Raw genomic sequence first — 72,089 nt, 5'->3', positions numbered from 1 at the left:
TAAGTTGACAATACATTGTGCTCAATATTCTCCAATTTTTCAAAATCAAAATTCAACAAGAACGTTCAATTTTAGTTTGGAAAGTCAACTGCAACTTCAGGTATACGCATCTTACAGCTGTAAGAAAGTCATCTAGTAATACTTATTTGTTAAATTAAAATAGGAAACCAAATCATTTTATAATAGACAGTTGGAAGACATTATTTTTAATGTAACAGAGACATCTGAATTTTATGAAATATAACTCGACTTGATCCTTGATACACCTAGCAAAGTTTAAAAACGCCACAGTTGACTTTTCATAATTCATTGAAAAATGACACTGAAATGTCGCGGAACAACACTTGAGTGAATAAAAGATGAAAAAACATGTCCAACTTGATAAACACGAAATTGCAATTGAAACAGTGTATATATCACATAATCATTATACATACCTCGATTACGTCAGTTGGCCAATATATTTCTATTTTTTCGTATGGATTGTCACCATAATCATCTTCATATACTATTTCTCTTCTTAACCTTTCTTGTCCTTCCTTGGTACTTAGATCTATTTCTGATCTCTGTCCGCCATTAGCCCCAAAGCAGATTGCCTTCTTTCTACCATCTTTGCTCTTTCGAATTTCGCAGACTGTTTGTGTACATTTAATACCACTTGTAGGAAGAATATCAGCTTCCAGCAATAAGTTTATAAGACTACTTTTTCCTGATGTTGCTTCACCTAGAAAATCATGATTTAGAGCTCATTGTCGTGCGAAAATGAGGCGCCGCCCCCTCAGGTGTGTCCAAGTAATCACATAATCACTTTTTTGCCTTTATAATCATTATAATCACATAATCATCTTTTTTAGCAATATAATAGTCCTAGATTATCAAATAATCAAATAATCATGAAATATTTGATCCAGTAATCAAATAATTAAAAAAATCCATGAGGAGGCTCGAAAATACATTTATATTTTGAAAATTTTCAAGATAAAGAAATTAATTTAGCAATTATTTCAATGTCATGTCATAAGAAAAGAAAGAACATCACTTGGGTGCACATGCATAATACATAATTCTTGTGTAATTTGAGAAATTAAAACTTCATCCTTGGTCCAGTGCTTTCATTGCTGATCACACCTCACAGCAAAACATGTTGGCAAGGTCAAAACCGGCCCAACCGTCTACCAAAACGATACCATTTGATATTGTAATCGGTATTAACTTCAAACGTTATTGAAGAAATCTTTGCAAGAGTTACAAATGAAAGGAATTTAATGTTCATGACAACTGGTTTTTTTTGTAATTAATATCTAGTAGTAAATTTAACTTGCAGTGATAGTTGAACAGTGTTGTTGGAAAAATGTGTTATTTATGTTCGTTGTCTGTTTTCATGTTAAACTGAATCATTCCATATATATTTTTTTTTCTAAAATGAAACCGTATTTATACCTGCAACAAGAATGTTACATTCAGGTGATGACAATTCAGATCGCTTGGAATGGGCATTCTTCTCAATGTCTGGAAAGATACTGTTCAAATCTTGTTGGAAGTTGACAGGTAGTTCTCTATAAAAGTTCACGACTTTGTCATATAGTTTCATTAATTTCTCTCTATTTCCTCTGTGGTATTGCAATGCTTCTTGTAAAACTGTTCCTCCCTAAAATTTAAAAAGAAAGTATAAAAATAAGCAAGTTATATATGTAAGACTCAGATCGATGTCCGGTCTTTAATCAACGTCCGTTCCTCAAATCGACGTCCAAATCTGACGTCACACTAGAATAAGATTCCAAATCGACGACCAATGTTGTGCCTATCTAATCGACGTCCATTTTTATGCTTCTCTAATCGACGTCCAATTTTTAGCTTCTCTAATCAACGTCCGTTTTAGACATGGACTACCAAATTGAACTGAACCGATAGCAGCTGAAGCCTTTAGACCTTCAAACATATTATGTGTAACAAATAAGATCTATTAGAAAAAAAATGTAAGTATGTAAACAGGTTGTTATATCAAATTTTAAATTTTAGAGATTACATAAAAATAAAAAGATGAAGTATGATTTCCAATCTATCCACTAGAGTTGAAATAAGTAAATGTAAAAATAATATAAATGTTTGAAAATTTAGCTGATTTAAGAACCCTACTACACACGTAAATTAAGTCCAGTAATTTATCTAAGGAATGACTGTAATATTTTTTCTGTCTATGAAGAAATAACATCAAAAATGTGGTGCACACTGAATAACCCGCGTAGCGAATAGACAGAAAAATATTAGTCATTTCTTATAATTATATTCTAAATTCCATTTTAAACCGGCGTTAACCATGAAAAAATGTTGATGACGTCACGGTCACATGGCAAAATTACGTCTATGAGCTGATAAACAAAACATCAGCCAATCAGAAGACGCGTTACATCCAATATTAAATTATTATTCATTGTTATTGGACATCGAATTAAGACGATTACAATCAATCGGACGTCGTTTTGGCAAAACATGACGTCACATTAGACGTCCATTAATAGAGTATCAAAATATTGGACGGAGATTTGAGGATGTGAAGTCAGATTTGGACGGCGATTTGCGAAACGGACGTCGATTTGAGGAACGGACGTCGATTAGAGGCCAGACGTCGATCTGAGACTTACATATATAATGACATTCCATTTCTTTTTTAAATAATTGGTAACACAGTCTTCTGTGTGATTATTTTTTTAATGGACAATTGTTCATACGTATTACTTAATTTCAAATCTTTGAAAAATATAAAATTCCTAAATCTAATCAGCTTGTACCTATTACAATTCATATACAACAGCAAAACCTTTACACAACCATTACAGAACATTTTTTTGTTTAAAAATGCAATATAATTTGTGATGAAAACAACATATCGGATGTAGAGTGTGTAACGAGACAATCTCTGACCTGTATACCTGTTCTAAGTCATTACAACCACTGTATACATGTTACAAGTCACTTCAAATTTCGACAACCACTGACCTGTATACATGTAGCAAGTCACTACAACTTAAGACAACCCCTGACCTGTATGCATATACAAGTCACCACAACTCTAGACAACCACTAGCTTGTTAACATGTCCCAAGTCACTACAACTTTAGATAACCACTAACTGTATACATATGCAAAGTCACTACAAATTTTGACAACCCCTGTCTGTCATAAACTATATAAACTTGTATATGTGTACCAAGTCACTAGAAATTTGGACAAACAATGCCCTGTATACATGTACCAAGTTACTACCACTTTAGACAACCTCTGACTTGTATATATGTACCAAATCACTAGAACTTTGGACAAACAATGCCCTGTATACATGTACCAAGTCACTACCACTTTAGACGACCCCTGACTTGCAAATATGTTACCAAGTCACTAGAAATTTGGACAAACAATGCCCTGTTTACATGTACCAAGTCACTACCACTTTAGGCAACCCCTGACTTGTATATATGTACCAAGTCACTAGAACTTTAGACGAACAATGCCCTATATACATGTACCAAGTCACTACCACTTTAGGCAACCCCTGACTTGTATATATGTACCAAGTCACTAGAACTTTAGACGAACAATGCCCTGTATACATGTACCAAGTCACTACCACTTTAGACAACCCCTGACATGTTTTCCCGTTTGAATGGTTTTACATTCGTAATTTTGGGGCCCTTTATAGCTTGTTGTTCGTTGTGAGTCGAGGCTCCGTGTTGAAGGCTGTGCACTAACCTATAATGGTTAGTTTTATAAATTGTTATTTGGATGGAGAGTTGTCTCATTGGCACTCACATCACATCTTCTTATATCTTTGTACCAAGTCACTAGAACTTTTACAATGCCCTGTATACATGTACCAAACCACTACAACTTAAGACAACCCCTAACCTGTATATATGTACCAAGTCACTAGAACTTTAGACAAACAATGCCCTGTATACATGTACCAAGTCACTATAAAACTTAAGGCAACCACTGACCTGTATACCCGTGACCTGTCTCATTAGAACTTAAGATAACTATTGACCAATATATTTGTACTATAGCAGAAGAACAAAAGACAAGTATTGACTGCATCAATATTACAAATTCAGTTGAATTTAAAAGAACAATTAAAAAGAATGCCTCTACAAGGTCAATTATGACATCACATTTATGTCATTGGAAGCAAAGACAATTATGACCAGTATACTTGGACCATTTATAAAATTAAGATGTGGTATGATTGCCATGAGAGACAACTATCCACCAAAGATCAAATGGAATGAATGTCAGCAATGAGTTCTTATCTTCTATGTTATACTCACACTTTGCTTATATATAGAATGCATGAAAACGAAAATACGAATAGATAAAAAATAATAATACATAGGCGCAAGTTCATTAAAAAGTTAAAACAAAAAACAAAACAAATGTAGAAATCAATATCGCAATGTAATTAAGTACGAAAAGTCTACATGTTTAGTCAAATGAAGCATAGCATGTTTAAAATTCACATGTGGGTACTTCAGAATTATTTTCAATGATCAGTAGAGTGTCAATCATAAATTTAAATTTATTTAAAGCGATGAACTAACACTTTTTTGGAACAATTAGTCTGGGACTTTCCCCAAACAATTTGATCGGATACTTTATACAATGTAATATAGTAACGATGAAAAGGCGAAATAGTCTCAATGTTCCGAACGACTGATTCTTTTGAAAACGGTTAATACATAAACTGGTATCGTGTTGCAGTGATTGTTATTTGTAATGTCATTGAGTTATTCGCCTACATGATTAAAAAAGAGTGCATACATAAATTATCATTTTAGATATATATCACTGAATAAATATTGATAAAAAATATCAGTCTCCTCTATTTCTTTAGAATTGATATTCAACAAGAGTCAAGCAAGATTCAAATATAGACACGCCAAAGCAGACCGAATGATCAATAAAATCTTAAGTTTGCCAGTTTGCAGAATAAGTTTCTGTCTCATGTACAGCACTCTCGTATTTTTCCTTTTGCATTTTCAAAACCAATTATAAAGCCGGTGACAATTTTAAACATACATTAATAAGACTATGGATTTGTATAATGTATGCATAAAAGATAAAGGTCGAAAACCGATAAAACAAAATCTTACCGTTTTTCTGTCTTTGGGTGCGACAGCTCCATTTTCCTTATAAAATTTTACTAGTTCGGATACGAAAATATCTTTATTTGCAGTTTTTGGTGCTTTAATTCCCCACTGTTTAAAAAGTTTCATCATGGACTGTATATCTTTCAGTTGTAAAATATCTTCTACTTTGTTTATTTGTATTTCTGCCATTTTGTCTTGTCAGTGATCAGCAATTTCTTTCACGTTTGCTGTGATAAGGAAGCCTTGAGATTCCTTATAATTGCTCCATAATCCGATTCCGTGTAAAAGGGTGCAATTTTGGTCACAGTGGTTGAACCTAACTTCCTTATTGTAAAAAAGTAGAATTATTTATAACAAATGTAAAAACCTATGCGCAGTCGCTGTTAAAATGGTATTTAAGTTCTTGTCTGTAATGTTAACCTCACAAAACCCGTTTAAAACTACAATACTATATTTGTTTTGAATATACGGATCAATTATGAAGATCAACAAAAATGAGTGTATAATATTCTGTTGACTTTTAACACGTGCCATCGACATTTAAACTATAATATTAGCTAATTGACTTACTAGTATATCTATCTATATTCAATATAAATCGTGGTAAAACATTTGTACGGAATGGCGGGTACATTAGAAGGAAGCAGTGAAAAATCAATAGATATATCCTTTAAAATTATACAAGAAATTGAAGACTTTTCTGAAGCATTTGACATTTCGGAAAATTTAGACGTCGACCTTGGTGGGCTTGAAGAGCTGGAAGAAATGAAAGAAAGACTGATGATGGAATTCCAGAAATGTCAGCCTGGATTTATAAATTATAAAGAAAAGGTCGGTAAATGAAAATATGTGGTCGCCTCTTTACCATGCAATGTCTTCTGTGGCACGTTTAGATTTGCAATACTGTACTTCAAGTGAAGTTTTTTTTCTTTATTTCTTGAGATTTGTTTCAGCACTTACAAGTTTGAATAATCCATATAAATGATTTTTTTTTTTACACACATTATGGTTTTAGAGCCTTCTCGGCGGGATTTGATTGAGTTGTTCAACATATTGTATGTGCTATAGTATTTTATGTTCATTAGTTTTCACCTACGTCGTAGGTCCGTATGCTTTCAGTTTTACTTTAGGAAAGGGGTTTCGGAAAATCTAAAAATTTTAAAGGTGCTACAAAGATGCAGCAACTAAAATATTGTTGTTTTAAGGGAAAATCCCGATGGTATAAATTTATTGTGTTTATAATAACGATAAATATAAAGTTTATCTCTTGAATAAATCATAATGATAATACAAATAAGAAGAATAGTATTAACTTGAATTTGCATTGTCAGGAATTGGTAGACGAAAAGTTTCTTTACATGCTTAATTCAACATGTTCTGTAAAATATTACCGCATTTATTCAATTTCCAACTACTCATCATTTTAGTATACTTACTTGGTTCTTGGAAAAAAATGTTGAAAAAATGGTAAAACTGTTTTTTCGGGTGAGACGGCTACATCAGTTTACAGTTAGCGTAGTTTAATTCATCAAAGTTCTTCATCTTTGAGGGAGTAATTAAAATTGACAAGCAACATCAGCTTCATTTTGTTTATATTTTTCACAAAAGTTATCGTTTGACGCTTTATATTAGTTAACTAAAATTTTCCATTGTTTAGCATATGTAGATGAAATATTCCTTGACATTTTTAAAATAAAATATTGCTTCATTTAATGATTTTTTCAACGATAATCTTCATTTATAGACTAGCTATGTAGGTTGTTTGCTATAGATAGAATAGAAACTTTTCATTGATAACACAGCCTAATTTGATATCTAATGAAAAAGGTATGTAAGCGAGTGGAATTCTTTTTTAAAGCTTAATTAAGGTGGTATGAGAGTATAAATTAAAAATGATAGAATTTGTTCATACTTTGTTTGGCCTTTTTAACTTTTTTGAATTCGAGCGTCACTGAAAGTCTTTTATAGACAAAACGCGCATCTGGCCAAAGCGTAGTATATATATAGTGATATGTTCAAAAATACAATAAAAATGACAGCTCACCGAATATTTTCTCAACGGGTGCCACATGTGGAGCAGGATCTGCTTACTCTTCCGAAGCACTTGATATCACCCCTAGTTTTTGGTGGGGTTCGTGTTACTCAGTCTTTTTGGTGTTGTTTCTTGTGTACGCAGTATTATTTGTCTGTTTGTCTTTTTATATTCTGGCCATGGCGTTGTCATTTTATTTTCGATTTATGAGTTTGACTGTTCAAATGTGGAGCAGGATCTGCTTACTCTTCCGAAGCACTTGATATCACCCCTAGTTTTTGGTGGGGTTCGTGTTACTCAGTCTTTTTGGTGTTGTTTCTTGTGTACGCAGTATTATTTGTCTGTTTGTCTTTTTATATTCTGGCCATGGCGTTGTCATTTTATTTTCGATTTATGAGTTTGACTGTTCCTCTGGTATCTTCCGCCCCTCTTTTGTGACAGAATGATACTTTGTGTATGACGTGTATGGTGCATACAGGGGAAAACAACATTATGTGATATGAAGCTAAACTTAATTATAGAATTGTAAAATAAAATACGAGAAGGTTGCTTTTAGAAAATGCTTTGGGAATGTCAAAAGAAAAGATAGGGTCTCTGTGCGGTTTTTTCCCCGGCAAAAATGTTAAATAGCAAAATTTCATGCTTTTTCCTTCAGAAAATGCAATATTTTAGAGTTTCCTCCCCTTAAAATGACAATTTAAAAAACATTGAAAATCACTCAAAATTAATCTGCGCTTGTAAAATAAATGATATTTATATTGAACAGTTATACCTTTGTATGAAATTCACATTAGTTATCTGCAATCCTCATCATTTTTTTGCTATTTTGATTGAAAATCTGGATCTTGGGTTCTCTGTTATTCCAAGATGGCGGAAGACAACCGTTGACATACTACTTCAAAAGCTCTTTTCAAGCAACATGTTGCTTAATAGCAAACAGCATTAAATCTATCTGAAAGTTGATATAGACTGAATTTAAATTTTTACTTTTTAACAGTTTATTTTATTAAAATACAGCGTAATACTTTTCAGATGTTAAATTCAGAAAATTACTATATACCATCACTTCTCTTTCAAATTAGACACGTAGCCTTTCTTTAAAATTAAGCATTGTATAAGTTATTTAATATGAATTATCGTTTTGTTGAATCAAAGTTTTCAATTAAATGACCCGGTCATCTTGTATTTCGCAGAACTCCAACAATTCAAAGTGAAAATTTTCAAATTAAGTCTGACTAAGCACTTTACACACTGTTAATTATAGCACCCTTTTAAAACAGTTATTGTCGAATTTTAAAAATAGATTTTGATTCTCTAAGTTCAATAACATAAATCTTAAGTAATGGGAGGGGGGAGGAGGGGGTCTTAATAATTTCTGTGTAATTTATTCACAGCGAATAAAAGATCAGAACAATTCATAGATCTTCATAGCTCGACTTACTTTATACACACCTGTCTATTGTTGAAGCGTATCTTGTCCTCTTAATATATATATTGTTGTATTATATCTTTAATTTAATAGAATTCAATGATATGTGGAAAGGTTAATATCGTACGACTTTATGCACACACTACAATACTGACGATTTTTAATTCTTTGGTTCGGTAAAATATGTGCATTCAGGTAACGGTTCGATGCCTATCTACCAAACACGAATAGTGACATTAGGCATTTGAAAATCAATTCACAAAAATTAGCATGTTTGACAGAACACTTTGTGTCAACAATTGATTATATTAAAATGTTTTTATTCAAAACTTTGGCACCGTAAATCAGGAAGTATTGGTTAACCATTTCAAGGATTGATTTTAAATGATAAGTGCATTATGAAATGAACATAATTATGTTTTCAATAATTTATTGGATTTTTTTTTCATTTAAAAAAATAATTGCGGGATTTGATTGGCTCATACACCAACAAGGAACAATATTATCTCTACTTTGAAGAACATCGTTCTATATTTTGATGTGAATGCTATCATGCTGTGCAAAAGTGATCCTTTTTTTCCTTTAGTTGTATGTAATTGACTTTCAAGCTCAGTTGGCTCACATGATAGTATGTTTAGCATAATACTATTTAAACCTCTCATGTGATATATACATGCACTAGGGGACTTGTTTTTGTTTTCCTTTATGTGTTCTTGCTCTTATTCATACAATTTTTTTATAATAACAGAAGTCTATAAATGCTATCAATCAGTTCTTATTTTCATTTTGTCTTCTTTTTTTTTCTTTTTTTTATCTATATGAACTAGTCAAGAAAAGAAACTATAGAACGGAAAATGGATACACGGTAACAAGCTTAAAAACAATTGTTCTCATTTTACAGTGTTGTTTTTATTCTTAAAACCACCGGTTCTAGGCAATAACGCGAAATATTTTACTAGCTTACTTTTGGATCTGGAAAAACATTGTTTTACCCAAAATGTCAAATTTCGGTATTTGAGCTTTAACCTTGAAAATTTAAATTGTGAACTTATTCTCAGAAAAATGAATACTAAATTACCATGTTTGATATTTGGTGCCGATTTATAAATCATTCTCAGGCAATAAATATAATACATTTGTTCAAAAACACAGGTTTTTTTCTCACTTTCCGACTTGGTCAGATTTTTTAAACCATGTGCTATTGTTTTGCAAATGAAAATTATAATTAAATTTTTTTTCCAATTTATGATAATTTATTTAAAATTCGAGTTCATATTATGTGTCGTTACTTTTGTTGGCTTCTTTATTTACATCCTCTGTTGCTTGTACAATGGGAACGTGTATTCTTTGTTTATGGTTCTCGTTGCCCAAGATAGACGAACGTTTTGTCGACTCTCTCAACGACGAAAAAATGTGTCCTGTACCCAGGAGTTCGAAAACAGTTTTATTCGAACATTTCATATTTTTTTCATATATCCAAAATATTAGGTATTTTGGGAAATGGCATTAAGAATTAAAACTTAGAAAGCAGGGGCACTGAATATACACGTTTTTGGTTTTTTTTTTATAAGAGCCCCAAATCTGAAACGAAAACAAAAATTGATTCTAGTTCAAAAGATCTTATACATCCCATATATAGCCTTCTTGTTCAAATAATGGGGGTTTGATTTTCTGTCAAGTTGGAGCTGATCATTTTACTAGCAAATCCTAATGCGTTTCATATGTTGTTTTAATTTATTTGGGGTATTCTCATTCATATTCAAAAATGGCATACTTGATATTTCTTTTAAATGTGATTTCTCAATACTTTCAGATATGTCGGGAAATGAGAGATTATAAAAGAGATGACAATAACAAAAGAGGAAAACTTCATGACTTATTAACCCAAACCAAAACTAAGTTCTCAATAGCAGATGCCAATTCTTCCGAGGGAATTTCTATAATAGAGAAGACTCTCAAAACAGAAGGATTTGTAACAAATCTTGGTGATGAGTTCTGCAGTAGACAGGAGACCATCCAGAAAGGAGAGTGTTGCATCGTTGTTGCAGGTGTGTAAAGCCTTTAGTATAATGTATATGCCCATTTAAATCGAAATCAAGACGAATCGTTGACTAATGAATATTTTCCCTTTCTTTAGTGCTTTTGAAACTGTGATCAGTTCCATTCATAATAAACTTTAAAAACATCATTAATTAAGTCCATAGTCGAAATTCAACTCCTTTTAATTTTACAACTCACAAGAAAATCAGCAAAAACAAAGCTCAATAACCTTAACAATTCTTTTACAAAATAAAATTAAGAACGGAAATGGGGAATGTGTCAAAGAGACAACAACCCGACCGAAGGCCACCATTGGTGTTCAACACAGCAAGATAATCCCGCACCCGTAGGCGGACTTCAACTGGCATCTGAACAAAAATATGTACCAACTAGTTCAGTGAAAATTGTCGCCATGATAAACTCCGAAACATATAAATGAATTAGAAAACTTGTTTATTTTGCAAAAAGTTTACATCAAAATCAACAAACTTTTTAAAAAAAATTTTTTTTAACATAAATCAGGCAGTCAGATTTGTCGTCTAAAGTGTGTTTTTTTTACTTTCATAGCTTGTTGTGCGATATGAGTTTTGCTCATTGTTGAAGGCTCATGGTGACCTCTAGTTACTTACTTCTGTGTCATTTGGTCTCAAATGGATAATTGTCTTATTGGCACTATGCCACATCTTTTATTTTCAAAAGAAAAATATAAAGAAAGTTTGTACTTATTTTGCAGGTGAAACGTCAGCTGGAAAATCTCTATTCTTAAACCTGATATTGGGTGAAGACATACTGACGTCAAAACATGGGTCTTGCACAAGTGTCATCACCCGATTGTCATATGGCAAGACAAAACATGCTAGAGTTATCTATCATGACAAAAACAGACCAGATGATGTATACGATAATATTGATCATGGCGAAATCCATAAACTAGTGTACGAAGAAAACCTAGACAAGAGGGAAACCACTTCTGATATAAAGGAAGTCCAGATATTTCTTCCAGCTAAACTTTTAGAGGTAAAACTTTCTAACTATTAATTGTTTGGCGAAGCAATATATAAGTTAAATTGGGTTTTTTTTCTAAACAATTTTGTTAATTATTTATAATGATCAGATGATTTTTTATAAAAGTTATAGCCACAGTAAAGCACAGAAGAGCAATGTCTTCAAAATAAATCAGAAGAAAAGGCAAACATACAAATGCTGCTCATTTCTTACGCCTTACGTCCACATTGAATAAAAAAAATACAAATAAAAAACTAAATGATATGTGGCGTATTCATAATTGACAAGCAATATAAAACGAAACAAAGATATTTTAAAGAAAAATAAATGGTCTTCGACAATAGGAAAACGTTCATTCGATAGGTCAAGCTCTTAACTGTCGTGAGTAAGGAAGTTAATCAAAGATATACCATCGATAACAAGTTCCTTCATTTAATGTTAATCGGACAGACATACGCTAACTTCCGTGAAAGCAACTTTTAATTTTTATTTTATTTATCCAGATATGTAAATTATACTTCAGGAATCCTAATTATCGTAGGGGTCTAATTTAGAATTATGTTGCCTTTATTTAGAGTGGAATGGTACTGATAGATACACCTGGTATAGGAGAAAACGATGGCATGGACGTTGTGGTAGAAAAATTTGTAGACGAAAATCAAGTCACGGGATTCATTTACATGATTAAATCTGATAACGGCGGAGGAGTGGATGAAGACAGGGTAATTATTTTTTTGTTTTTACCAGTAGATAATACGATAAAGTTAAATAAATAAAACGAATCTCGGATTTTCTATATAAGTCATTCTGGCTTTAAATCATTTGTTTTCATCATGGCTTATTTATTACATCGCATATTGTTTCACATGAACAAAACGAAAAATCATATAACAACGTATATTTACCATAAAAACGTAAAACGGTCAACCATTATTAATAGTATACCTAGCTTGAAATCCGGTTTAATGAAAATGGAAACAAACAGCAAAAGTAAGCTGAACAAAATTTGCTTAAATTAGCAACAGGGTCGTTTGCCGAACAATGAACTAAGAAATTCTTAACCTAACTCCTAACACTTATTCAAAGTTTCCTTTTTTATGTTATGTTCTGTCTGCATATGCCACCTAGTTTTTGTATTAACAAATGTTTTACCGTATGTAGAACTCTTGTTCTAGAATAAGATTTAATGAATTGTATTCTGAAACATATTTGTTGCTTACTGAAGTATGTGCCATTTGTTTATATGTATCCTGATACCTACTATCTAACAATCCATTACATTTTCATTTCACTTAGTAAGTAATAAATACTGACCATCGAAGTACCAATCTTAACCAATATCATGTTTTATAGCTTAATTGTTTAATGTTAATGTTGTAATTGGTGATTTCAAGTGTTTTGGTCCTTTCAGCTGGTTAAATTGATGAAGATAATTCTACAAAAGGAAAAGACAAAAGGAGAAAAGGGCACATTTAGATTTGATCCTAGTTGTGCAATGTTCATTTGTAATCATTGGGATAGAGTAAATGAAAAAGACACAGTATATCAACACATAGTTGACAGACTTCATAAAATTTGGCCTAAGTTTGATGAAGAGAAAGTAAAGACAATTTCATCATTCAAGGCTAAAACCGAAATGGAGAGAGATCAAGATTACATAACACCAGATTTTCAAGATGTATTAAATATATTGAGAAATATTTACAGTCAAGCTTTGAATGAACGAGTAAAGGTCACTTACAAGTAAGTTAATTATAAATTGGTGTCAAACACGACAAAATAACAATGATTTTAAACGAGAACCCTCTTCGTCATTAGTTGAAACTTTAAAATCTAAATTTATATATGAGATCTATTTTTGACCAAAAGAATAGTTTGACAGTGTAATGAGCTTAACTTTATAGTTTATTTTCAAAATACACACTTCTTTCTACTTGTTAAAGGAGAGACAATAATGCAATAAAAAGACTCAATAGTATTGAGTTTCTATTTTCTGATATTGATAATATGGCTGATGACTTACAGCGAGGTGAGAGTTTGGGGTTTTTTTTGGCTCCGTGTTGAAGGCCTCATTGTGAATTTAAGATAAAAAAAAAAAACAGCAAAAAAGCGCTGTTCCTTTGCTTTTTGTGTTGTTATTTTTTGCTATGCATGTTCTGATTTTGTGTCATGGGTGGATGGATCTTGCATATCCAATGTTTTTCTATTATATTTAATGGTTGGTAACATACTGCAATATTAACGTTTTTTTCACAGGTGGATGAAAACTCTTTTACTTCGATCAGTTCATCACATGAAAACAATGGTTAAACAACTCAACTGTTCGGATGATAGAATGGAAAACAATATGAAGGAAGCGAATGAAAATTTGGAAAAGCTTAAAAATGAATCAGTTAACGTCATAACATCTTTAAGAGCTATGATCAACAACAAGTCTTGTCAAATTTGCGGTTTATTTCGAGAGTACTTGAAGCTCCCTGTGGTTCGAATGGCTATAACACAGTGGATAGAACAAGAACTTCCAAGCGAGTTCATTCTAGATCAGGATGGAGAGCCTACAGCAGTCAAGAAAGAATGGATCGAATTCAAAACGGAAATTGATTCTTTGATAATTGAAAGGATCGCTATTGAACTTGACAAATGGGAAGAAGAAAACGGTACCATTGATTGGCTTGAAACCTTGGTTATTAACGAAATTCAGCAAAAGGTTTTAGGACTAACCAATGAAGTGACAAAAGTAGAGACAGATCTTCATTCATCAACAGGGTCTAGAGATTCAATCGCATCCATTCCAAAACCCGCGTCTCGAAGAGATAGCAGACGTGAAACTGTTTGCGCTACCTATTTTGGCAAAATGCAACTTGAAGATACTCAATACTATCTTAGTGTCCTTGCGAGAAGTAAGGTGTTCCAGCCGATGAAGAAAGTTATGCGGATATTTCCGGGTGCTAATAAGTGGAAGGTTTACGCGAGTAACAAATGTGCATATGCAAAGGGTCGATCTGAAAAACTTCTGAAAACATTTACCGAGCTATGCCGAAATGAGGAAGATTCGCTGAAAATTGTCATTGACTGTTTTATGGAAGGAGCCAAGGAAATATTAGATAAATCTATTCTTGAGATTCCAAATTTAATCAAATCAAACCAGGACATTTTTAGTCACGTGTTAACGTGTAAACGTGATGTTGCAAAAAATCTTCGGGTATATGAGGAAATGATGAAAGAATTAGAAGTTCTCAAACGTCTTCTAGCAGACTATGGTGCTGGGTATATATTTATTGAAGATTTTAAACCAAATGAGTTACAGATTATTGATCCTAATGACGCAACAGGAAGGTCAACAACTCCTTTCAAAATATCAGAATTCTTGATGAACATGTCAAGTTCACAAACTATCACGATTCAACAATGCCCTAGAGGGTTGTGGACTGCACACCAGAGAGGGCTACTGAAACTTGAAAATAGCGAAGAAAAAGTTACCATTAAAATTTATCTTCCTTCATGCAACATTGACAAATGCTATTCCGAAATTGCAAAGCTGAGGTTAGTACACTATCGTATGTAACTGAATGTAAAATATAATCAAACACATGTTTCAATATCTTTAAAATGAAATGTGTTAAAAACAATAGTACATTTTCGTGTTTTAATTTTTTATTTCAGTTTTTATCATTTTTAAAGTTGTAAAGATAAACTCATACCTGTTAAAAATTTATTTGATGGAACTATCCAATGTCACATCATAACAACGATAGTCTTATTGTATTTCAGATTACTAGAACATAGCAATGTTGCAGAATTCTTAGGAATACAAAATTCAGAATCGTATTTTCCTGCAATGGTATACAACAAACCATTGAGAACACTTCGACATCAGTACGAGAAACATTCCGGACATTTAAACATCTCCAACTTACTCCAGGAGGTTACAATGGGGTTACAATACCTTCATAGACATGGGATGGTCCATATGGAACTCAATATGAACACTGTTATGGTACATATATTTTTCAGTTATTTCTAAATGATTAGTTATTTCTAAATGATATGATTAAAATTTGAAATAAAAATATATCTTATAAAATCTATGGTCGATGGTACTTTAAAATATTTTCGTCGTCACTTTAAGTTATACAGATGTCTCAAGAGCACATGTGTATGGATCTGACGTCCAACAGATTATTCAATTGGAGAGTCGACTTTTTTGCGCATGACAATAGGAGTACAAAAGACGTAGTAATTAAACAAAGAAAGATAGGCAAATATAGAAAATCTTGGTTTGTTACAGAAATATTTCAATATTTTAACACAATTATGAAAAGCAGCAACAACAAACAAATACAAAACATACGGTGACGGTGCGATATTTTTTTACTACAATTATTGCAAATATAATATATTCCATTTGTTAATTTATTAGCATGCAAACTTACAGTTGGCAAAAACAAAATAATTTTACTTTTGTGTCTTGTTTGTAGTTGGATTCTACCGGAAATATTCGTCTCACTGGTGGTTGCCTCCCTCGTAAAGCAGATCTCCCAGGAAACCAAGAGCAACATATTAGTGGAGATTTTGTCTATTTGGCACCGGAAGTTTTGAGAGGAGATTTGTACACTGCAAGTGCAGATGCCTATGCATTTGGCCTTCTGATGTTTGACATGATGTCGAAAACGCCGGCTTTTGACAGCCAAAGAAGAATGTCGCTAGATCTGTTTATCAAAAGAATAAATCCTAAAGAAATGATAAGTCTAACAACCGAACAATCTGATTTGTCTGATGATGCAATTGACATTATACTTCGGTGCTTGGACATATCAGAGGAATCAAGACCAACACTTTTAAATTTACAAGAACAAGTAGAGGTCCTCAAAACTGACCAACATGCCAAAGTACCCAAGCAATCTGAAGTAACTTACAGGCGACTTAAAAATGGAAGAGACTAGAAAAAATGGATTGTACCTTTTACAATTATTTAGACTGATTGGTTGATTGATCAATTGTATTTTAGATTCGGTATGCATTTCGGCTGTTCTTTTAAACAGTAAAATAGTTGTGATAGCCTATGTATCTATAGATAATTTACTTTTATGAAATAATATGCTTGCTTCAGATTTGTATGTTAACAGACAATACACTTGTTTTAGTATCACATTTTTTTAACATATCTGGGTAGAATGATTAATTTTATTTTCCCGAAAAGTTTATTTTAGGAGCTGATATACCTGATGTATGTCCAATAAAGCAAAAGAAATTATACTTAGGTTTATGCATTAGGTCCTCAATTTGAAAAGTACCGAAGAACTCAACCAATCAGAGTACATGTATTGCCACTGACAGAAAAACGAGTACAGAATAGATTGATATCCTTAAAGAATTTTATTTATTTTAATATTTTTGTAACTTTTACATTTTATTTGGACTGCTTATTCCTGATTGTATTTGTATATTGAATGATTGTTCTTGTTGTTTCCTTTAGTCCGAATTGTCTCATTAACTTTGATATCGTTTGTTTTATAGTCTCATTTTAAGGCTGTTACGGACTAGGCAATATTTATTTATTTCGGTTGTTCTTTGTATAGGCTATGAGTTTATATTGCCTATTTTATCGAATGTGGTATCTTGTCTCTTTACAGAATTCAAGTCATGTTTTTGATAGAAAACGTCTAGTCTGGAATATAATTATCTAATTTGCATACTGAATTTAATTATCTAATTTGCATACTGAATATAATTATCTAATTTGCATACTTATGTAATATACATTTGTTTTTTCGAGATATCTGATGGGTCAAGACGAACGCTGTCATATTTGCAGGATTGAATCAAGATCCTTTATGGACAGTATGGTTTTTAAAAATTGTTAATTTGTATATATATGAAGAGGTTATTTGCATAGATTGCAGGAACGGATTGAAAGTGTATAAACTATTTATTTAGCTTGATTTATATAAAAGTGCTATAATAATAAATTAAGGAAATTATGTTTTCATCTACGTCGTCATTTTCGCTGTGTTTAACTATTATAATATTATAAAACTTCCCGGGTTTAACAATGTAATTTTTCGATTGTCCTCGTAGTCATTATTTGTATTGTCAGGTTTTGTATGTTTTTACCTGTAGATTATTATTTTGTTATTTTTAGTGTTAGGTGTTTGGTGTTGGTATAGTGTACCATATAGTTATTTCCATAGTAAACTTATTCCAGTTGACGGGTTTGTTACGGTGCAATACTACATTTTTAAATGGATATGAATAATGTAACTGTCTGATTTTGTATTAACAAAGTTTATATTTCTGTTGCTATGTTCTACCTGTTTAAAGGTCAATAAAATAACTCGAAAGATATTTTTGGCTTATCTTATGAATGCCTTGTCATTTTGTTTTTCGCATCTTAAGTAAATAGAAGCTGAATCTAGCGAACAAAAAAGTCTTCCGAATCCCTGTATACAATCCTAAGCACAAGGATATTAAGTAACCACTTGTTTCTCTCTGATTAAAATAACTTTTTTGGATTCGAGCGTCACTGATGAGTCTTTTGTAGACGAAACGCTCGTCGGTCGTAAATACAAAATTAAATCCTTGTATTTATGATGAGTTTATTTATATAAATGATTATTACAAATAAGGAATCATGAAATCATGAACTGTATTTTATTCAGGTTGCTATTACAAATGTTATTTCAACTGATCGGGCGGAGCTTACGTTTTAATTTGCATAAGGAAAGTCTATTTGAAGATGTGTGTGATAAGAATGATTGCCGTTATAATTATAACTGATTTCTAATCACCTATCAGTGTCATCAAAGGAATTTACAAAACAATGACTGGACACTTCATTGATGAGTTTATCCTAAAACACCTATCTATAGATGGACTGGTTTATTGTGAGTGAACCGGTTAAACTCCGCCCAGTCAAGTGAAATGAATCGAGTAATAAATACTTCTATATACTACAATGTATTTTCTGAATTGGAGGCAACAGTATTCAACCAATGTTCAAATCTCACAAATCTATCAAGAACATGCAAATCAAGGTACAAAAATCTCACAAATCTATCAAGAACATGCAAATCAAGGTACAAAAATCTCACAAATCTACCAAGAACATGCAAATCAAGCTACAAAAATAACGAAATCGAAAGACGTCCAAAATGATAAAGATTTTCCGTTCACAGGGCATGCATACATAGCCTACTACGCAAGCTTCAGCAGCCATGCAATTCCACACTCAGACAAAAATGTAAGAATTGAGAATATGTCCCATTCTGTAAACAAATCCGACAACTATTTCAGTATCTTAACGAATAATTTTTTTTTAAATGCACAACGGAAGCACCATTAAGGTGAATAAAGGGAAATGTTGGGTTTATGTCGATGAAACAGTATACCAAAAGTGCCAAAATCTTTACTTAGAACAACATGTACGTAAGCTCACGTGTGACTTCGGTTTTAATGAGTGCAGACGACAGGGGTCAAGTGCATAGATTTTTTTTATCCAAACAAGTAGAAATATTAAAAGTTTCTTATATAATAGTCAGTTTGATAAATGTTATTATGAACTTATTTTACCTTTATCAAACAGAAGAGTAAATAAAGGCAACAGTAGTATACCGCTGTTCGAACATTTCTATTGGTCTCGATTCACCAGTTGTCCTTCATTGACCTTCAAAGTATAAATGGTTCTGTTGAATTTATTAAATATACTTTCAATTCGAGTTAACTATTAACGTAAAGAGCAAATACGGTATCGAACAATAGGAAAGTCTAAATCTCGCAAATCATGCAACTATTGACAACTAAAGTAGTGTTATTCACGGTCGGGTCGTTGTCTCTTTGACACATTCCCCATTTCCATTCTCAATTTTATCATATCCTACTGACTGAAAAAGTATAGAATTGTAGATACTTTTTTAAACCAGAATTAAATTAGCCTAGAAATGTTTTCTTTTTAGATGAAAATGTATTATTTACGTTATAGGACTTGCTTTCTCAGTCCCAAAATGTATTGTTGTAAATACATTTTTCATTTGTGTGCCTATTGTAACCTTTTATGAAGTACTGGTTCTGTTCTCCCGTTTGAAGGCCGTTTAGAGGTTTGTAGTTACTTACATGTATGTCATGTGTTATGTGGTCGATGGCTTTCTCATTGGCAATTATACCACATTTTCTTATTCTTAAAGGAAACCTTCCTGGAATATATTTAAAACGATTTTTAAAAAAGCGACAAATAGTTCAGACCAGACAGGAAACCACAATGTATATGAAAATGATTTTTATCAAATGCCATCTTTAGAGGAAATCTTTAAGATTAATTTTGAGTAACTAGTAAAAGTGCCAACAAAATCTGCAGACGATAGGAGTGAAGTGTAAACAGATTTTTTTTTATTCAAACAAGTCAAAATATTAAAAAAAAATCATAATAGTTAATTTGATCAATTTTATTATGAACTTGTTTAACCTTTATCAAACAGAAGAGTAAATAAAGGCAACAGTAGTATACCGCTGTTCGAACATTTCTATTGGTCCCGATTCACCAGTTGTCCTTCATTGACCTTCAAAGTATAAATGGTTCCCATGAATTTATTTAATATACCATTCAATTCGAGTTGAATGGAATTAATTATAAAATTTTGTTCCTTTCCATAGTGTGTATGAAAGGTACCGTGTGTATGAAATGGTTGAGTACACTGACTTCACTAAATCAATCTTTGAGTTAATTCTTTACAGAAGGAATTATGTCAGCCTGACGTTATTATCCTTATCCCAAGTTAGATGGAATTAATGTCCATCAAAGCAAGAGTTATGAAGCAATTATTTTGAATAATTTTGATAAACCAAATGAAATTTAAAAACAAATCTATTTCAAAAATGTTTGGTAAGAACACCCGACCTTTTTTTTTGCACAAAGGGGGTATCGATAAAACAATCACGTTTTCCTGAAGACTTTTTAGATATTATATTCCGTTTTGGTTACTTGGAAAACCTATGAAGAAAAAAAAAGAGTATTAAAACACTTTGAAGTCTCAAAGTTAACATTTTAGTAGGAGTACACACATGGACTCAAGCTATCAGAACATGCGTTATTAGCACTTATGAAATACGAAAGTAGACATTTAAATATTTTTATGACTTTTTACAAGATAATTATATAATGAAGTGTTAGATGTACAAATCTCTAAAACTAATTTCGTTTTTTTTCTGTTACAGTTTTTGGATAATGATATTGGTTTCTTTGTCATTTTAACTTTCTTAATATTTCATTTATGCTGAGTAATTATAGATATATAACCAAACTGTTAAGTACATTTTTATTACATTTTGTACAATAACCTTGAAACGAGATTTAAAAAATAGAAATATATTGCAAACGGAATACCAATGTAGCGCTTTTGTATTACAGTAATGTTATTAAATACCATACAAAAATAATATGCAGACCACGATTATTTCGAAATAACATACAAGGAAGTTTGGTTACAGTTCAATGTGTTTTGAGTTCTACTTCTTTCTTACGTAAAATCCCTATATGATTACATTATATGATATTGAAGACCCTCATTAAATTATCACATTATATGATATTAAATTATCGTCTTTATTATATGTTTGGTTACGTAACACGATTAACGATTGACGGATTAATTTTGCTCAGCTAAATGAAGGCTCTATTTTCTTTTTAACATATGGTAAAATCGAAAATTGACGAGCCAATTTTGCTGAGCAGACAGCAACTTACGACAACTACTGAATTACAGATTCCTAACTTTAGACAAATGCATATATTTTGATTCAGAGTTAATTATGTTTGCGAAATCTAAATCATCTCTGACCAACGGCATTGGGATAACAGCACAACATAAATACAATCTGTAGAAAGCAGTTGAAATGGGGCTTGATTCATTAAATTAAATAAAGAACCGATCTAAAAGTGTTTTATTTTTTCTCTACGTATTGCTGTTGAAAACCTTGTGATTCAAATTGCATTTATAAAATTCATTAAATAAAATAAAGAACCGATCTAAAAGTTTTTTATTTTTTTTCTACGTATTGCTGTTGAAGACCTTGTAATTCAAATTGCATTTATAAAATTCATTAAACAAAATAAAGAACCGATCTAAAAGTGTTTTATTTTTTTTCTACGTATTGCTGTTGAAGACCTTGTGATTCAAATTGCATTTATAAAATTCATTAAATAAAATAAAGAACCGATCTAAAAGTGTTTTATTTTTTTTCTACGTATTGCTGTTGAAGACCTTGTGATTCAAATTGCATTTATAAAATTCTTTAAATAAAATAAAGAACCGATCTAAAAGTGTTTTATTTTTTTTCTACGTATTGCTGTTGAAGACCTTGTGATTCAAATTGCATTTATAAAATTCTTTAAATAAAATAAAGAACCGATCTAAAAGTTTTTTATTTTTTTTCTACGTATTGCTGTTGAAGACCTTGTAATTCAAATTGCATTTATAAAATTCATTAAATAAAATAAAGAACCGATCTAAAAGTGTTTTATTTTTTTTCTACGTATTGCTGTTGAAGACCTTGTGATTCAAATTGCATTTATAAAATTCATTAAATAAAATAAAGAACCGATCTAAAAGTGTTTTATTTTTTTTCTACGTATTGCTGTTGAAGAACTTGTGATTCAAATTGCATTTATAAAATTCATTAAATAAAATAAAGAACCGATCTAAAAGTGTTTTTTTATTTTTTCTACGTATTGCTGTTGAAGACCTTGTGATTCAAATTGCATTTATAAAATTTTGCTTTGATTGGACATCTCTAAATAAACAAAAACAAAAATAATCCGTGTGTATCCGAACGACAATTTATAGCGTCACTTCCAACATAATATGGTTTTCGAGTTATCATATACAAATTTCGGGTTATGAACTAGTGCTAAAGATTTGGTAAAATCTACCAAAATAGCAGTTTTGAGTTACCGTTAGATGCTGATCGTTTCGACATTTTTTTTAAAATGATCCCCGATATGATATTGCTAGAACTTAAAAGTATACACATTGGAGCTGTGATACTGCATATGTTGACAGATTTAAAGACTAAATTAAAATGGCCCCAATATTTGAAATTATCCAATTTACAAAGGAAAATTGGTCCTTCGTCTTAAACTGCATGTAGTGTTCAATACCAGCGAAACGTTGATGCTGGGACAAAATAAGGGCAAATTCTTGGTGTGCATTTCTTTTCTCTCGTGCAAATCATCCCTTTTTAGCTTTATGAAAAGAAAATAATAAAAGAAGATCACAAAATCAAAATAAACCTTTTCGCCGATAAACTTGATCAGAACTTTACCAGTATGATGCTATTAATTTGAAAAATAAATGATTAGCTCTACATAGCATCAATGTCCATTTACAAAATTACAATTTGTGAATAAATTTACAAACTACAAAGTTAGCATCGACACCTTATTACCTAAAGGATACAACTATTGACAACTAAAGTAGTGTTATTTCTCGGTCAGGTCGTTGTCTCTTTGACACATTCCCCATTTCCATTCTCAATTTTATCGTATCCTACTAACTCAAAAAGTATAGAATTGTAGATACTTTTTTAGCCAGAATTAAATTACCAGAGAAATGTTTTCTCTTTAGATGAAAATAAATTACGTTATAGGACTTGCTTTCTCAGTCCAAAAATGTATTGTTTTTAATACATTTTTCATGTGTGTGTCTATTGTAACATTTTATGAAGTACTGGTTCTGTTCTCCTGTTTGAAGGCCGTTTAGAGACTTGTAGATAGTTACATTTATGTCATGTGTTATGTGGTCGATGGCTTTCTCATTGGAAATTATACCACATTTTCTTATTCATAAAAGAAAACCTTCCTGAAATATATTTAAAACTATTTTTTTAAAAGCGACAAAGAGTTCAGACCAGACAGGAGACCACAATGTATATGTAAAATGATTTTTATTAAATGCCATCTTTAGAGGAAATATTTAGGATTAATTTTGAGTAACTAGTCATTTGGATTTTCAGAAAATTACACGGAAGCAGGTTTCAATTTGCTCAGTCGACCTTATGAATTTTCCAAAAGTGCCAACAAAATCTGTACTTACAACAAAGTAACTTCAAGTGCGACAATACTGTCTGAATTAGTGCAGACGATAGGAGTGAAGTGTAAACAGATTTTTTTTAATTCAAACTGGTCAAAACATTTAACGATTTTTCTTAATAGTTAATTTGATCAATTTTATTATGAACTTGTTTTACCTTCATCAAATAGAAGAGTAAATAAAGGCGACAGTAGTATACTGCTGCTCAAACATTTCTATTGGTTTCGATTCACCAATTGTCCTTCATTGACCTTCCTAGTATAAATGGTTATGTTGAGTTTATTAAATATACTTTTCAATTCGAGTTGAATGGACATAATTATAGGATTCTGTTCCTTTCCATTTTGCGTACGAAATATTTGAATTCATTGACTTCACTAAATCGATCTTTGAGGTGAATTTTTACAGAAGGAATTATATCAGTCTGACGCTATTATCTTTTGTCCCAAGTTGGATGTTAGGGATTGATTGAAAGGACGTAATGTCCATCAAAGAAGGAGTTATAGAAACAATTATTTGGTTTCCAAAACTAATGATAACATTTATAAGAATAACCCAAATAAATTCAACACATAAATCTTTTTAAAAAATGTGTGGTAATACCCCCCCCCCCTTTTTTTTCAATCGTTTTTTCACCCAAAAAAGGGGGTACTAATAGGACAATCACCTGTTGTCATATCGGAGTCTTTTATAGCTTACTATATTTTACGTGTTTTGCACTTTGCTAAAGTACGTATAGTGACCTTTCAGTTTTACCCCATCGGATTTTATATTCTGTTCTGACTGTTCTAGGCTGACATTTAAGACAATTGTTTTACCAGCGACTTTGATATTTTTTTTATGCATAATGTAGATTGAATTTAGTATGTTCCGTTTTGATTACTAGGAAATTCAAAGAAGAAAAATATAAGGATCGAAACGCTTTGAAGTCGCAAAGTCAACATTTCAGTAGGAGCACACACATGGACTTTAGCTATCAGAGCATGCGTTATTAACACTTATGAATCCTGATATTAGGCAATTAAACATTTTTATGACTTTTTACAAAATCATTATATCATGCAGTGTTATATGTACCAATCTTTATAATTAATTTCGTTTTTTCTTTCTTTCTGTAACAGATTTTGGATAATGATATTGGTTTCTTAATCACTTTAATTTTCTTTTTATTTCATTATGCTGAGTAATTATAGATATATAACCAAACCGTCAAGCTATGTACATATTTAATTATATTTTGTACAATAACCTTGAAACGAACAAGATTTAGAAAATAAAAATATATTGCAAACGGAATACTAATGTAGCGCTTTTGTATTTATGTTATAGAATAATAATATTCAGAACACAATTTTTTCTTAAGAACAGACAAGGAAGTTTGGTTACAGTTCAAAGAGTTTTGAGTTCTACTTCTTTCTGAAATGAAAACCCTGTACGATTATATTATATGATGTTAAATTATCCGTCTTTACTATTACAGGTTTGTTACGTAACACGACTAAAGTGTAACGGATTAATGTTTGCTTAAACGAAGGTCCTATTTTCTTTTTAACATATTGTCAAATCGAAAATTGGCGAGCCCATTTTACTGAGCAGACATACACTAACGACAAACACTGCATTACAGATTCATAACTTAAGACAGATGCATATAGTTTGTGTTATAGTTAAACATTTTTGCGATCTCTCAATACTTTCTCTAACCAAGAACAGTGGAGTGACAACACAAAATATAAAAAAATAAGCCTGTTCGCCGATAAACTTGATCAGAACTTTACCAGTATGATGCTATTAATTTAAAAAAATAAATGCTTCGCTCTACATAGCATCAATGTCCATGGAATGATATAAGCATTTATCAAATTTAAAAACTTGAAAAAATGATAGTCAAATCTTACATAAGATTAAATTTGATTTTTTTTTATTGTTGAAGTGGATAAGAACATTTTCGTTTACTTTTTTATAAAAAAAAAATGCATTACATGAAGCTTGAAGTTCAAGTAGTATAAACATAACAAATTCTTTCATACAAACCAAAAACACTCAACAGTTACAATATAATGGATGAATAAACTTATCAAGTCAGACTTAACAAAAAAAAGAATGTACTGCACAGTTAAACGGGACGAATATACAAATAACATTTACACGAAACAAAACAAATGACCGAAAGACAAGAAATCCTGTGTTTCTGAAAAACTGAAAAACGTTTGTTCTAGTAAGTCATTCTACATATCCTTTTGTTTGATATTCAAAGGAGTAGGTCCGGTAAGGACCGATTTTGGCCTCAAATTTCAGGTTCATCTAACGAAATATTTTGACCACTTTTTAAATACTTAAGTGTCTATTTTATTTGAATTAATTAGTTTATGGGAAAGATTTTAACTGATTAAGTCATTAAAAACGATCCGATTCAAGCTCAAATGTGAAAAATCTACCAAATATGCCGAAAAATGTCACCTTTCATATGGTTTTTGGAAAAAATGGAAGTGGCCGCATCCGTGTTCATCCTCAACTTTTATATATGTTGTGTATTATCATCAAATACAACTTACATTTTAATATTAAGGATGAACACGAATGCGGCCACTTTCGTTTTACACGAAAACCGACTAAAATTTAACTAAAATGCTAGAATTGTGAAGATTTCAGTAATTTAGCACGACTTAATGGTGCTAATACCGGATATATATGCATTGTATTGTCAAAAACAGCCCATATTTATGTAGCAGAAGCATTCTACTGTCCAATAAATAACTAAAAGTTTACATTTTAACAATTTTGTAAAACTGTTATATTTTGGGGCCAAAAAGGGGTCTTACTGAACTGACCTACTCCTTTTCAAATAACATTTGCGAATGCTTATGTTTACTCTATTTTTGATGACTAGGTTTCTCGTTTGACTTCTGAGGGTTTTTTAAAGCAGTAATACACTTATAAATTTGACTGCGATTATGAAAAAATATCGAAAATAGACAACTCATTTTTTCAACAAGCTAGAACTGTACACTAGGTTGGAAATATGCTATCTTTTTTTATAAAATACAAAACTACGACTTTAATCCGAATACTGAATATCTTGAACAAAATAAACAAAACATAGTGTGGCGTCTTTTTGAAAATAGATAGCTACGCATTAAATAAACATTTAATTTCTTGTGTTTCGAAAAACAAGTATTGTCAGTCAAGATTAAAGGTTCTCCAAAACAATGTAATTCGAGTACGTACGTTCGCATATGTTCCACTACTTGTGTCGACAAACATGTTAAGTACGTGATTCTAATTGACGACTCTACCTTCAACTAAGACCTTGCCAGCTAGATCTAATTAAAAATCATATGCAGAATTGTTTTGCAATAAAATATTTTAAAAACTTATTCATAATAAAAAAAATGAAATTCAATACATCGTACGTGGTATTTAAAAATAATTTGTTAATTCATCATAGTCTTCTGTAAATATTGAGTAGACACCAACAAGGAAGTTCCTAAATCGTTGTTATGTACGTTGTTAATGCGTTAAATAATTACTAGCATTTCGTAAACCGACTGAATTAATTATTTAGCACAACAATTATCTATGCTTCTATTGGCACTCTATTGTCTCATTTGCCACAAATTATAAAGTATGGTAATTTTATCGGGGATTGTGAACTTTTACATACTTGTTATCCGCGATTTTGTCCCATTTTGCTACACATCTTGTACGTGCTTGTTGTAAATTCTTGACGTTATATAAATATTGAAGGTGGACCTCTACGATTGGTGGTTAATTCATCATTTGTGGGACAGGGGAGGGAAACCTCATCATCTTTCTTTTCAGTCGTAATGCTATAGAAGGGTATATATTACTATTAATCTTTTCGTTTCATAGAAACAGCGATAAATTGTTTGATGTATAAAAATCTTTATCCTACAAAATAATTGTACTATATGGTAATATAAAATTCCAAATTAAACATGAACAAATCAACTTAACCACCATTCGATCTATGTTGCCCCAATAAGGGTAGTTGAAGAAAGCATGCTTATCTAATGTCAACAATAATTCTAACAAGAATCTGTCCATAGTACACGGATGCCCCACTCGCACTATCATTTTTTATGTTCAGTGGACCGTGGATGGGTAAATTTGGCATTAAATTAGAAAGATCATATCATGAGGTATATGTCTACTAAGTTTGAAGTTGATTGGACTTTAGCTTCATCAAAAACTACCTTGACCAAAAACTTTAACCTGAAGCGGGACAGACGGACGGACGAACGAACAAACAGACGGACGAACGAACGAACGGACGGTACGACGAACGAACGAACGGACGGTACGACGGACGAACGGACGAACGCACGAACGCACAGACAAGAAAACATAATGCCCCTCTACTATCGTAGGTGGGGAATAAAAATAAGGAAATCTTGTCTAACAGATCCGTAATCAGAATGTCGTGTGACCATTTTTTTTTGTCACCTTGCGACCTTCAATTATGAGCAAAACCCGTAAAAGTTCTAACGGTGTGATATGGATCTTGTGCACTATCAAGTTGTTAGCTTGTGCATTTTAAATTTATTCAAGGTCTCGGTCTTATACAACACATTGCATGTCAGTATTACATTAACATAATATTTTCTCTTAAATACATGTAATTTTTGCAACTGAATTTTAAACAGCCATCAAAGAATTAACCCAAGAAAAATGTAATTACTTTGATCAAATGCGTTACTTTTCATTAATTAATATATTTGTAATCACTTTAATTTCAAATTTTCTAACAAAGAAAAAAACATTCGATTTAAATTTTTCAAAACTATACGAGAAGCTAACTGCCATTTTTTTTTTTACTTCAAACTGGTTATCAAATTCATATCAAATTAAAATCCTATTAAGACCAATATTTATGTTTGTTATAAACAATTATAACTTTTGTGATGTAGTCAGGAAGAATGTTTAATAAAAATATAATCCTACATAGCAATTTGTTTAAATACTTTCACCCCCAGTCGTGTTAAATACTTTTCTCGGAATTGAATATAAAATTAGCATGTATGGATTTGATAAATATCCCAATTTAATTATTAATATAATTTTATTTCAAAACAATTTTGAAATTTGAAAGTTTCCAGATTTTAATTGACGAACTGAATGGAAACATATATACTGATTATCTTTAAGAACGCAACACTAAATTACCTTTTTGAATTTTTCTTTTTCAAACATACATTACTTGATTGTCTAGATAAAGTTTGCAGGTCGAAAGTTTAATTGATGACGTGACGTTAAAGTTTTCAAACCATGTAGCATGCTCTGAAACCTATTTTTCCGAGTTTTTTTTTTTCTTTCTTTCGTGGTAATGAAAGCATGTAACCAACACCTAAATGCTTTACAAAGACGTCGATCAGTCCAAAGTTGGTTTTTTTTTTTTAAAGTTTTCCCTCTTTTGTTTATGCCATTTGTCTTATTGCAGTCTGTTATGGCGATAATATCGATATGCGGTGTAATCTACTAACTTTAATATGAATTGAAGTTGACCTAGTCCTTGATGGTCATTTACAAATATCGATGTTGGAAGTACTGAAAGAGGAAATTTCATACGTAAAATTGCCCCAGCATCAATACGATGACTAATTTTAAAGTTGTGCATGGGATTAGGGAAATGTATCTTTTTAATAATAATTCGATTAAGTCATTTTTACATAATTACATAAGATGTATGTTTCATTATAATACGTTATTCTGATTGGCTAACCGCACATCACGTGTTATTCCTTAATCAATTGCATCACACAATGAAATATTTCATGATGACACGAGGTCCCAAAATAAAGTGCACAGGTGAATTAAATAAAAACTTGATAAAAACCGTGTCGATGTTGGTCCTGTCATTATCAGAGTTGGTCATTTCCGCGCTTCATACAAAATGTACTTCGGTCAACGCTTTTACACCCCAATAAATTTGCAAAAAGAAGCATTCAATTCTTAAATATATTTTGTCATTGAGCTATATGCTGGAACTAAAAAATCTAAAAGGAAAATTCGGCTCCTTTATATATAAGTCCAAAAATTTGCGATGGTGATGCAAATTTACTTCCATTTTATATATCTTTATGGTCAGATATGCATTATTGTTTATTTTTTTTAATCTTTGCAAGTAGATATTGAATGGCAAAATCAAATGTGTGTAAAACATTGATATAACACTTGTCTTAATTTGTGATATGAAATTTTTTTATTTTGCACATTGTATTTCTCCACTATCACGGTTTTTATATTTTAACGTTATGAAAATTGTGTATTGTATGCTTAGAAAGTGCTATTTTTTTGTAAAGTCGAAAGATAAACATGAGATAATCTCTAAATGTTCCAAGAACACATTTTTCAGTTTTAAAAAATACCTTCAAAATGTATCGGATAGATACACACCTAATGCAGTATTTGTACAAAGAAGTTTAAATTCAAATTGACGAAACATTCCTCCATTGTAACAATGGTGCTTTTGAATAGTGCAAAATTATTAAATAGACAACAAAGAAAAGGGAAAAACCCGAGGAAACATGATACTGTCTTGATGATCTGTTTTATAAACACTGCATTTTTTAAATGTCTCTCCAAACTATGTAATTATTATACATTTAAATGTATCTCACATATAATTTGAACATGACGTACGGAGACATTATCAATTATACCCTTGAAATGATTTCAAGGACATTAATTTGTAACACGTATTATTCAAGTCAGAAATGCAGTGTCGGCGTGACATCAATATAACCTTTTCGAAAAAAGTATTTTAAAACCAACACATGAATCTTTGACTATTTATTATGTTCAAACAACACGAAAAACTGAGCTTCAAATCGTAAAGCCGAGTTGAATTCGAAGGCTTGATTATTTAAAACTTAGAAAATCAACCGAATGGAAATTATCATAACAATTATAAGAATGTGTACTACACGTATGTTTTGTTAATTTTCTCGCAAATTCCCTGTATCGTTGACTCATACTCATTTTAAACACAAAACGCACCGAAGATCAGCATAACTAATGGCTTCAGACATGCGAAAACGTGTGATATCTTGTGGCAAACAAATTTACAAGCCATCATTTAAAAGGTTATGCCAAAAGTAAAAGAAAGATAATTTCATATCCATTCAATATCTAGGCACTATAACGAAAAACGTGTTTTTCCGACGTAGTCGGTATAGTTTCGGTTTGTGCCCTTTGAACTTAAGGACGCTTAACTATGGCAACAGAATACGCATGCTCGAAAATCCTTTCTGTGATTGGACAAAATGCTGACATGGTGGATGATTTGGTTGTGTTTGAAAAAACGTCTCGTTAATTATATCGTAATGGAAAGCAATTGAAAAACTATTAAATATTTGAACTAGATCTTACAAAGATTTCTATTTTTATTAAAATAATTGTTTCTCAAATAGCTCTTTGCATCCGTGACAGCTGTTTATTCGGGATAATTATATAATTTTTAATGTAAACTTTGTTGTACGAACGTACATGACTTTTAGAACGCATCTACGCATCTGAGATTTCCGCGGGGTTTTGGTGAATGTAAACAGAAAGATACGAGGATCGAGAATACTGAACACAAACAGAGAAAACGTTATTTAAATGGTATCTTTGTGCTTCTGAAGATTATCGAAATGATAGTTTTAAACATATACTCAAATTTAAATACGTCGGATATCTTTTTTAAAGATAGTTCTTGTTTTATGATTCAAAATAAGACAAAACATGTATAATACAAAAGAGCGGCGAAACAAACCAAATGGACATTCCAACTTATAAGTCGAATAAACTGACAACGCCATGGTTAAAAACGACCATCAGACAAACACAAGTATACAAAATTCGATTTAAATTAAATGACCTAGATCTTCGACCTTCAATATGTTTCTTCACCCTTCTTGTATCTTCTCTCTGTTTTAGTTGCAATCAAATCATTTGATATTAACTCCAGGTATGAAGGCATTTTTCCATTTTTTATATTGACATACCGATAGACGCACGTACGGACAAAGCGAAGACTAAATGCTTTCAAATTTCGAGGACTAGCGGCATAATAAGTAGACCAGAAGGACACTTTGGGCTGCTGACTGTTATCATAAGTTTTCATTCTGCAAGTCGATGTTCACATTTTCTCGAATTTTCTCGATATCTAACAATATGACTAATTTCATGTGGATCTATTATCTAATTAGCTTTATAAACAGATTTTTTTATTAACCCGGCTAAGATAAACGACAACTATTGACTTTTATGGACTAAATTCAAATCCTTGCAAAAATATTTCGCCAGTTGTATTTTTAAATCTACCTGCACCTCTGAAATTAACACTAAAGAAATTAATCCAGTTGAAAAACCAAAAAACCCACATATGCAAAATTCTTTTTTGTATTTATAGATAACAAGGTAATCGCAAATTCCACTCTGAAAATAGAGATACATTTTCATGTTCCTTTTGAAACAAATGAATACCTGTTTAAATGGTTTAACAACCACCTTCGTGATAAGATAAAAGAAAAACATGTAAGACATCTTCTATAGTATTGTTAAACCATGTATTATGTCATCTGTGTCACACCATCAATGAATCAGGAAAAATTACAATTTTCTAAACATAGCATCAGTTTTGAATAGTTCATTGCCCGCAATCCCGAAGTACTTTGAAATACAAATTCTGGATTATTCGACTGGTTTCAGATGCCCTCGCTTTGAATCTTGAAGTTCGTATTAAAGCAATAAACCCGTTATATCAAAAAGGTGAATAGGTGTTTTAAAGTTGAGATCGGCCCTTGTTTAAACTAAATAATGTACCGGCTCAAAATAGGCTGACATGAATTGGGCAAGGGACTTGCTCAGAGACATTACAATGTATGTGCATGACAACAAATTTCGAAACATATAAATAAATATATTGCTTTTTTTGTAAAAATAACCCGAATAATTCAGTTTGCTGATCTGCGATGGCTGCATCGCGTGTTTGATGAAGTATAATTTTTACAGTTTTTTTTATGACTAAATACGAACTATCGTCAAAACAGGGATTTCACACTGAATTGAATATGTCTTGGAGTGAATGATTATTAGTTTTTTTCAGGTTTTATACGATAAAAATGTGGTCTTGCAAGGAAGTCTTCATTGGACACTGGAGATTTAGGTCCATGAACAGATCAGAAGCGAAATAGCTTACTGGTTACATTTATTTACAGAATATTACACCTTCGGTTTCATCTTTGAAGGATAACAGCCATTAAAGTATCTTATTAAAGACAATTTTTTTGCTATTTTTTCCTTGTGTTTTTTTTATATCAGTTTATAGATTTTTAATTTATTTGTTAAAATCTAACATGAGCTACAAAATTAGAAACAGGGTACACCATCTGGTCAAAGCTGTGGTAATTCACCCTCGAAGGATCGGTATGTTATCTATGGCACTATACTTATGTACCTTAAATACTTTCCGATGGTCATCTACCTACAATCAGGTCTCCAAGATATCGTGTACATTTTTGATTGTCATATTACGAGTGTATTTACCGTCGGACAGGATGTTGGTATATATTGGTAGCATTATTACTTAAAGCTAGATGAACTTTTGACTTTTTTTATAAAGCAAGAGTATCTACTTTCGTTTCTGTCATATCATGTTATTCATCTAACATTCTTAGTCCCTATCATATTTGAAATGAAAACTATTACATAGCATGCCTTGCACACACCTCTTATATAACTTCTCTATTTTAAGCCAGCTGGTATTTTTCATTGACGTCACAAAACAAATTCCAAGAAATGTATTTAAATAGCTATGAAATACTGGTGTTTTAGTTTCTTAATATAGTAAAGTTGGTCAGAGGACAAATTCCTTCTACTATCATGCCATATTATAAAGGTTTTGTGTGTGTGTTGGTATACAATTTCCTCTCATTCATAGTTATACTGATCATACGATTGCTATGTATCACATTTAAATGTGTCCTAGTATATATATATATATATAAGAAAATTATTAAAAGATAAAAACGGTTTCAATGCATCACTTTTTTACTAGTACTTTCACTGCTTCCGCAGATCTTCAGGTAATGTGACTTGTATATAAATAAAACAATTGATTGACGTTAACAATAGTATGACGTAAACAAATTCATTGACGTCACAAAAGTGAGGAAATTTCAAATGCGATATCAGAACAAAACAGTGAATACATCGAACTTTTAACACCAAATGATTTAAAATTTCGACCAATTGTGGGTGGACCCAACAGTGTTACACAGAATTTAAGCCATTTTATAGACATTGTGCTTAAACCTTTATGTCGTGAAGTTCCAAGTTTTATACGAGACGATTTGGAATTTTTAAATCATCTACCTAAAACTGTAAACCCGAATTCAGAACTCATTACTTTTGATATTGTCAGCCTATACACAAATATTCCTCATGACTTAGGAATTACAGCCGTAAAATATTGGTTAGAAAATACGGAAAACGTCATTGAAAACAGATTAACAAAAGAATTTATCCTTGCATCTTTGAAACTTATACTAGAAAGAAATATTTTTTACTTTAACGGAACATACTATCATCAGAAAAAAGGAACAGCTATGGGTACTAAAATGGCGCCTTCATATGCCACTTTGGTACTTGGATATTTGGAACAATTATTATACGAAAAAATGAGTCACAAGTACGGAAATGAATTTGCCATTTACATACGTCAAAACTGGAAACGATTTCTTGACGACTGTTTTATAATTTGGAATTCGGATATATCTGTCTCAGATTTTCATTCTGATTTAAATTCTTTAGATCCATATATTCATTTCACTATTAACAGAAATGTCAGGGAAATGCCGTTTTTGGATATTTTGGTCATTATAACGGAAGACAATGAAATTGTCACAGATATCTTCTCTAAAGACACTGATACACATATGTATTTAAATTTTTACTCAAACCATCCAAAACATGTTAAATTAAATATACCTTTTAATCTAGCGTCAAGAATAATCACTATTACAAGCACAGACATATTACGCAATAAAAGACTGGAAGAATTAAAAGCGTATTTAAAGAAGCAACACTACCCGGAACAAGTAATAAATTACGGAATTCAAAAGGCACTGACAAAAGGACCAATTGTTACAGAATCACGGCGATCCGAAACTACCGAGGAATCATCGAACAATTTAAACAAAATTATTCCGTTTGTCACAACTTATAATCCGCGAGATTATGACATTTTTAGTTTCATGCGACAAATTGAAACAAATTTACACAAAAGTGAAAGAATGGACAAGGTCTTACAGAAAAAGAAGATTATCAACAGCAAAAGACAGTCGAAAAGTCTGAAACGATATTTAACATCTTCAAAATTTGACTTTAATGAAACTGTGCCAATTGTAAAAAAATGTACCGATAAACGATGTATGACTTGTCCAAATTTAATAGAAGAAAGTTCAATTTATTTCAAAAATGGAAAGCATTTTACTGTGAGGCAAAATATGTCTTGTAAAAGTTCAAACGTCATCTATTCTCTCATATGTTCAAATTGTGAGGAATTCTATGTTGGAGAGACAAAAAATGAACTGCGGACTAGAATGACTTTACATAGACAGCAAACCAACCATGAAGATTTAACACTCATCAGGGCAAACGACCATTTCCATCGTTGTTCTAATGGACGATTTAAAATATTTCCATTGTATATGGTCAATCGTCAAAATGATTTTCTCCGGAGGAAGAAGGAAGAATTATTCATAAACATTCTCAACCCGGGATTAAATGATAAATGATATTCTAATTTTAACGTAACATTTTAAAGTCTTAAAATGACATTAGTAGTCTCCCTTGTATTTGTTTACGTCATACTATTGTTAACGTCAATCAATTGTTTTATTTATATACAAGTCACATTACCTGAAGATCTGCGGAAGCAGTGAAAGTACTAGTAAAAAAGTGATGCATTGAAACCGTTTTTATCTTTTAATAATTTTCTTATATGTTACCAGCATACGGACTTTACTTAACTTTTTCTTATCTACTTACGTATGTATTGGCATGATAATATTCGGGATTCGAACAATTGAGGATCATTATTAATATGGAGACTACAGCATTTAAAGAATTATCAAGTAAGTTGATATTAATTCATGAAGATTTAAGAGAGCTGATAAATATTTCAAAGACTCAAAAAATTGATGAAACTAAAATCATTGAAACTCTTAAACGAGAACTGAAAATATCTTTCAATATTGTGGATGAGCAGCAAGCCGTCAACTCACAAGAACTTTTGATTAATTCTTCACAAGATATTAACAATGTAAGAAAATCCATTATCTCATTATGGAAACGAAAATTAAATGAGAGAAAACAAAATTTCTGGAACTTTCTTAAAAGTCAAAATACTGTAATTATTTACGAAACATGGTTGGGAAAAGAAATGCCAGTAATTCCAAGAAAGTTAAGACCAAAAACCATTCCCGGAGAACACACTGATGACATTAATATTCGCCGCGAGAATGCCATTCGTAATTTTGAGGTTGAAATTAAACTTTTGAAAAATAAAGCTAACAGATATGAACATAACTACAAACAAATAGATGAAGAAATGTTCGAAACTTTTGTTGCAAAATTTAACGCCGAAATCACAGAAAGTATTAACAATTTATGGAGATCTGATTGTGAAAAAGAAGAAATTAAATCTGTACAAATCTGGGAAAGGAAACAGCTATGGCTTGAAGAATACGAAGACCATTTTGGTGATTTATTCGTTACTGAAGAAAACACACAGGTTGATGACGCATATAAAAAGAAAACCTTTCCACGTAAAGAAAGGAAAGTACAAAGAAATTATCCCGGAACTTCACACAATACCGATGATAACTTAACAAATCAAGCAGTAGTACATGTATCACATACTCCGCACACAAATATCCAGCCCCGGAATAAACCAAAGTGTCATCAAAATCAAAACCGTTATTCTAAACAAACAACAAATGCGAATCAAAATAACTATAATTTGAGATTACGAAGAAATCCTGAACCACATAGAAGACAACAAAATTTTGTAAATGATAATGGTACTATATACATAGGACAAAACGTACAGAACCATTTTTTAGGACAACGCAGGATGAACGACAAAGGGGGAGGGACAACAGACCGCAGTATCCGGAACCAAATTCAATCATCAGTCAACACGAATTACGAGGAGACATTCCCGAAGGAAATAGCCTAACAAACACGGATAAAATTCACCCTAGAATCATAAACTTGTCGCATAGAAAATTACAATTAAGGGAAATAAATCTTTTAAAAAGAGGATTAAAATTTACACCAACACCTAATGAGGATAAAACACAACTTGGAGCCGACATTGATGAATTTGGCAGAAGATTGAGGATAAATTATATTTTTTGTAAGGATAATGAAGAAAACGAAGAAGAAGAAATTAAACCACTGGTAAGAAATAAATCAGACTGGATTCCAAGACCAACAAAAGATAAAGATTTAGAAGAAACTATTAAAACATTAAAAACAAATTCACTTACAAGCAATAAAAATATCAAGGACAATTTAACCCGAGAGGAGAAAACAGCTTTACAAAATTTAAAATCAGATAAATCAATAATAATAAAAGAAGCGGATAAAGGTAATGCAGTTGTAATCATGGACCGTGAGTATTACAGAGATAGTATTTTAAATATGTTACAAGATGAAATGTCTTATGAGGTGACAGATAAAAAATTGGACCGACAAACAAGTACAATGATTAAGAAATTACTAAAGAAACATGAAACGGAATTGTTTAAAGAAGAGATAGATTACATTTCAAATTCTAAATTTTCAGAAAGCTATTTCTATGGTTTACCAAAAATTCACAAAAGTGAGGAAATTTCAAATGCGATATCAGAACAAAACAGTGAATACATCGAACTTTTAACACCAAATGATTTAAAATTTCGACCAATTGTGGGTGGACCCAACAGTGTTACACAGAATTTAAGCCATTTTATAGACATTGTGCTTAAACCTTTATGTCGTGAAGTTCCAAGTTTTATACGAGACGATTTGGAATTTTTAAATCATCTACCTAAAACTGTAAACCCGAATTCAGAACTCATTACTTTTGATATTGTCAGCCTATACACAAATATTCCTCATGACTTAGGAATTACAGCCGTAAAATATTGGTTAGAAAATACGGAAAACGTCATTGAAAACAGATTAACAAAAGAATTTATCCTTGCATCTTTGAAACTTATACTAGAAAGAAATATTTTTTACTTTAACGGAACATACTATCATCAGAAAAAAGGAACAGCTATGGGTACTAAAATGGCGCCTTCATATGCCACTTTGGTACTTGGATATTTGGAACAATTATTATACGAAAAAATGAGTCACAAGTACGGAAATGAATTTGCCATTTACATACGTCAAAACTGGAAACGATTTCTTGACGACTGTTTTATAATTTGGAATTCGGATATATCTGTCTCAGATTTTCATTCTGATTTAAATTCTTTAAATCCATATATTCATTTCACTATTAACAGAAATGTCAGGGAAATGCCGTTTTTGGATATTTTGGTCATTATAACGGAAGACAATGAAATTGTCACAGATATCTTCTCTAAAGACACTGATACACATATGTATTTAAATTTTTACTCAAACCATCCAAAACATGTTAAATTAAATATACCTTTTAATCTAGCGTCAAGAATAATCACTATTACAAGCACAGACATATTACGCAATAAAAGACTGGAAGAATTAAAAGCGTATTTAAAGAAGCAACACTACCCGGAACAAGTAATAAATTACGGAATTCAAAAGGCACTGACAAAAGGACCAATTGTTACAGAATCACGGCGATCCGAAACTACCGAGGAATCATCGAACAATTTAAACAAAATTATTCCGTTTGTCACAACTTATAATCCGCGAGATTATGACATTTTTAGTTTCATGCGACAAATTGAAACAAATTTACACAAAAGTGAAAGAATGGACAAGGTCTTACAGAAAAAGAAGATTATCAACAGCAAAAGACAGTCGAAAAGTCTGAAACGATATTTAACATCTTCAAAATTTGACTTTAATGAAACTGTGCCAATTGTAAAAAAATGTACCGATAAACGATGTATGACTTGTCCAAATTTAATAGAAGAAAGTTCAATTTATTTCAAAAATGGAAAGCATTTTACTGTGAGGCAAAATATGTCTTGTAAAAGTTCAAACGTCATCTATTCTCTCATATGTTCAAATTGTGAGGAATTCTATGTTGGAGAGACAAAAAATGAACTGCGGACTAGAATGACTTTACATAGACAGCAAACCAACCATGAAGATTTAACACTCATCAGGGCAAACGACCATTTCCATCGTTGTTCTAATGGACGATTTAAAATATTTCCATTGTATATGGTCAATCGTCAAAATGATTTTCTCCGGAGGAAGAAGGAAGAATTATTCATAAACATTCTCAACCCGGGATTAAATGATAAATGATATTCTAATTTTAACGTAACATTTTAAAGTCTTAAAATGACATTAGTAGTCTCCCTTGTATTTGTTTACGTCATACTATTGTTAACGTCAATCAATTGTTTTATTTATATACAAGTCACATTACCTGAAGATCTGCGGAAGCAGTGAAAGTACTAGTAAAAAAGTGATGCATTGAAACCGTTTTTATCTTTTAATAATTTTCTTATATGTTACCAGCATACGGACTTTACTTAACTTTTTCTTATATATATATATATATATAGTTATTAGGTAAATGCTAAATAATATTTGTTCTATGTTTTACCACCTCATGTGGATGACGTGTTTAGATAATAGTTAAATCAGAAGATACAACAAATGCCAAACCTCTTATGAGGTCAGCTTGATAACCGATTATTGAATTGTATCGAGATTTTATGATGTACATCTCTAATAGTCACGAGAAGGTTACCCGAGAAACGCGTAAAATTGTATCAAACATCCTGTTGTCATTACCCACATTGTCGTTTGACATTAACAATTGTCAACTTAAAGATGATTTTGCCACAAGGTGAACAACCGATCTATATCTAACATAATCACAATCTAAGGAAATATACCCTTTCTATATAGTGTCCCTGTTATGGTAGTAAAACTGTTGCCTCATATATTTGTTATATTGGAAGACAGACGTTATGGATAGACATAGACACTTTGTTTTCAACATAAGTCATATAACTTTAGACTTGTCATGTTGTGAGATCCCATCCCAAACTACGAACTGCATCAGGTACTACAGAAGGTTAAGGGCATCCTGAATCCCAAATGACACCTCGTACGAAACACAAGTCTTGTTTCAGTAGATAACAATGTGTCATTATGATAAATGGATGGATCTATTGGGAAAACAGGAACATTCAGTAAGATTGCATTTAGAAATCAACATTGTATACGTAATCATTGCATGCCGAATTATCTCTGGGGATGGACATATAATCATGTGTTATTGGTGTTCAACGTTTGCATATTTCGAAATCAACAAATTTCATGTATTAGAAACGACTTTTGACATTCTGATGTAATGTATCAAAAAAGATTTGATTCGGAACAATTAAAATCAGCTTACAATTATCTCAAACTATCCAAAATGTTTCCCGAGACACATTTTTTGCCTTCTTTGGGTTTTAGTTCACACTTTTCCGCTTTATAATGGTATCGGCACAAAAACCTGTAAACTTGTTTATGCATATAAATAAAATAGAAATGCGACATATATAAACTGCAACCATTACAATATTGTGTTAATAAGGAACGAATATATTAAATAAAGCGGATTTCAGAGATAGATTGTGCGAATTTCAAACGCGCAATTTTACACCAGTACTTAAAACCTTCCATCCTTTATGGGTGCATTTTACGTAGATAAATAAAATCGTATAATATAAGCATAGTGAGGATGTTAATTTTGATGTATGCCTTTTTGTGCTTCTTCGTTACATTTGTTGTTTTTATAGTGATTAAGATGATAACACAATATTTACTGCTGTACCCCTATTTTTGACATTTTTACCTATTGTGTCTGACTGAGTGTTTGTTTTGTTCACGCATCGGTGACCATATAAGGGAATTTGATGCGACTGTCATACAAGTGAGAGGTTTAGCTAGCTATAAAACCAGGTTCAATCCACCATTTTATACATAAGAAAATGCCTGTACCAAGTCAGGAATATGACAGTTGTCATCCATTCGTTTGATGTGTTTGAACTTTTGATTTTTCCATTTGATTGGGGACTTTCCTTTTTGAATTTTCCTTGGAGTTCAGTATTTTTGTGATTTTACTTTTTTTGTAAATGCAAATATCTGTAACACAGAAAAAGAGGGTCAATGCCTCAAGTGTCTGTGTAATATGTACGATGTATATCTTAACATATGACGACGAATAAATAATCCAATCATTATCGTGATCATTATCCGTCCTCCTTTTCCCGAATGTAACCTACCAAATTAGACTTATAATGGGAATTATACTTATATGTGCCACCCGATGGGTGTCACAGTTAGAGCAGGATTAATCTTGCTAAGCCTTCTGGAGTACCTGATGTAGCAACAAGTTTTAGATGGGTTTCGTGTTGCTTAGTCTGTAGTTTTCTATGTTGTGTTTTGTATTCTGTTGTTTTTGTCATTTATAAAAAAAAAAAGAATATGTTATAATGATTGCCAATGAGACAACTGTCCACAAGAGACCAAAATGACACAGACATTAACAACTGCAGGTCACCGTACGGCCTTCAACAATGAGCAAAGCCCATACCGCATAGTCAGCTATAAAAGGCCCCGATAAGACAATGTAAAACAATTCAAACGAGAAAACTAACGGCCTTATTTATATAAAAAAATGAAAGAAAAACAAATATGTATTTAGTCTTTTTCCTTTTTTGATATGGCGTTGTCAGTTTATTTGCAACTTATTAGTTTGGCTGTCCTGTTTTGTATCTGAGTTTGCATCTCATATATCAATTTTGAAGTTCATGTATATTATTGTGAAAAAAAATATCAAATAATTGATCCCTTCTTATATCAACATGAATATATTCAGTGGGGACGTACCCGATAAGGTTTAATGTATTTTCAAGTATGATTTATAACGTATTTTGTTACAACGAAAGACGAGACGTTCAAATACAAGTCATTTTAAACATAAGGTCTAAAATTACTGTACCTGCCAGCGTTAGTTATAGTTGTTAGTATGTCCTTAAAGTTTCAATAATCTGCTTAAGAGAAAATAAAATAAGAATTAAACAGAAATAAAAAAAATAATATAAACTTGACAGAAATACTAAATATTATTTTATTGACAAAGGGCCGTTTGTTTGTAACTAAATAACTTTAACGTTATTCTTGGTAATACATATTAATGTGTTAGTCAATTGAAAGAAAGCATGCAAGCCATACTGACATTTGTCACAATACATTGAAATGGTTGGATATGCATTTTTTGTGTAGCCCTATACGTTAAATGTGTTATATCATGGAATAAGGCATTCTGTTTAGATTGAGTAATTTCTTGTAAGGTAAATATATAATTGGTTTCAAATAATTTTTTATAAAGAGTTAGAATGAAGATTTTCATTTTCAGTGTATCTTCTAGTATTATCAGAATGTACAAAGATACAAATATGTTGAAAACCTCTGAGACTTACATTCAACTGATTACAGATAAAAACGTGCATGTGAATAAAGTATTATCGCTCGGCAACTCTTAACTAACGTTGAAAATATCCAGCTGATTATACCGGCGTTTTGCATTTGCGCCGATCTGCATTTCATTTGCGCCGATTTTTTTCTTTCAATTGCGCCGATTTTTTTTTTCATTTGCGCCGATTTTTTTACAGGTAAATTACAGGTGAATATATATAAGAAGATGTGGTATGAGTGCCAATGAGACAACTCTCTAACAAAGTCATGTTATATTTCATTTATTATAATAGACGTCTTCGGTTAGCCACTTGTACAAATGAAATGAATTGTCAATCATAACATGTATATATATATATATAACAGAAACAATGTTCGATTTATGATGTGATTTTTTGTGTTTTTTACTTTTAAATTATATATATATATATAAATATAACTGTTGTCCCCTGCTCACCACGGGGAGATGGAAGAAGGACCACAAGAAACATCTCCAGACTTGACCGTACCCGTAGTTCATAGCCTCTGACTTTCGGTCATCTGCCACATGGTTATGCTCGTTTTGTGTTTTGATAATAGTCAGACTATCAGATTATACCTACCCCATAGTTTAGTCGTGTGTCGTGTGTTCATATTTATGAGCACAATTTACCATGCATCACGTCTCTACATTTTATTTTTACCCATTTGATGTCGACTTCTTTTTGATAAAACTGAAGAAACCGTCGGCCAATTCTAAGAAAACTGTGCAGCAATTATCAGGAATCGTGTGTTCTCAGTGTTCAATATTCAAATGTGTTAACCCGGAAATTGCACAACTTTTTGGTTATTGAGGGATACTGGTTAATCTCATGTAGACGAATCATGAGGCGCTCGTCTTCGTCTACAAATAAGAAAGGCATTTGATATATCATGAGTAAATGATAAGCCATGTATCTTAGATGCGTAACAGATTGATAGTGATCGCGGTGACTGGTGTTCCACTACATTAAGTTAAATGCCATACCGTTTCATAACAGAAAAGATTTTGATAAATGGTAAATTTTGAAATCGACGGGAAAATAAGGGAACGAAACGACAACGGTCTAATTTAACTTTTTTGAATTCGAGCGTCACTAATGAGTCTTTTGTAGACGAAACGCACGTCTGGCTTATATACAAAATTTAGTCCTGGTATCTATGATGAGTTTATTTACTGAGGGTTTATTGGTATGAGTGGTTGTTGGTGTTGGGTTCATTGCGTCTCATAGATTCTTCTACACCTGTAGTCTGTGCTTTGTGTTTGGTTTTGTCTCTTCAATTTTCAATCAGTCCATAAAAGTGAGAAGATATGCGCCATAAAACCCGTTGTTACTTATCTCGTTCAAGGATATTGTTTGTAAAAAGCCATGAATTCGTTCAACCATTGATTTCGTTTTGTTTTCTTTGTTGTCAGTGTTCTTAGAATTTCGATTTTATGAACGTTTATTGTTATGTCACTATGTTTTAAATTTCATGCCATAACTAAGACCTGATTTTATGGAATATTATATTAAGGATCGATAGAATCTTTTCCAAATGCGGTATTATTGCTAACCTTTTTGGAATCTTTAGGAGCCAATTTTTATAACTCTTCACTTATTAAGGTATGTCTTTTTCAATTTATCAGGAGTTAGAGCTCTAAATAAATTGCGTAGTCTTTTGCACTGTCTATTGTGTGAATAAACTTGTAAACTAGATTATTGTTTTCAAAATTATATGCAGCTTTTAAACAAAAAACAACAAATTTTATCAAATAATGTTTTAAAACCCGAAATTTAGCGATGGATTCTCCCAAGTGGAAGAATTGACAATCTGGATGAAAATTTTCTATTGTCATAAGTATTTTACAGACAAGACACACGAATCATTAGATATTTTCTTTTAAAAAGCTATCTGTTGCAGCTGATTTTAATCGCCTTATATGCTTCATAAAATGCCTGGACCGTCAAAACAAATACATGTTAAAATACAAACAATGGTCCAATCTATACAGATATCTTTATTTGTCGTTTACAAGGACGAAATGGAACTATTTTAAAGACGAGATAACGTTATCATATTCTAAAATATCATGTGTAGAAGCCATTTAAATAATTTTGTATGAAATAAAATTCACAATTAAACATGTGCAGTAATTAGGTAACTTCTGCCCTGTCATGAAATATCAACAAAGATTTTCGTTAAAATTATACTGTAAAATAAATCCGAAGAACTATCAATACTAGGAAGTGATCAAAATCTTTGTAGGTGTGTATATTCAATAAACTTGATGTGTGTCTTCAAATATAATGAGCTAGTACTACGGTATATTTGCATAATATAATTGTCAACAATACCAACTTGAAATTGTAAACCAAACGTCTTTGTGAACCACCATGCATAAAGATTTAAACATTCTATACATAAAACTTGACGATACCCGGAACTTTAAAAATGTCGTCATACAACTAAAGATGGGTGTCTAGTATGTATATGGATTTTCTTTATTTCCTTTAGAAAAATTAAGAAGGAAAATGGCTTTGGCGCCTGATGATGACAATACCAAAACGTATAGACCTGGACCAGAGAGAGCGCAGACATTTGCTATTTCGCGCGAGAGCATTGTAGAGGCAGACGACTATGGTGATATTTTTGAAATTGCTGACACGATGGGTATAGATTTAGGCGGTCTTGACGAAATAGAAGATATGAAAACAAGGCTTATACTTTTCTACAACAAATGTGAAGGTGAACCCAATTACAAGGATGTGGTAAGTTATGATTATTTTAAATAAAGTTATGAACTATCTTCTGTGTAATTATATCATGTGGTATCTCTATTTGTATAATGACCATTTTATATATACACCATAATGCATTCATTCGATCCTTATGACCCTGTTTCGGCTGTTATCTGTTCTATGGTCAGGTTGTTTGTTGTCTTTTTGACATATTCCCCATTTCCATTCTCAATTATAATCTCATACTAGAGGTAAATAAGAATAGGCATGGATAAACGTCAAAAAGACAGTAACAAAATAATAGTATATCGATATTAAAATGAGAAGATATGGTTTGATTGCCAATGAGACAACTTTCTACTTGAGACCAAATGACGTATAAATTAACATCTGTATATCATCATACGGTCTTCAACAATGAGCAAAACTCATTGCACACAATAACTATAAAAGACACTGAAATGCTCAAACAAGCAAACTAATAACGGCCTGATTTATGTACAAAGCAAAACATTTGATGAAAAAAAATTATGACATATCTATTTAACAAACGAAAACAACTACATTAGACCCCCTGACTCGATACAGGCACACAGAGAATGTGGCTGGTTAAACATGTTAACTTCTTCTTAATCCTCTCCCACCTTGAACAGGATAGCAACAGAACAGTTAACATCAGAACAAACTATAAAAACCAGTTGAAATGGACTTCATCAGATTGCTATAAAGCGCAAGAAAATCCTAACAAACCGCAAAGACACAAAGTACATACATGAGAGTACTCACTGTTACTGAAAGCTAGCTCAGAGCCATTACCAACCTTGACGTAGGTTTTGCTGTTTGGGACGGTGAAAAACGCTCCCATCTCTGCTGTGAGAATGGAGAGGTCTAAATCAAAGCTCCGTTCATAAACGTAGTTTCATGAAATGTCTCTGCATGTTAAAGAACCTTGCAACAAATCTTCCCATATTCAACATACTATCATTTTAACTGAAAGACAAATTTCCAGTCCCGTCCCAATTGTTTAAGAACCCACCTATAGTGTTTATTAATTTAGCATATATATTACTATCATCTACACAGGTGCCGGTCGACCAGCATGATTTATATGAAATTTGCAGGTTTTTTTAATATAACGTTACAATTCCCCAATCCTCCCCAAGGTCAAATGTTTGGAATCTATTGATTGTTTTCCTCCAACACGTTTCATTCGTTCAGCTTCACACACATTTGTTCATTGGCACTGGTACATGACATCGATAATCATACAACGTGTAAACTCTCTGCATTTGCTTGCACCTTTTCCTATAGGTCAGGAACCTGTTGTCGAGGAGTTGTCGTTTGTTGATGTGGTCGATAAGTGTTTTTCTTTTTTGTGTTTTTTTTTATATAGATTAGACCGTTGGTTTCACTGTTTAAATGGTTTTACACTAGTCAATTGGAGGGCCCTTTATAGCTAGCTTGCTGTTTGTTGAAACAAAGGCTCCGTGTTGAAAATAGTACTTTGACATATAATGGTTTACATTTTATACAAATTGTGACTTGGTTTTGGGAGTTATCTCATTGGCACTCATACCACATCTTCTAATATCTATTTATATGTAAACCAATTGTCCATACATTTGTTTTTCGGTAAATGGACAAGATAGTCCGGAAATATTTATACAATAAAACTGTTTAATGAAGATAAGAAAACATTCTTTTTAACTCAAAAAATCTCTTGACAGGATGTCGTTATAATTTTTTAAATCTTCGAATCAAAACTATTTTCAAATGAAGGCTTTCTCTGTACAGCTGTCAATTCAGATATAGTTTGATTATGTGTTACTAAATAGAACTTCATGGCTAAATGTTTTACAGTAATTGCACATTCACACTGTAAACCTTAATTAACCTCATAGTTTCTTTTCTTAAAAGTTCGGAACATTTTCCTTGTTCGACCAAGGTCCCAGAAAAAGGCATAATTGGGTGTGTAGAGAAAACTGCAATGCACATTACATAATTATACATACATTTTGATCAAGATAAGGTATTAATACATGTAAACTGTTGGAACTCCGCTTGTTAAAATTTCAAAGGTCACTACACAACATAATTGCCGGTGAACCTTACAACTTAACTTAACAAAACGCGAATAACAGGGGCCTACAGAGGTTGAGATTATAAACTACAAATATTCCAATCAATGTATGGTTTAACATTTATAAAACATGTCCTTTTAAATGTAATGGATTTAGTGTGGCTGTCATACAAGTGAAAGGGTTAGCTAGCTATAAAACCATGTTTAATCCACCATTTTCTACATAAGAAAATGTCTGTACCAAGTCAGGAATATGACAGTTGTTATCTATTCGTTTGGTGTGTTTGGGCTTTTGATTTTGACATTTGAATTTGGATACCGTTTTGAATTTTCCTCGAAGTTCAGTTTTTTTGTGATTTCACACTTTTCCAACGTTAAGTAATATTTTCAATTATATATTAAAAGTAATCGGTCACCGTACTTTTTTTCAAGCTTCAGTTTATACTCTGATACTTTTGTAAAATTCTACATAAGGAGGTCACTTATATGTAATAAGAAAGAACACTGAATGATAGAATTTTGATATAAATGAAGAAAAGGAAGATATCATAAAACAGTTAAAAATAAAAATGATAAAATTGGAAAACAGAATCCTTTTTCCCTTCTAAATGAAAATATAGATAAGCATTATTGGTACACTTGTAAAAACGCTAACGAGAACACTTTGAAAGCATCCACGTTAGAAGCAAATGCCGAAACAGTTTTATACCATATTTTTTATATAGTATAGACTTCTTAATGGATAATATTTATACCAAAGATGTTCATAAACATGCAATGAAACCTTGACAGTGAAACTTGAAAACAAACAAAAACTTTAGCCAAAACATCCTTAGGTGACAATTTAGGAAAAGTAAAGACAAAAATAATTTCAAGATTTAACACAAATCTACTTTTTACAATCAAAGGGAAATAACTCAAAAGATATTCATTGCATTTGGATTTTTTTTAGTTGAAACAAGAGATGTACTCAGTATATTTAAAAAATATTAACTAATTAAAACTACAAAAGAATGATGTGATGAGTACAGCTGATTTATTCATAAATCAAGTTATATTTTCAACTCCATGAATGATCATTTCATAATGTTAACCTTTGATCAAAGTATAACTAATACCCCCCCCCCCCCCCCCCACAGCAGACTATAAATTGTAATTTCAGTAAACTGGGTGACTATACCATTTGCAGGTATATATCTTGTATTTTTTAACTTACTCTTATTTATTATTTTCCTTTATTTTTTACTCAATTTTTTTTCATTTCTTTTCTTTACAATGTTTTTTTATTTTGTTTATTATTCTGTTGGCAAATATACATGAAGATATAGAAATTCATAGCAGAAGTATTACTATTAACATCATGTTTGAATCAGAGACCAGACCATTACTACATAACACACATTGTGTTAACTTTTCTTCACTTATTGCCAGTTGTGTGGGACTTTTTCTGTCATTTTATATAAATTATGTTTCAAACTATTTGTGTCATTTATACTCTAAATGAAAAATAATCTTATTCAGATTGTCTCATACAACTGCCAAGGACTTAATTCAATTGAAAAGCGAAGAGATGTTTTAGACTATCTAAGAGCAAAAGATTGTAGCATGTATTGTCTTCAAGATACACACTTTTCTGAAAAAGATGAACAATTTGTTAAGAGTCAATGGGGTGGAGAATGTGTCTTTAGTTCCTTTTCTTCAAATCAAAGAGGAGTGGCCATTTTATTTAATAATAATTTTGAATATAAGATTTTACAAAGTAAAAAAGATCAAAATGGTAATCTATTAGGATTGAATATTAAAATTGAAGATAGTAATATTACTTTAATTACATTATATGGTCCAAACAGTGACAGCCCTGATTTTTATGATAAAGTTAGTGAAATAATTGAAGAATTTGATAATCATACTGTCATTGTGACAGGAGATTATAACTTAGTGCAAAATCAAGACCTTGATACTTTTAATTACTTAAATATAAATAATCCAAAAGCCAAGGAAAAAGTTTTAGATATAAAGGAAATTTACAACTTAACTGATCCCTTTAGAGAACTATATCCAGAAAGTAAAAGATATACTTGGAGGAAACCAAACCCTATAAAACAGGCCAGACTAGATTTTTTTTTAGTTTCACAGAGCTTTTATCCAAATGTACATGACTTAAAGATACAAAATAGTTATAGATCAGATCACTCGCCTATTATTTTACAAATAAAACTTAATAACTTCAGAATTGGGAGGGGTTTATGGAAATTTAACAACTCTCTTCTATATGATCCAAATTATGTCCATATTGTTAAAGAGGTAATAAATAAAACCAAAGAGCAATATGCTTCTCTTGTATATAATCGAGAAAACCTAAACTTAATAGACTCTAATGAAATTGATTTCACAATTAGTGATCAATTATTTTTAGAAACATTGTTAACTGAAATAAGGGGGAAAACAATATCATATGCTTCATTTAAAAAGAAAGAAACAAATAAATCAGAACATTTGCTATCTGAAGATATAAACAAGTTGGAAGAAATAACTCAAACAGATGAAATTTTGGAACAGATAGAAAAAAAGAAAACAGATCTTAGAATTCTCAGACAAAATAAAATGAGGGGTCAATACATAAGGTCAAAAACACAATGGGTAGAAGAAGGAGAGAAACCTTCAAAATATTTCATAAATTTAGAGACGAAAAATTATGTAAATAAAACAATTCCTAAATTAATTGATAAATCAGGAAATATAATTGAAAACCAAAAACGTATTCTAAACGAAGCGAAAAATTATTACAAAAATCTATATTCCAAAAATGAGACAATAAAATCTATTAATCTGAACAATGCTTTACCACATAAAGATATACCAAAATTATCTGAAAATATGAAAGCGTCTTTAGAAGGGGAAATATCATTTATAGAATTGACTGATGCAATTAAAAGAATGAAAAATGAGAAAAGCCCTGGATCGGATGGATATACAAATGAATTCATAAAATTTTTTTGGATTGATATAGGCAAATTCATACATAGATCAATTAAATATGGCTATAATCAAGGGGAAATGTCTATTACCCAAAAACAAGGTATTATAACTTGCATACCAAAAGGTGACAAACCAAAACAATACATGAAGAATTGGCGGCCAATCAGTCTTCTAAATAATATTTATAAATTAGCATCAAGTTGCATTGCAGAAAGGATAAAGTCAGTTTTAACAATCTTAATTAATAATGACCAGACAGGATTTATACCTGGTAGATTTATTGGTGAAAACACCAGACTAATATACGATTTATTACACTACACCGAAGAAAATGATATCCCAGGCATTCTCCTCCTCATTGACTTTGAAAAAGCTTTTGATACAATATCCTGGATTTTCATAGAACAAGTTCTTGATTTTTTCAACTTTGGAAATTCTATAAAACATTGGGTTAAAACTTTTTTTACAAATACCAAATCAGCAATAACTCAGAATAATTTTCTATCAGATTTTTTTACAATTGAAAGAGGTTGCAGACAAGGGGATCCTTTATCCCCTTACATTTTCTTGTTATGTGCAGAAATTTTAGGAATATTACTTAGAAAAAACGAAAATATAAAAGGTATTACTATTGAAGACTCAGAATTTTTGATATCACAATATGCTGATGACACCACACTTATTTTAGATGGTTCACCAGAATCCTTAGATGCATCTCTTTGTGTTTTAGAACTATATGCTGAATGGTCTGGTCTCAAGATGAATTTAGAGAAAACAAAGGTAGTCTGGATTGGGAAAAAGAAATATAGCCAAGATACAATGTGTGTAAAGTGGGGATTGGAATGGGGTTCCAACAGATTTACGCTCTTGGGTATTAAATATTCAGTAGACTTACAAGAAATGGAAACGCTAAATTTTGAACCCAAATTTAAAGAGATAGAAAGAACAATGAAAAGCTGGTCTAACAAATACTTATCCCCAATTGGAAAAATTACTATAATTAAAAGCCTTATAATTTCAAAGCTCAATCACCTATTTCTAACTTTACCAAATCTTAATAATGGATTACTAAATCAATTCATAAAAAAATTATTTGATTTTATTTGGGATGGTAAACCAGACAAAATTAAAAGAGAAACAATAGCTCAAATATATGAACTGGGTGGACTTAACATGTTAAATCTAAAACAATACATCAAAGGATTAAAACTAACTTGGATAAGAAGAATAATCAAACAAACTAATAATTATTGTAAGTTACTAACTTGTACTGAAAAAATTGAATTAAATGAATTATTCTTGGTAGGTCCAAGAACACAAGTAAGAAATCCTTTTTGGCAGGAGGTTTTTAATGCTTGGACTGAACTACAAACCAAAATAGCTATTAAGAACGAAAACGATTTTATCACATCTAATCTTTGGAATAATAAAGAAATTAAAATTGGTAATCAAATCCCTCTGTATAAAAAATGGACTGAAAAGGGCGTCTGGCTAATAAATGATTTAATTGATAATGAGGGACATTTAATGAATTGGCAGGAATTTAAAAAAACATATGATATTGAAACTAACTTTCTTATATTTCAAGGAGTAATGTCAGCTGTTTATTCCTATATGAAAAGTCTTAATATTAAAAGTAATCAGCTTATAAAGCCTTATGGGCCAATTATACCAACTACTATTTCTATATTTATGAAATCTACAAAAGGATCAAAAGACATGTACAATGTTTTAAATGAAAAAATAACAAATATCACATCACAGGAAAAGTGGTCCTTAATCTTAAATAGACATAATATTATTTGGAATAAAATATACAGACTTCCGTTTTACATTACTAAAAACTCAAAATTACAGTGGCTCCAATACAGGATAAATCACAGAATTTTGGGAACTAATAAATTACTCTACAAAATTAAAGTCTCACAAAACAATAAATGCACTTTCTGTTTGGACTCAATAGAAACTATTGAACACATATTCTGGACATGTCCGAAAGTTTTTGATGTTTGGGAAGAACTTAATAAATGGATATATTCAAAAGTCCAAATTGAACTACCACTAAATTTAGATATTGTCTTATTTGGGATATTAGAAAAAACAGAAAAAAACTACATAAGAAATCTCATAATACTATTAACTAAATACTATATATACAAAACAAAAATGCAATGTGGACAAGTAAATAGTGTAGCCTTAAAAAATTATCTTAAAGAAAATCTGTTTATTGAAAAAATAATATTTTATAAAAATAAACCACTGCAAAGAGCGTACACCTGCTGGAACCCCTGGCTCCAACTAATAGAATGATTTTATAAGTTAACTTTCACGTAATAAAAATATCTACCCAATCCATGCTACCTCAGATTAAGATTTTCTATTCTTTTTTAAAGTTATTATTAATAATTATTATATGTTTATAGAAGGATTCAAAATGTCAACTTTATGCACTTGTCTCGATTTTGCTGATGTACTATGAACTTATTTACTATTGTTAATATACATGTAGTTCTTTGCCAATAAACACATTACAAAAAAAAAAATATTTTTTATTATAAAAATATCATTTTGAGATTGCTTTTTAATTATAACTGTCTTTTGTTCACTCATCGTTGTCAATATAATGCAATTTTATGCGACTGCCATGCAAGTGAGAGGATTAGCTAGCTATAAAACCAGATTTAATCCACATTTTTTACATAGGAAAATGCCTGTACCCAGTCGGGAATTTGACCGTTATTATCCGTTTGTTTGATGATTTTGACCTTTTTATTTTGCCATTTGGTTAGCATAGGGCTTTCCGTTATGAATCTTCCTTAGAGTTAAATATTCTTGTGATTTTACTTTTTCTTTATTCGTAATAGGAGTCGGAGTTGGTTCGGCATTAACTTATTGCAATTATCTTATCGACATGTATGATCACATAAACATATAGAGATATATGATTAACTACTCAATCGTTCTACACTATTCAGAAAGAGATAATGTTTGTGACTAGCATATGTATCGTGTTATGTTCGAAAATAGATTTTTAAACCACCTCCATTTTAAAATTGAAAGGATTACAACATGTTTGATTTAAAAGAGTTTAAATTTGATACATCTTTTAAAACAATATTTATAGGCACGTTAATAATTTACATTTGGAAAAGCATTTTTTTGCAAAGGGCTTGTATTTCTCAAACAATCAAAATAATAAAGTTAGTATGTTTGCCTTTTTGGAAAGTGAGAGTTTATACAAAATGTATGAATACCCAAATAAAGGATTATAGTTTGAGTCTTGTACTTCCACATATATTAGATCTGTCACTCGTGAAATGAACTAAATAAAATTTATAAATTTCGATATAAAATGAAATTTATGGCAACTTTCACTTATACAGTGAGGAATCTGATGTTTAGTAGTTGTCGTTTGTTGATGTGGTTCATAAGTGTTTCTCGTTTCCTGTTTTTTATATAGAATATACGGTTTGGTTTCCCGTTTGAACGGTTTTACACTAATATTTTTTGGGGCCATTTATAGCTTTCTATTCGGCGTGGGCCAAGGCTTCGTGTTGAAGACCGTAATTTGAACTATAATAGTTTACTTTAATAAATTGTGGCATGGATGGGGAGCTGCACTCATACCACATCTTCTTATATCTATGTTATACTTTCTTGAAATGCTCAGAATATCTTTCTATTTCTACTTGATCATGCATTGTCTGTTAACCTGCAGGTCTTATTTTATATGTTGTGTTAATTGTAAATTGACCAACAGATTATTTCAACAACTTCAGCAATTTTGACTATTATTGTACCGAAAACTTTTAATATTAACAGAAACACTAGTAATATATATTTCAGTACAGTTTTATCCACTATCACGTTATTGGTTCATATATTAATTTTATAGTCACAAGAACACTTTGAAGGCATCAACGTCAGAAAGAAATGCCGAAACAGTTTTATACTACATTTGTTATTACAAAAATATCATTTTGAGATTGCCCCCCTTAATTCTAACTGTCTTTTGTTCACACTTCGTTGTCAATATATTGAAATTTGGTGCGACTGTCATACAAGTTAAAGGTTTTGCTAGCTATGAGACCAGGATTAATCCACCTTTTTACATAGGAAAATCCCTGTACAAAGTCAGGTATATAACAGTTGTTGTCCGTATGTTTGATGTGTTTGGGCTTTTGAATTTTCCTCAGAGTTCAGTATGTTTGTGAATTTTACTTTTCCTCATTCATATTCGGTGTTGGTTCGGCATACGCTTATTGTAAATATCTTGTAGACATGTTATAGTCACAGCTTAAATAACGAATAAATGATAAACTAGGCAATCTTTCAAAACTATTCAAAAATAGATACTATTAATGTTTGTGATTAGCATATGTATCCTGCTATGATCTAGAATAGATTTTAAAACCATCTCAATCTTAGATTTGAAAGGATTACAACACATTTGATTATAAATTCTCAAATTTCATACATTTGTAAAATCAAGAGTTACTGGCACGATAATAATTTTCCGTTTAGAAAGAAGCATTTCATTTCATTTCTTATTGATTGTATTTCACCAAACAATCAAAATATTAAAATTAATAAGTTTGCCTAATGGGAAATATTTTTTAATACAAAACGTTATGAAATGTACAAAGAAGTAATAATAGTTCCACCTAAAGATCTGTTAATCGTGCAACTAACTGAATAAAATTTTTCACCTTGTACGGCGATGTTCTTATTTTTTAAAATGCTAAAAATATCTTTTCATTTCTAATGAACATTGTCTATCAACCTTCAGGTTTTATTTTATAGGTTGTGTTAATTCAAAATCGACGGACTGATTATATTTCAACCTCTGCAGCAATTTTGACTATTACTGAACCGATACGTTTTGATATTAACAAACCACTCATATATATCAAAATATGCCAAACAAATTAGAACTCTTATTCTAATCAAACACTAATTAGGTTCAAACTTAACATTTCCTATCAATAGAAATATTTTTGTATTATACTTGATTATTCATTAACTGGAAGGGCGTAAAATTTCGTTATTGTTTAAGATATTTCATGTATTTTCCTTCAAATAAAAAGGGAAAGTCCCGTAACATAATTTGTGGATCAAATTGTAGAAATCTTTTCAGCCTGAATGCTAACTTACTGGTTGAGGTATTTTTTAAATGAATTTGATAGATTTGGAAAGGGGCACAGTTTAATAATGCATGGCTCTGCTACACACGAATATGAAGCGCAACAGTTTAAGAAGTACATGTAGTTTATAAAAAGATATAAAACGACTTCTCAAAATTATATTCACATGTCTTCACAAATATTGATTTTGTTTATATCAACTGAGTAGACCTAACATTATAGACGATTCGTAGTGTTAGTCATTTAATGTTCTATATCTACTTTTGATAAAATGGAAAAATTGTATATTTGTGATCAATGTATCTCCACATGCAACTATACACATGGAAAAAAGTATTGCAACACCTTGATTTTTCAAAACTTGAAAAATCAGCCTCTTTGTTTGGATGAAATATTGGCATTGAAACGAACAAAACATTTTTGAAAAAAAAATGATTTATATAACCACAATTTTAATAACAAAATGAAGTGTTTTTTGTACAAAAAAATGCATTTTACAAATTTTACTGTAGTCGAACTTTACAATGTCAGACATTCCAAAATTAATCTTTAGATGACTGTTCACATCATGGTTGATCGTTATACGCCACAGAATTAGTACTTTGTGCACAGCCTCCATTCAAACGGATAACCGCATCTAAACGTCTTCTGATTCCTGCCATAAATCGACTAATTTGTTGCTAAGGTAGCAGCAACCATTTCTGATAAAGGGCATTGTTTATTTCATGATGTGTTTGAACTGGGGTGTCCTTTCGCCAAATAGTGTCCCAAAATATGCTCGATGGTGTTCAAATCCGGGCTTCGATCGGGCCAAGGAAGATGAACCGAATTCCATTTGAACATTGGATCTTCCTCCACGATGCTAATTTCCAACTTTGGCGAGCTCTGCACTACATTTGATACGGAAAACTGTGTGTCTGTTCGTTAGCAAAGGTCTCCGAAATGGTCTTATCGCACGATAACCAGTAGCGATAAGTCAATCTCGAACAGTTCTTGTTAAAAAGGCTCCTGTATGGTCACCACTCTCTTTTTAGGATTGTCTTGTATGCAATGGGTTTCTTTCTGACCAACCTTCATTATGCTTGATTTTCCCTAGCAAATGGTATAGGGGGTCTTCATTATCTCTGAAGGTCTTTAACAGCGTTTACTGCCTGATTTTTATTCTCAAAACGACTTATAGTGGAATGGTGATGACCAACAATACGTGCAGTTGTTACAGCGACATCCCTGCTTCTCTTATGCTGATAATCTGCCATCTTGCTGCAGTTAAGAGTTGTCAAGGACCCATTACAAGGTGTCAATCACATAACTTTAAAAACTTGGTTATTTAAAGTGTTGAAAACAATGAGGATAAAACATCTGTTTTGCTGTTTACGGGTACAGTAGCTGCGTGCGCAGATAAAAAACTTATCGAGTCGACATTTATTGATTAAACTCAGGTGATACTTAAATTATGTTTAACTAGTTCTATTTTACCAAATTATATCACAAAAAAATAAAGAGTGTTTTTTTAATTTCAATTTCAATTTGGTGTTGCAATACTTTTTTCCATGTGTATATATTAAATAATAAATTTCTACATTCTACGAGTGTTTGTCAGAACAATAATGAAGACCAAAAGTAACAACACACAAGTTGAGCTCCAATTTATCAAAAACATATTAAAAGATAGGAAAAACTTTTAAATTGTCTAAAGAAAATAATTCATTTTTAAAACAAAGCATGCGATTAAATATATTAGACCAAATAGGAAAGTGAGGAAATAACGCGTTATTGAACACAGGGGTCAAATTTATCAGGCGGAAAATGATGACACAATCGGTATTAATTTCGAAGATAAGAACTAAGTATTCAAATATCTGCAAAGACGTTAGCAGACCCATGTTAATGTTAAAAGTTTTAAGGTACAATATCGGTTTTGAATATTTGGAAGAAAATTTGATTTTTGAAATAACAAAAATTGCATATTTTCCTTAATTCAATGCTTTTGGTAAGTAAATAACTCTCTGTAAATTTTAGACCAATTGGACAATTATAACCTTGTTACAGTGCACATTATATCAAATTATGGAAAATATATTGCCTTGTATCGTGTCTTGTGTTGACTAGTATATATGTTGAACATTGACAGGTAAAGAACAATACTTTGATAGTGTGGTATCTTCACTATTTTTAAAATACTTATATCATAATTGCCATGAAGCCATGCATAACAGCTTAATTATTTTTGGTTAATTTCAACTCTATCTAAGAGTAAAACTGAGCAAATCAAGCATATATAGAAGTTTTTAAAATCATGTTCTCTCTCTTATTCAATTTAGGAAATTATTATTAAAAGATTTTTTTTTTTTGTATTGTAGTGAAAAGTCGGAAATCTTTATTTATTATCATGTTTATCCCCAAACAATTTAACAATTTGTCGGTTCTGAATTGTTCCTGTATTATCATATAAGTTACATGTTGTACCAGACATGATTCATTCATTTATTGTATATGATGCAGTAACATTGCAAAACTGTTTCCCTCTTATTTTATCATTACATTAATGGTTATAAAGTGTGTATTTCTACATTGAGTTTTGTTGATTGTGAACCCATCTTTTTTATCATCCTTTGTTGGTTATACATTGTATTATTAAACAAATTATTTGTATTCATAACAACGTAAATAAGCACGAAAGGCGAAATAACATAAAAGACAATCATAAAATTTGCTTCCTTGTTTGAAAGAGGAATATTTTATTTGTATAACTCATACGGTCTCAAATTTATAAGTTAAAGTACAAAGGCTTATAGTAAACCATACTTATATACTATTTTATTCACATACTTCCATCTACATCTATTATCATTCTAACATGTATAAAGCGACATCGTTTGTAATGTTCATTTTGATTGGATGACGTCACCAATTTTGACAAACACGTACTCGCAACCACAGACGACGTGTGCCAGGTTTTAAATGTATGATTTGACGTTGTTTTCTGTCAGTTTCATTATAATGGAGATAACCATGTTGTATTTCGACGGCATCAATTGGTGATTTGATGGTCACAAAAACCCGTTTACTAGCTCTGCTACCGCGGATCACCAATAGGTGTCGTCGGAACTTAAAATATTATACAGTTAACTCCTAAATAGATTGTGTAGGAATAAAACAATTTCTCATATGACCCCTTAAGATATCAAACATGGTCAAACATGTCCGCCTTGTATTTTCTATTTGGATAAATGAATTTGACTACAGTGAGTTGGGAAGTACCCTTTCTCGTACAAAATCTAAATTAATTCTATCTAGTCTTTAGAATGAAGATTGAAAAAAGTAAACTGATACTCTAAAAAATTTACTTTGTAAAGTATTTAATTATTTATTTATATATTGACCTTCGTAAAAGAGTCACCTATTGTTACTTTAGAAAATAATATAAATCATCGTACAATTTGATATTCTCTATTTGAATGTTAAATGGAAAATCAAGATCTATTTATCATTCCTCGTGTCATAAACAGTAGCGACGTATATCTTCTTATTACCTTGTAAACATCAAAAGAATGCTGATCCAATTCCATCATCAGGTGGAGTCCTCCTTCCTTGGCTGTTTCGGCGCTATTCCACAACAACCTCCAGAGGTGCGCCGGCTCAGGTGATCAATCTGAACCTGGAACTGGATGGCCTACACGGCTCCGATGTCTCAGCTGATGTCATTGCTGTTCTTCTGTAACTGAATGCTGTTCTGTATATTCATATCTGTCCATTATCTACACAATAAATGTTCATTGTTCTATCACTTTGCACTTTTCCACACTTAGTCTCTTTTCCTCCAAATCCACTGTGTTGCCACTTCTGCTTCTCTACACACTTCTGTAATCAGTTTCTTCCTCTCTGCTCCTACCACTCCCAAGGTCCTAAGTGCCCGCCACATTGACTGTCCTGCCAAGCCCCTGCATCCGACTTCTATTGCCATACACCACGTCCTCCATTCCCGCTGTTTGCGATCCTCTACTAGCTGCTGGTATTTTGCCATCTTTCTTTCATAAGCTTCCTCTATTCTGTCTTCCCATGGGATTATAGTGTCTCAATAGGTTGTGAAAAACTAGTCGAAGAATCTCTTGTTTTTTCCCTCTAGTACTCCCTTAATTGATTTATTATTTCCTGGTCTTGTTGTTTTGCCATTAACATATGTTTACTATTGTTTTGCTTACAATGATGTAATTTAAATTTTTTGCTTCAGGTTGGGAACTCAATGGTGTCTATGAGGACAGAAAATAGAAAGAAAAGAGAGAAACTGTTAAAACTTCTGACGGACACCAGAGACAGACTAGGCCCTGTTCCAGCAGAACGTTCTAAAGACGGGTTGTCGAGGCGTGGAAGTGCTGTTATCAAAGGTTTCCTTAAATCAGAAGGAACCATACAAAACTTAGATCTAGATATCAACAATAAATTAGAAGCTTTAAAGCGTGACGACTGTACTATAGTAGTTTCTGGTTTGTATTTATATCAAATTACAACCACACCATTATTATCAATGATATATGAACCAAAATGACAAAAATGATTATGAAAAGAGTGACAGTGAAAGTTGCTATATTATTTTGCTACTTGGTTAGATTCATGATATCTCTATTCTATATGACCCAGTAAAGAAGATCTAATTTCATTGATAAAGTGAACAAAACTTTCTTCTTTTTTTTTACCTGAAGGCAATGTAAAAAAAATATATCTAAAGATTATGATTTCAACCGTAAAAATTATAAGAAATTATTTATCATATTAATGCAATCTCTCAAAACATATTGCGCATTTTTGCGCCTGTTCCAAGTCAGGAGCCTCTGGCCTTTGTTAGTCGTGTATGATTTTTAATTTTAGTTTCTTGTGTGTAATTCAGAGTTTAGTATGACGTCCGTTATCACTGAACTAGTATATATATTTGTTAAGGGGTCAGCTGAAGGACGCCTCCGGATGCAGGAGTTTCTCGCTGCATTGAAGACCTATTAATGACTTTCTGCTGTTGTCTGTTCTATGGTCGGATTGTTGTCTCTTTGACACATTCCCCATTTCCATTCTCAATTTTATGTTATATTCGATTTCAATTATCAATCTTGCATATGATTTCAAGTCTTCTCCAATTACATGTTAACATATGTATTATCACAAGTCTATCATAGTGTGATATTATCGCATATATTTCTTCTTGTTTCAAAAAGAAAAGGACACATTCCTCTATTGCTTTTAATTCGTCGGGTATGCTTTATTTAGATGAAAGAAAAAGAACATTTCCATCTTACTTTTCATTAAATATTATGTTGATTAAAACTGTTTGCAAGTATAGGTGAGAACACAGTTTTCTCTAATTCTATGAAAATTTATCCCTTTCCGAAACCATTGTATACAAAAAATTAATCAACGTGTGGTTGCTGGTGATCTCAAAAGATCATTGGATGATTTTGAGGTTCATAACCTTTTTAGACAACTGGATGAATCAAAATATGCTAGAAGGGCTGCGTTCAATATCGTAGCAGCTACGTAGTGCTACGCAGATTTTGACTATTGAACGTGTAGCTATAGACTAGTTGTAACATAAATATTGTTAGCAGCTACGTAGCCGCTACGTAGCTGCTACGATACTGAACTCGACCTTGGTGTTAATGAAATTAACAACTTCGTGGAATGTGAAATGCACTCGAAGGGGATTTTCGTTCAACAAAGTTCAGTAGAGAAACATATTCTTACATAGTTACTCGGGGATTATCGGATTTATCCAATTTCGATAGTTAAATTATAAATTTTAAAGTCCTCACCGAGGCTAGGATTTTAAATTGATAATTTAACTATCGAGATTGGATAAATCCGATAAGCCACTGGTATCAATGTAAGAATCTATATTTATCAATGATTTACACTTTAAAGTATATATTTGCAGGTGAAACCTCCGCTGGCAAATCCAGTATTTTGAATTTGTTGTTTGGCGAAGAAGTGGTTCCTACTTTTTTTGGAAGCTGCACATCTGTAATTACTCGAATTTGTTATTATAAACAACGACGAGCCAAAATAATATATAAGAATGGAAAAGTTGAGAAAATTAGAAACATACCACCCGGCGAAATATGTAAAAAGCTGAAGCCATTTGTATTTATTGAAGATGAATCTGAACGGGAATTGGCAACCCCAATCAAAGAAGTTAAAATTTATGTACCAGCTAAAATTCTAGAGGTAATGAACATTTATATATCATGAATCAAACATTATAACTGTACATGACCAAAAAACTGTTGGTTTCTTGTTATAGCATCTAAACTATATTTTACTTATAACTGGTGTATAAGCTTTCTGACAGTAACGTTTTAACTCAAGGGAAACAAACTTTTTTAACAGTATCAGATGTTGTAAATTAATGGTGTTTATCTTGATTAATATATCTGATCTGAACATGCAATACAGTTAAATAACGGACTAAATCTATATGTATGAGAACTAGTAAGCAGGATGGAAAGTTTAACTGAACAAGCTAGACTTATAAGACATATTTGTTAATATTAATTATTTTGTTGTTGCTAAATTTCAATGCTATTTATTTCTGGCATATACTTAATTATAACTGATCCTGACCAAAAACTGTTGACTTCTTGTTATAGTACCTAAATTATATTTTACTTGTAACTGTTGTTTTAACTTTCTGACAGCAAAGTTTTAACTTGAAGGGAAACAATGATAATGTTACACCATAAACAATAGTCATTGCTTTTATTTGCAAAGTACCTAACTCCCGGTCTAAACAAATCCTTTATTATTATGATTTACTTTCAGTGTGGACTTGTTGTTGTTGACTCACCAGGAATAGGAGAAAATGATGAAATGGATAAAGTTATCGTAGACTTTGTTAATGAGAATCCGATAAATGGATTTCTGTATGCCATCAAGTCTGATAATGCTGGAGGAGTTGATGAAGACAGGGTAGGATTTTTTTAAAACCACCTGGTAAAACAAAGGAACAGTTTGATCGTTTGTAAACTTTAAAAAAAAAAGTCGCCTTACAATCGACTGTGCCTACTGGGCTACACTTTGCCTTCGTCATCATTTAGTCAATTTTAAAATATATAACAGTCGAGTCCGTAATCAGAACAATACGACTGCTACTAGTAAAATGTGACATTAAGGTTCAATTAAAGTATGTATTGTCTCATACATTGAAAGTATTTGAAAACAAATACAGGATCTTTGGAACCTCCTAAGTTCGCTGTATAGGGTTTAACAACATACGTATCAAAGTTAAAAAGTATTAACATAAAAATATAAAAATATGCATGATATCAGTAAAAATTGAGTCAAAGTTTTAAACACAAGAAAGTATGAAAAACATCTAGCAAAATATCTCTAAAGTATAAACCAAGAAAAGTTTTATGAGCATTATTTTGTTTTCATTCGACAGCTTATAGGACTTTTAAAAGTAATTTTGGAAACAGAAAAGCAGAAGACAGAGAGGGGAATGTTACCATTTGAATCCACGTGTGCTCTTTTTGTTTGTAATTTTTGGGATCTTATCGCAGAAGATCAAACTGAGACAGTATTTAGTCATGCATATAACAGACTGAAATCAATATGGCCAAATATGAAAGAATCGCAACTGATGAAGTTTTCTGCCTTCAAAGCAAAGATGGAGTGCGACATTGACCCAGACTTCATCGTTGACAATTACAAACAACTTCTGGATAATATAAGAAACGTGTACAATAAAGCAATGGATATCCGTGTTCTTTCTACCTATAAGTGAGTACTTTGGTATTTCACTTCATTTCATTAAACAATGGAGTAGCATTTTGAACGAATATACATATATTTTATTATATTCGTGGATTTCTTGGGTACAGTGGAACCACGAATTCAAATGTTCAACGAAATACAAATTTTCTACAGAAAAAATTGCAGACTTTGCCAAAACCACGAATCAAGTATCCACGAATATGCAAGTGTTCATTAATCCACGAACATTGGTACGCACGAAAATAAATGAATTCACAGTATCAAGTATTATGATCCTAATTATTGGCCTAGTTTTTAAAGGTTGATAAAGTGGACCAATTTATAATACCCGCTACTGAAATACATGCATCAAACAAATCTAAAACTCTACACTGATATAAGATAAGTTTATTTAAAGTGCTGTACAAGTAGTTATCATTTTCATTTGTGTGTGTCACTGATAAAAGCAAATTGTCGTGCATCAAACCATTGTTGCACAACTTGCTCCTTGAGCCAGTGTGTATTGTCATAAATTGATGTTTTGTATGTTCCCATTATAACTTTTTGTGCATCCGGTTTAAACCAGAATCTAGACATTTCAAAAACAAACTTTCCCAAATTTTGATGATGGTGCATTATAAAGTAATATATATAATTTAGGATGAAATGATGTAATACAGTATTCTACTATGAACTGTTTACTCTTAACTTTTCTCAGAATTGTAGTCATACAGATAAGACCATTCATTAACGACTGATTAAAATTGCTTCTTTTATATCATTTAGATGGCTTGAAACTGTTTTGAAGAGAAGCGTTCACCATTTGAAAACAATAGTACATAGAATTGACAATTCAGAAAAAGACTTAGAAACAAAGATGAGAAGTGTTTGGGATAAACTGAACACTCTTAAAATGAAATCTGAGCTTACTATAAACGAACTCAGAAAGCAAATACAAGAAGAAACTGATGAAATTTGCGAAGAATTTGGTACATACTTGAAGTTGCCAAAAACTCGAATGGCAATCACTTCTTGGATTGAAAATGAATTGCCGGATATTGAATTTTTCAAAAACTTCGAGGAATTAAAGGCAAACATGGAAGATTTGACAGTCGCAAGGATTTCAAGAGAACTAGAGAACTGGGAAGACGAACAAGGAAAAATTAAAAACGTCAGAGAAAATGTCGAACGATCTATTCAATTTAAGTTAAATATTCTGGAAGATGAACTGCAAGTTATTGAAGATGATATGCAGTCAGAGGCAGGAAGCATAACATCTGAAGATTCAATCAGTCCGAAAGTAAAACAAGGCAGAAGATACTCTATTCCAATCGGTTCAGTTCAAATGCAAATGTCAAAAATAGCGCTACCAGTTAAACTTGTTAACAGAATGTTCAAACCATTTGGAAAAGCTGGAAAAAGGGTTACCAGTATTTTCTTTGAAAATTATAATGAAGGGAAACTCAAAGAGTATCGTCGGGATCCAATAACTTGGGCAAAAAGGAGGTCGGAAAAGACACTAGATAATTTCTTAAATGATAAACAGGAGGATCATCTTAGAACAGTAATAAGTGAATTTATGAAAGAACCAAAAGAATTTCTTAAGGATATCGAGAGGAAAATTCCAGCCATGGTGGAAACAAACCAGAAAAATATGGATCACATTTCCATGTGCCGAAAGGAGGGTTCATCGTCTCGTGAAGTGTATGAACGGATGATGGAGAACTTAGAGCATCTAAAGAGAACGGTAACGGACTATGGTGAAGGTTACATTTTTGTAAATGACTTTGGTGTTGATGACATTCAAATAATTAATAAAACACTTGGAGAAGGACGATCATCAGTGCCGTTTGATGTTTCTCAAATGCTTGAAAGTATTGCATCATCTACAGCAACATGGAACCAGAAGGTTATTCCTAGAAGTCTATGGTCGGCACAACAGAATGGTATTCTTATGGCTAACAACAAAGAAGAATCAGTAACTATAAGGATCTATCTAACAAATGCCAGAATAGAAAATACAGATTCAGAAGTGGCTAAATTAAGGTAATTATTAACATAGTTGCACAAAACTAATCAGAAAGTCAATTTTATCAAAGGAACAAACTTTTGACTTTGCCAATATTTTGAATAGTATACATGTGTATGTATGGTAATGTAACGTGTAACCGAGCGGGGACGTTTAGATATTGTTATTCTCTGGTTCGTACCAGTTTCCTGTGATTTGGAAAGAAATTCAAAAGTTCTAAAGTCAATAAAAGGTTTACACTATCACTATCAAATATGAAACATATACTATACTACATAAAACGAATTTCAACACCTAACTCGAACCTGTTGAATTAAAACTGTTTAAAACTCTTTCTGTCCGATACTGTTTAAACCAACGGTTTGAAACTATAGTCTGAAACCTAAATGTATGGAACTGGTTTGAAACCTAAATGTATGAAACTGGTCTGAAACCTATGGAATGGGTCTGAAACCTAAATGTATGAAACTGGTCAGACGGTTTGGAACTATTGTCTGAATCTTAAATGTTTGGAACTGGTCTGAAACCTAAATGTTTGAAACTGGTCAGACGGTTTGGAACTATTGTCTGAAACCTTAATATTTGGAACTGGTCTGAAACCTAAATGTTTGGAACTGGTCTGAAACCTACATGTTTGGAACTGGTCTGAAACCTAAATGTATGGAAGTATTGTCTGAACACCTAAATGTATAAATCGGGACTAAGCCTTAATGTATCAAACGGGCTGAAACCTAAATGCATAAAACGGAGGTGAACCGAAATGTATCAAACGGGCTGAAACATAAATGTATAAAACGGGGCTGAACCTAAATGTATCAAACGGGCTGAAACGTATCAAAACGAATGTATGGAAACTATTCCAACTGTTGTAAACTTTCGACGTATGAAACTTTATTATTAAAATATATTTATGAAACTGTTGGAACAGGGTAGCACTAAGGTATGGTTTAACAGCTAACACTCACTGCAATAGTGAGAGATGTGGAACGCAAAACCTTAGCACTAACCCTGTTTATACAACTTCTGCGGAACCTAAACTATCTATATCTTCTCAGCAGGTTTCAAACACTCCACTTTGTTTGACTTATCCTGCTACTCGTCTTAAACAATTAACTGTTTTAACTTTCTGCTCTTCTCCATGCAACGTCTCCGATACAAATGACAACTTGAACTGAATAGCTACCACTATTTATACTTCCAACGCGGACCTCGAAGAGAACAATTATACAGGTAAAGCGTCTGATAGCAACCAATGATAAAGGGATGATTTTAGATACAGTTTTCATCCATAAAAAAATTAAATGGGATACTCATATAGAGAGATATCGGAAAATATATAACTGAAGAAATATAATAATATTCTTAAACAGTAAATTCGTAACAGTAATATATAGTGTCTCACGTCGAACTACCATATTCCTGCAAAAAAATATATACAAATCAGTTTGCTTGAAATATACATCCCTAGGCTTATTACTTCGTAAACTATGGAAATGTTTTTAATTTTTTTTCTTAGTATGGACGAACACTGATACACTAAAACAGTCTGACCCGTTGCAGACTGGATATTAAAATCGAAAATTAACAGAAAACTATATACCGGTATTTTATCTTATACAATGTAGCTCATGTAGTCGTAAATTCAAACAAAGTATAGCCAAACAAATAAAGGGAGAAATATTTCTTATTTAAAAATGATTAATTGCCATACTAATATAAGAAGACCCTATATCAGTACTGAACGAATAACAATGAGAAGAAGAACAACGATCAAGAGTTGTTGACGTATTTTCTAAACTATGTTAAAAAATTAATCTAGAGTTGTCTCTCTTTGTCCGTTGTTAATTATAATTCACAAATACCAAAATTAAAATACTACAGACTTTCTGTATAGTATACTCATTTGTGTAGAGGTTCCATCCTCTGTATTGCATTTACAACTTATACAAAAACAATCCTTTGAATTAAACATACATTTCATTACACCAACTTATATTTACATTTTCATTACTAGAATATACATTTTTACTTTGTGGCATTACTTTGGCTACAGAGTATTCTGTAATATTTTGTTGAGGCGCCAGGGTGACTACCGATTACCTATACACAATGGCTATCAGCTGACCTATGTTGACATAGAGTTATAAAACACCTGGTAGTTAAACACGGTTACACCACCACCTACCATGGGGAGTGACCGTGAAAAACACTCATATTACCAATGCTCCAGTTATAAGTGCCCCATCTGTTGGCAAATGTAGGCCTCCCCTCTCTAAGATGAGGTGGAAGAGGTCTCAGAGTCACCCATCTGTAGACCCCACCGTTACCTCTAACCACATTTTCCAAACCTGCAAGCTCAATAAACTTTCCCTCCCAAATTTTTTCCTTAATTTTGAAAGACACGTGTTCCCCCACTGTGTCATGAATGCTAGATTCTTGTGACGGAGTGAAATCAATAGAATTATTTGCAATTTCAAAGTTTTGGTGTAACGGGTCGTGCCTTAAAGCGGGTAACGCTCGTGCATCCTCCTCCGACTCATTACCTGATGAGAAATCAGTAGTTTCCACCGGTCCTTCTGCTACCACGTGTCCGACCCCTTGTGTTTTCTTGGCAGTTCTTTTCCGGCCAGCTCCGTCCTTCTTTTGGGGGATTTCTTCGTTCTGCCCTCTCTATCCTCCTGTCCTTTTAGCCGCTCTACTCTTTCCCATGGCCCTTGATGGCGATCCTATGGCATTTCTCTTGTTTGGCATCTTTTCTTTTTGTTTTAAAACGTTTAACTAATTTGTGTAACACCTGCTTTCTAGTCGACAGCAAATTAACAAGTGCCCGAAACGGGTATTCCAAAATTCTAGTTCAAGCTGATACGGGAATTCCAAAATTCTGATTCAAGCTGAAAGCGCCCTCTATGGCCATGCCGAATATGGCAATGAGCTACAGGCTACAACACCCACGCACCCACACAAATATTTGATTGAATTAAACCAGATTATTGAAAATATAAAAGTTTTATAATCTCTATTATTTGACAGTAAAGAAAAAAATGATTTTTATTACTTTAACATCTAGGATGTTTATTATTTACTGATTTCAGGCTTTTGAAGAACGAAAATGTTGCAGAATTGTTAGGAATCCAGAACTCAGATCACCCAACACCAGCTTTTGTGTTTCATGGACATCTTAGACCTGTAAGTCGGTTCATAAGAAGCAAATTTATGAATTTTAAGGAAGATGTACCAAGAATATTACACGAAGTTCTATACGGCCTTGAATACATACACAGAAAGAAAATGGTCCATATGGAACTGAATCAGAATACAATTGCGGTAAATATGCATAATTAAGATATAAGTTATTTTGTATACTTAGTGTTGATGATGTCTGACAATGGTAACAGTAACAAACGTCTAATTATAATACTAATCAGTATAAGTTTTATTTGATACAAATAGTTTATCTTAGAAATCAATGTAAGATGGTGGCATGAATAAACATATGACAGTTATTCATAAACAGGATAGAAAAACGATATGCGTGTATCATATTAATGCATTCAATCAAAGCGCTTCGTCTAATAGGGTACTCACACAAAGCCAGGTAAATAAAATACTATTATTTTCCTGAAATGTGTATCAACAGTTTCTATTTTCAAAAACGCTGTTCTGTTTAACACTGTCTTTCGAATATTATCAGTATCATCGGTAAATTGATATAAAACTAATACTATAGGCTGTAGGGAGTTTTTCAAACAACAGCTTTAATTTTACAATAGTTTATGTGTCCCACACCGTCAAAAGTATCAAAATGGAGTACGGCAAAATTCACCTAAATTAAATTCAGACAAGGATAATTTCCTAAAAAACGTATCGTGAAATATTAACTAAAATTTACATTTACACCTATTATGCAAGCGGGCACTTTGAAGTTGTAACACTATAAAAACAGATGATTAAATTATATATGTCTTAAAATAATGTTTTTTTTTTAAATTAAATAAATTTTGAAAAGACCGTTTATCAAAAAATATATATAAGAAATACATTCTTAACTAAAATAAACAGTGTGTTGAAAAAAAAATATGCATTATGAAATTACAAAAATACTGAACTCCGACAAAAATTCAAACGGAAAGTTTCCAATCAAAAGGCAAAATCAAAATATTAGATTACACATCGAACGAACAGATAAAAACTGTCATATTCCTCACTTAGTACAGGCATTTTCTTATGCAGAAAAATGGTGGATTAAACCTGGTTTCATAGCTAACTAAATCTCTCACTTGTATTCATTCGGTCACAAACACTTTTTTTTCAAGAACATGTATAAATTTCAATATAGTGTCAAAATTGCATTCAACGGTAATATATACTATATAATAAAAATATGATTTTAATCAAATGTGAAAAATTCTTGACAAGTGTTTTAAGACTTTCATATAGATTCTTTGGTATTCATTATTTCTAGATAACTTTCCGACTTTGATCTTTTCAGCGAAACGAATATACAAGAAATGTGTGGTTACCTTTTAATTTGTACCACTCATATAAAAGAATAAAAACCTAATTAGGTTATAATAAAGTTATTGTTTTTCGATTGTTACATGTTAAATGACAAAATCTACTTGATTTAGATGCTGATACCTATGATAAAACAATACCGCATGTCTCCAATAGTAATAGTCATTGTAAAATAACACAGGTATATTGTTCCCTTTTAGATCGACGACAATCATGTTGTTAAACTCTGTGGAGCATGCCAACCAAGGGTTGCTCCATTACCAGTAGATAAGGATAGAGTACTTGCGGGAGACTTCGTTTACCTCAGTCCAGAAGTTCTAAATGGAGATCTGTATGTTGCATGTGCGGACATTTATGCTTTTGGTCTCTTAGTATTTGAGATTTTAGTGGGACAAGCGTTTAAAGACCAACGTCAGCAACTTCTTTCGGAATTCATCGATAACTGCAAGCCATGTGCTTTAAATGGCTGTCCTTATACACTAGAAAATTTATCTCAAAGCACAAAGGACATAATACAAGATTGTCTTGATGAGATCTTGGAGCGTAGGCCTTCTATTGAAAATCTCAATCACTCTGTTTCTAACATTAGAAATGAACCTGTGTTAGGTCGATTGCAAGAAATGAAAAGAAATAATACTACGGAAAAAAGGACATCGTCGTTTTGTTACGAAAGACTACGCAAGGAAGGGATGGCAGAGAATCAACCTGGTGTCCTTAGAGCATCCCAAGACATCCAACATCAGATAACAAAAGAAGTTGGATATAACAACGAAACTTCAGCAAGTCTAAACATGGATAAAACAGTGTCATTCTTGAGGTCGTCATCAAATAATCTAGGAACAAAAGATCTCTTTGACAATAAATCATCAAGAATAAGAGCTCCTCTAACAAAACAAATGCGACACTTCTCAGTTGAAACAGAGCGTTATGCAGGAGAACAAAATGATTCCAAAGCCGAACAGAGTAATCGGTCCAAAACGACCCGAGCACCCCAAATTAGCATTCTGAGGTCCTCATCTGAAACGCCACAGTCGATAGGAGAAACACCAAGCGAACATCTAGTAGCAAGAATGACAAAATCATTAGAAGAAAAAGAGGAAAGTGGATCTACTGGGTCACAATCTCCAAGCCGATTACGACAATCATAAAGTAATGCCCACTGTATATGATATCTAACTCATCGCAGACAATCATAAAGTTACTTATTTCATACAAACTGTCTTATATTGAAATTCATAAATATTATCATAGAATGACCACCAGCTAATATTTCATTGTATTATCAAGTATATTTTTTATGTTTTTAATAATTGATTTTGATAGAAACTCACGACTGAGTGCGTAGGGTTATTCTTTTTAAAGTGGTAGGGTGTACAAAATATTCTAAAAGTCAAAGCATTTTCAAATACAAAAATGTGAATATGTTTTATATACTTGGCTTAGTTTTAATATAAAAACAAGTGTACTTTCTTGTAAAAGAATAGCCATTCTACTTTTAAATCTTCATAATTTTACTACTATTGAGTTATTTTCTTTGCCGATATATTCTCGTATGAAGTGACATTAACTTCGTGAATTTTCGTTAGAACTTAGACATCTACACAGCGCAATCGCAATGGAAAAACCGTGCTGTATGAATACAAACAAACATGGAGGTGATGTATAAAGTAGTAACTGATGCTTAAAAACTTAAATACACAATATCGTATAGTTACTGTTGAGTAAAGTTAAAATAACAAATTGAAACTCATAGAAAACATATAAAAAATTATCATGGCTCTAATAATACACTTGTTTTTTTAAAGTTTTCCACGGGCTCTGTGTTGATTGTTTATGTTAATCAATTTCACAATCCGGTAAAACTTCAACAACAATATCGAAAGTTAATGAGCTTGCGATCAAAAAGGATTAAATGAAATGTTAGTTGTCGATAATACACTATGGATTCGTGATAAATGTAAAAAAAAAATGGTGCATACAGGACTTAATTTAGTATGTATGCATGCATTTGTTCAAAAATTTCTACAACATTATAATTACAAAAAAGTCGTTTCATATGACTTTGACATACAATTTTCCATATTTCACTTTTTATAAAAGAGGGACGAAAGATACAAAAGGGACAGTCAAACTAATATATCTAAAACAAACTGACAACGTCATGGCTAAAAATGAAAAAGACAAACAAACAACAGCACACATGGCACAACATAGAAAACTAAAGAATAAACAACACGAAACCCACCAAAAAACTAGGGGTGATCTCAGTTGCTCCGGAAGGGTAAGCAGATCCTGCTCCATATGTGGCACCCGTCGTGTTGCTTATGTGATAACAAATCCGGTAAATAGTCTTCCGTAGGTCACATTCATGAAAAGGAAGGGCATTGTAGTTACGACGTAAGGAACATATCCGATATCATTTGTGAAACGGTTGT

At 31.8% G+C, this 72,089-nt stretch overlaps 4 protein-coding genes across 6 annotated transcripts in view; 3 read left to right on the top strand and 1 right to left on the bottom strand.

The window, feature by feature from the left end:
* Nucleotides 1-5,471, bottom strand: part of LOC139524782 (tyrosine-protein kinase Fer-like) — a 13,116-nt gene extending 7,645 nt beyond the window's left edge. The window contains exons 1-3 of the mRNA XM_071319859.1: nt 5,145-5,471; nt 1,441-1,648; nt 438-724 (exon numbers count right to left, since the gene is read on the bottom strand). Of these exons, the coding sequence (XP_071175960.1) occupies nt 438-724; nt 1,441-1,648; nt 5,145-5,330 (681 nt within the window). The 5' untranslated portion in view covers nt 5,331-5,471. The remainder of the gene's footprint in view (nt 1-437; nt 725-1,440; nt 1,649-5,144) is intronic.
* On the top strand, nt 5,469-17,992 carry LOC139524772 (uncharacterized). Its single transcript, XM_071319846.1, has 8 exons — nt 5,469-5,972; nt 10,416-10,650; nt 11,376-11,659; nt 12,223-12,369; nt 13,059-13,390; nt 13,904-15,190; nt 15,419-15,644; nt 16,126-17,992. Exons 1-8 carry the CDS (start codon nt 5,763-5,765, stop codon nt 16,588-16,590), a joined length of 3,186 nt encoding a protein of 1,061 aa, XP_071175947.1. The 5' UTR covers nt 5,469-5,762; the 3' UTR covers nt 16,591-17,992.
* Nucleotides 17,993-35,839: 17,847 nt separating this feature from the next.
* Nucleotides 35,840-39,255, top strand: LOC139511254 (uncharacterized). The gene is made up of 2 exons (XM_071298271.1): nt 35,840-36,640; nt 37,162-39,255. The coding sequence occupies exons 1-2, from the start codon at nt 35,840-35,842 to the stop codon at nt 39,253-39,255; spliced, it is 2,895 nt and encodes a 964-aa protein (XP_071154372.1).
* A 2,887-nt stretch (nt 39,256-42,142) lies between these two features.
* Nucleotides 42,143-71,440, top strand: LOC139524755 (uncharacterized). 3 transcript variants are annotated; one of them, XM_071319833.1, is made up of 10 exons: nt 42,143-42,305; nt 43,966-44,054; nt 44,947-45,200; nt 59,605-59,857; nt 61,294-61,583; nt 62,178-62,324; nt 62,800-63,137; nt 63,897-65,156; nt 68,232-68,463; nt 69,855-71,440. In XM_071319833.1, the coding sequence occupies exons 3-10, from the start codon at nt 44,964-44,966 to the stop codon at nt 70,800-70,802; spliced, it is 3,705 nt and encodes a 1,234-aa protein (XP_071175934.1). In that variant the 5' UTR covers nt 42,143-42,305; nt 43,966-44,054; nt 44,947-44,963; the 3' UTR covers nt 70,803-71,440. The 3 variants fall into 3 exon arrangements, with proteins under 3 accessions (XP_071175934.1, XP_071175925.1, XP_071175918.1); XM_071319824.1 differs by lacking the exon at nt 43,966-44,054 and having other exon boundaries at nt 42,153-42,305; XM_071319817.1 differs by lacking the exons at nt 42,143-42,305; nt 43,966-44,054 and having other exon boundaries at nt 44,565-45,200.
* Nucleotides 71,441-72,089: the final 649 nt, after the last annotated feature.

This window comes from Mytilus edulis, chromosome 1, assembly GCF_963676685.1.
Source record: "Mytilus edulis chromosome 1, xbMytEdul2.2, whole genome shotgun sequence".
NCBI lineage: Eukaryota > Metazoa > Mollusca > Bivalvia > Mytilida > Mytilidae > Mytilus > Mytilus edulis.
This window is presented reverse-complemented; position numbering and strand designations above follow the sequence as displayed.

Excerpts from the sequence above, each read along its gene's own strand:
- LOC139524772 (XM_071319846.1), top strand. The coding sequence starts at position 5,763 with ATGGCGGGTACATTAGAAGGAAGCAGTGAAAAATCAATAGATATATCC. Across the intron at positions 11,660-12,222 it reads TTCCAGCTAAACTTTTAGAG|AGTGGAATGGTACTGATAGA; the intron begins GTAAAACTTTCT and ends GCCTTTATTTAG. Across the intron at positions 15,645-16,125 it reads TCAATATGAACACTGTTATG|TTGGATTCTACCGGAAATAT; the intron begins GTACATATATTT and ends TCTTGTTTGTAG.
- LOC139511254 (XM_071298271.1), top strand. The coding sequence starts at position 35,840 with ATGGAGACTACAGCATTTAAAGAATTATCAAGTAAGTTGATATTAATT. Across the intron at positions 36,641-37,161 it reads ACTTAACAAATCAAGCAGTA|GATAATGAAGAAAACGAAGA; the intron begins GTACATGTATCA and ends ATTTTTTGTAAG.
- LOC139524755 (XM_071319833.1), top strand. The coding sequence starts at position 44,964 with ATGGCTTTGGCGCCTGATGATGACAATACCAAAACGTATAGACCTGGA. Across the intron at positions 65,157-68,231 it reads TCAGAAGTGGCTAAATTAAG|GCTTTTGAAGAACGAAAATG; the intron begins GTAATTATTAAC and ends TACTGATTTCAG. Across the intron at positions 68,464-69,854 it reads TGAATCAGAATACAATTGCG|ATCGACGACAATCATGTTGT; the intron begins GTAAATATGCAT and ends GTTCCCTTTTAG.